At 34.5% G+C, this 72,089-nt stretch overlaps 4 protein-coding genes and 1 long non-coding RNA gene across 8 annotated transcripts; 2 read left to right on the forward strand and 3 right to left on the reverse strand.

Moving 5' to 3' along the window:
* Positions 1-4,542: 4,542 nt before the first annotated feature.
* On the reverse strand, positions 4,543-7,505 carry LOC125495060 (uncharacterized). Its single transcript, XR_007271717.1, has 3 exons — positions 7,368-7,505; positions 6,086-6,167; positions 4,543-5,150 (listed from the first exon to the last, which is right to left on the reverse strand). It is a non-coding gene; the product is annotated as an uncharacterized LOC125495060 (long non-coding RNA).
* Positions 7,208-12,934, forward strand: LOC104889643 (mannan endo-1,4-beta-mannosidase 4). The gene is made up of 5 exons (XM_010674914.4): positions 7,208-7,535; positions 7,637-7,831; positions 10,391-10,513; positions 11,954-12,150; positions 12,229-12,934. Exons 1-5 carry the CDS (start codon positions 7,212-7,214, stop codon positions 12,620-12,622), a joined length of 1,233 nt encoding a protein of 410 aa, XP_010673216.2. The 5' UTR covers positions 7,208-7,211; the 3' UTR covers positions 12,623-12,934.
* Positions 12,935-17,416: 4,482 nt separating this feature from the next.
* On the reverse strand, positions 17,417-41,009 carry LOC104889628 (DNA-directed RNA polymerase I subunit 1). 2 transcript variants are annotated; one of them, XM_010674894.3, is made up of 21 exons: positions 40,706-41,009; positions 40,432-40,601; positions 39,037-39,196; positions 38,662-38,919; positions 37,825-38,040; positions 37,480-37,659; positions 35,233-35,395; positions 33,586-33,770; positions 30,060-30,323; positions 28,888-28,976; positions 28,637-28,784; positions 28,315-28,533; positions 27,739-28,197; positions 27,472-27,616; positions 24,889-25,091; positions 21,521-21,723; positions 21,047-21,245; positions 20,690-20,955; positions 19,729-19,869; positions 18,629-19,373; positions 17,417-18,109 (listed from the first exon to the last, which is right to left on the reverse strand). In XM_010674894.3, exons 1-21 carry the CDS (start codon positions 40,718-40,720, stop codon positions 17,531-17,533), a joined length of 5,007 nt encoding a protein of 1,668 aa, XP_010673196.1. In that variant the 5' UTR covers positions 40,721-41,009; the 3' UTR covers positions 17,417-17,530. The 2 variants fall into 2 exon arrangements, with proteins under 2 accessions (XP_010673196.1, XP_010673205.1); XM_010674903.3 differs by lacking the exon at positions 17,417-18,109 and adding an exon at positions 19,469-19,553 and having other exon boundaries at positions 19,234-19,373.
* Positions 41,010-60,827: 19,818 nt separating this feature from the next.
* LOC104889614 (glucose-1-phosphate adenylyltransferase large subunit, chloroplastic/amyloplastic) lies at positions 60,828-65,795 on the reverse strand. 3 transcript variants are annotated; one of them, XM_048637105.2, is made up of 15 exons: positions 65,713-65,795; positions 65,003-65,233; positions 64,755-64,877; positions 64,378-64,551; positions 63,735-63,827; positions 63,558-63,641; positions 63,409-63,464; positions 63,210-63,303; positions 62,915-63,100; positions 62,703-62,783; positions 62,342-62,428; positions 61,997-62,101; positions 61,718-61,824; positions 61,208-61,268; positions 60,828-61,083 (listed from the first exon to the last, which is right to left on the reverse strand). In XM_048637105.2, exons 2-15 carry the CDS (start codon positions 65,216-65,218, stop codon positions 60,982-60,984), a joined length of 1,569 nt encoding a protein of 522 aa, XP_048493062.1. In that variant the 5' UTR covers positions 65,219-65,233; positions 65,713-65,795; the 3' UTR covers positions 60,828-60,981.
* A 4,007-nt stretch (positions 65,796-69,802) lies between these two features.
* LOC104889609 (50S ribosomal protein L31, chloroplastic) lies at positions 69,803-70,447 on the forward strand. The gene has a single exon (XM_010674867.3). It carries the CDS (start codon positions 69,887-69,889, stop codon positions 70,286-70,288), a length of 402 nt encoding a protein of 133 aa, XP_010673169.1. The 5' UTR covers positions 69,803-69,886; the 3' UTR covers positions 70,289-70,447.
* The last annotated feature ends 1,642 nt before the right edge of the window (positions 70,448-72,089 follow it).

The raw sequence follows: 72,089 nt of genomic DNA on the forward strand, positions 1-72,089 counted from the left end.
CCTATCACAAATTCTCACCATTACAATTAGTATCTGGTCGAGAACCGAATATCTCACATTTGAGAATTTTTGGGTGCGCTGTACATGTACCTATTGCTCCTCCCAACGTACTAAAATGGGTCCACAAAGAAGGATGGGAATATATGTTGGATTTGAATCTCCATCAATTATCAAATATTTAGAGCCAACAACTGGTGATCTATTTACGGCTCGATTTGCCGACTGTCATTTTAATGAGTCGGTATTCCCATCCTTAGGGGGAGAGAAAGTGGACCCACAAAATATAAAATCGGAAATTACATGGAACGCATCGCAAATGTCGTTTCTGGACCCGAGAACAAATTCATGTGAACAAGAAGTCAAGAAAATTGTTCATCTGCAAAGTATTGCAAACCAATTGCCAGATGCATTCACAGATTCTAAGAAAGTGACAAAGTCACATGTACCTGCTGCGAATGCTCCGGAACGGATTGAAATTCCTAATGAAATAAGGCAATTGAAAATGAGTCAATAGCACGTCGAAAACGTGGCAGACCACCCGGTTCTAAAGATTTAAAACCGAGAAAAATGAAAAGGCAAGGGGAGACAACGAACGAAATTAATATAAATCTCCCAACAGAGCATGATGAAAACAAAAATGAAGAGAAACGTGTTCCAGAAGAAAAGGAACATGAAAGCATAGACAACAATGAAACTTCAATTAATTATGTTTCTACAAAGAGACAATGGAATCGAAAAGATGTTGTCTTGAATGAAATTTTTGCTTACTCGATAGCGGTTGAAATGACATACGATGAAAATGATGTAGAGCCAAATACAGTTGATGAATGTCGCCGTAGAAAAGATTGGCCAAAATGGAAAGAGGCAATTCAAGCAGAATTGAGATCACTTGAAAAACGTGAAGTATTCGGTCAAATAACCCAAATACCAAAAGGTGTAAAACCAGTTGGGTACAAATGGGTATTCGTGAGAAAACGAAATGAGAAAAATGAGGTTACTAGATATAAGGCAAGATTAGTAGCCCAAGGCTTCTCGCAAATGCCAGGGATTGATTATGATGAGACATATTCTCCAGTAGTCGATGCAACTACACTAAGATTTCTGGTAAGTTTATCAGTTTCGAAAGGATTGCAAATGAGATTGATGGATGTAGTGACCGCATATTTGTATGGCTCACTTGACACAGATATTTATATGAAAGTTCCTGAAGGACTAAAACTACCAGAAAATTGCATGCCCAAAGAGATGTTCTCAATAAAATTGAGAAAATCACTCTATGGGTTAAAACAATCTGGAAGAATGTGGTATAATCGTCTTAGTGAATACCTATTGAAAGAAGGATTCAAAAATAATCAAATCAGTCCCTGTGTTTTCATTAAGCGATCTAAATCAGGATTCGCGATCATTGCTGTATATGTCGATGATTTGAACATTATCGGAACTCCTAGAGAACTTGAAGCACTGCAAAATACTTGATGAAAGAATTTGAGATGAAAGATCTCGGGAAGACAAAATTTTGCCTTGGCCTGCAAATGGAACATCTAAGAAATGGGATTTTTGTCCATCAATCAAACTATACAGAAAAAATCCTGAAACGTTTTTTCATGGACAAAGCCCACCCAATAAGTTCTCCAATGGTAGTGCGTTCCCTGAATGAGAAAGATGATCCATTCAGACCACGAAAGAGAACGAGGAGATTCTTGGTCCTGAAGTACCATATCTAAGTGCAATTGGGGCTTTAATGTACTTGGCTAACAATACTCGACCTGACATAGCTTTTTCAGTAAACTTGTTAGCTAGATACAGCAATGCACCAACCAAGAGACATTGGAATGGAGTCAGACACTTATTACGTTATCTTCGAGGAACACAAGATCTCGGATTATTCTATCAGTCAAGACCCAATGCGTCACTCATTGGATATGCAGATGCTGGCTACCTCTCAGACCCACAAAAGGCTAAGTCTCAATCCGGATATGTATTCACTTATGGAGGTACTGCAATATCTTGGAAATCTACAAAGCAGACTTTGACGGCCACATCATCAAATCATGCGGAATTAATTGCTCTTTATGAAGCTGGAAGGGAATGTGTATGGCTAAGGTCAATGATCAAGAATATCCAAGAAGAATGCGGGATGGAAACAATAACAACAATCCAACTATCATCTACGAAGACAATACTGCATGCATCACCCAAGTAAGCGAAGGGTACATCAAAGGAGACAGAACTAAACATTTATCACCAAAGCTCTTCTTCACTCATGACCTCCAAAAGGAAGGGACGATCAACATTCGACAAATCCAATCATGTGAGAATCTTGCAGATTTATTCACCAAATCCCTTCCGGCGAAGAAATTTGAAGAATTAGTCCGAAAAATTGGAATGCGTCATCTTCATGATATATGCTAGATTCAGGGGGAGTATTATATGCACTGCACTCTTTTTTCCTTCGATCAGGTTTTTATCCCACTGGGTTTTTCCTGACAAGGTTTTTAATGAGGCAGTTAATTTTAAGCATATAAGGATATATTATAGTTATACTCCTTTCCCTAGTTATGGATTTTTCCCACAGGAATTTTCCTAACAGCATTCTAAATAGGACAACATCTGTTATGAGTTATCAGTGGACATTCAAGGGGGAGTGTTGTGAAAACAGTGGAATGACCAATTCCACTGTTGAGCACAATGAATTCCACTGCCATGCATTCAATGCATGGTAGGTTTTTTCGCCGTATTTGTTGATTTATGCAAATACACAGTAAGTTTTTGCCTATAAATACCGATGTAAGAAATCAGTTTCTACACATCAATGCAATACAATACTCTCTGATATATTTGCATAACTTCTCTCTCTATTTCTCACAACAAAGAGTTTATTTTAAAGTGTTTTTTTTTTGGTATATAAGGAAAGTTAGGACACCCTTCTCTCAAGGGAGACTTCTAACAAATCTAGAAGAACAATTTTATTTAACGAAAGTTCTATTGAAATATCGACGTCAATCGATGCAGCAGAAATATTGTGACATTTTTTTTTGATAGTAGATCTGCTACATGATTAGCTTCTCGAAAAATATGCTTAATAGTGTAAAATCTAAACTAACAAAGCAGCTGCTATATGTCATTAATGAGTATTTGGATAGTCTAAGGGAAAGTGTAGTGCCCTTGCATCACTCTTATAAGTACTCTATTATCTCCTTCAATATATAGATCTTGAATGTGCTGATGAATGACAAGTATAAGTCCATTTCTTAATCCCCATGCTTCAGTTACAAGAGTTGCGATTTGGCCAAACCGATAAGCTTGTGCGGCCACAAGAACGCCAACGGAGTTGCGAATGGCAACACCGACAACAGTTGGGGAGCCAATAATAGAATCGTCAAAGTTTAGCTCGAAGCATCCAGAGGGAGGAGGCAATGTAAGTAGGGAGCATGCAACAAGGAAGTGAAGAGATAGTAAAAGAAAAATCTGTCATAGTTCGAGTAGTCCATTCCAAGTACATATACCAGACTTTTTAATAAATCCGATTTAAATTAATCATATATATTCAATGTGTTTTACTTTTAATCGGATTTGAATCCGATTAAATACTTTTTAAGCATCGTACCTTTTTTTTTGGCAACGATAAGCATTGTACTTATCGTTTAGTTTTTTTTTCCTCTCTCTGATTCTAAATCGTTATCATGAAAATTTGCTTTAAATTTTATTTTGGGACATAGTCTGAGACTCTGAGTTTAAAGGTTTAGGAGTTCAGAAACTTTCTTGGGCCAGACTACAGAATGAAGATAGCATGCACTGCGCATCTTATTTTGGATTTCAGCCGGATATAGCCGCGCTCATTTATAGTTAATACACAATACCTAGGGCCCAATTTACTCTCCAATCATGGCTCAATGTTTATGTTTTTTAAGGAAACTGAAGAAGGAAATCATAATATCTCTATTATCTAAGCCAAGGGATAAGGTGTGATGTCCTCTTTTGAAGTGATTAAAATACCCTCTAATAATTTAAAACAATGTTTTTCTTTTTATAAAAAATTGAAAAATGGGAATCAATGAAATTGCCATATGAGTAGGCCAAAAATGAAATATGCAATAAGATTAATAACTTGACAAACTAGATTGACACAATCAATTCACGAAATCAATTAGAATCTTCAACCAACAAAAGTTAGCCATATATCGTGATAACATAATATTTCATATTTACAAAGTTCAAACAATATGGTTTATTAACATTTATAATTGTTAAAGAACTTTACTAAAGTCGTTGAAAAGGAAATTATTAATTCATCGACCAAATTTTATCCTAACAATATTGAACAGTTAAAAATCTTTCACCTTTAGTTTAAAAGAACCTCAATAATTTACATCACTATCAAAATAATTTTAAATAAAAAAAAAACATGTCAATTTGTATATAACAACTATATACGATTGTCGACGCACGCATGGCGTGCATATGCAACTAGTCTCTGTTATATAAGGAAAGGGGAAGCAATGGTGTCCTTTTTTGAAAAATCGAGGCACGCATCGCGTGCGTAAATTGCTAGTATTATTTAAAGCAAGAGAAATAGCATCAACCGTAATCTAACTCAAGTACGTTTGCCAATCTTCCAAGGTTGTAGATGAGTCAACATATGATCCCCTTATTTCCAAATCGTTTCACAAAATACCAAACAACATTGTCAAAAGAAAGAGCTAAATCTAAAACATCATATAAAATTAAATTAAACTCACTAGATCCCCCTCTACCACTTCTTAAAGCTTGAATAGCCAATAGATTATCACTCTCCACCTAAATGTGACTATACCATCTCCTTTGCTAGCTTCACGCCATGGAATATAGCCTTCGCCGTACGAGGCTCCCAAGCAACATGAAATTGAAAAGTTCCAGCAGCTAGCACTTCACCATTTTCATCCCTAAACCACACCCCAATTCCCCAATTAAACCGGCATCAACATTAACTTTTATATAACTCGATTTGGGCTTCGACCACTCGCCAAGATGGGGAGCAACAACAACACCTTGATTCGGTCGAGCTTGACACGCTTCTTGGGCTTCTTTGCAAATCTTCCGAGCATAGGCTAGCGTTTCGACCGAGGAGCCTCTCTCATTCTCCATTAATATCTTGCACCTAGCTCCCCAAACTGCCCATGTTATAGTCAAAAGTTCACATATCTTTAAAATCTTTGACCAAATATCCTCATTAACATATACAACAAAAAATATCATGCATGTATGATCTTGCTGGGTTCGCCTAAATATATACTTTCACAATATCAACTTTTATATTTTTTAGTAATACGAAATTGAAGATATTGAATGTCAAAGGTATATCTTGGAGACCGAACAAAAAGAAAATAAGCACTGTATTATGACGGAGGGACTAATACATTAAAAGGCGTTCTGAAGCAAGAAACAGTGTCATATGGCGCTCTCCCTAAGGGATTTTAAGTTATAAACCATGTAATCCACATACAATAAAAAATAGAAATTGCATAGTATATGGTTTGATCCATTGACTTCAACTTTATATACCAAAGTTTTAACCAACATACGAGGTGATATTTAGTGTTATCATCTTAGGAGGCGTTTAATTCAAATAGAGGAATGGAAAGGGAGCGGAATAAGTAGAGGGGAGCAATGGTAACAATAATTGTTACTTTTATAGGGTGTTTGGTTCAAGTACAATGGAAAGGAATCTCTTGTAAGGAAATGGACAAGATTTTGTTACTTCTCTAATTTGGATGGTAACATTTTGGGGGTTTGGGTTACCCTCAAGTAAGAGTAATGGTTAACCCACTACCCAAAGCAAACAAGGAATAATGAATTCGAATTATTGAATCCGTTTCCAAACTCCAAATAAGGCCTTAATGATGTAATACTAATAAATGAAATACCCGATGCATAATCCAAAACCCAAACCTAATAACTAATTCATTAGTCATTACCTAAATATGAAGGTGATTATTTATGGCAAGAAATCGCGATAGATACCATAATGAATGTATGATCTGCATGAGCCATTAGGATTTAGGAAGGAACGTTACAATGAAGAAATCTAAAAGAAGAAAAAGCTTACCCTTATCATAACTCACACGTTATAAGTCACAATTTGTTGTGGTTGTCACACTAAAAAGCAAAGAAGCTCATGTATGATGTGCCTGGTAAATAAAAATCAGCGAGAAATTCTTTATCAGATTTATCAAAAGAGATTACAATGGGTTTGAATTCGATTATTTGATAATAGACTACTTAATTAGTATTCAAATTTATAATCGAATCCAATTAAAAAGGTAGAATAACTTTATATTGAAAAATCAGATCAAATCAGAAAAAGGTGAATCTGAACTAAATTTCAATAGGTGTTGGCTTCTATGAGGTCTGATTCAAGTCCTATCTAAATACCATAAGTTCATTCAATTTGTCTTATTAGAAACATAGTGAATACAATATGTTTATATGTATAACATACTTCCACCGTCTCAAAAAGATATTCACATCTATCCGCGATTCCGTTTACTTTTGTCAAGACACATTTTTTATCATTAGTTTTTTTAATTATTATATTAACAAAAATTATAAAAATTTGATTTTCGTAATGTATTCGTTGAAAACTTGAAACGAATCAAATAGCAAGACTCACACGACTACGATTTTTCTTCTATATTGAAAATACTTTAGAAGTTTCCCTTTATTTATACATAATAACAACGGATGAAAACACCTATATAAAACAAATGAAGTATTATCAAACTTCCGTATTCAATCAACCAAATTGGAGAAAAAAAACACAACCCGACAAATAATATACTAGAATAATACTCCTTTGTTTTTTATCTTTCTCACTTTCTTGTGCACATCTCTCAATTCACATTTTTGAACTTAAATATCTCTCATTATAAATAGTAAAAATTATAACGATTGAATATTAATAATGTAATAATTGCGACGAATCAAACAAGACCCCACATGACTATATTTTTTCTTATAAATTAAAAAAAAATTGAGAAGATTCACTCTAAATATGAATAGTGTCAAGATTTTAAGGGAGAACGATACACTTAGTAATATACAATCACCACATGAAAATATTAACATATAACGTTCATTATTCATTTGTAAGATAATAAACAATACAAACTTTTTTCATAACCCTATAAATATACACCAACCCCAATCACATGATTTCCACCAAGAAAAATAAAATGAAGAACTGGGTATTACTATTATTATTGTTGCTGGTTTTCCTACTAAAAGTTGAAGAAAAAGTAGTAAAAGGAGAGAATGAATTTATCACAACAAAAGGGGTAAAAATGTGGTTAAATGGGAACCCATTTTATGGAAATGGGTTTAATGCATACTGGTTAATGTACGAAGGATCCGACCCATCTGAGAGGCACAAAGTTTCAAGTGTTTTTCAAGAAGCTTCAAATCATGGCCTCACCATTGCAAGAACTTGGGCTTTCAGTGATGGTGGTTATAGACCTCTTCAATATTTTCCTGGCTTTTATAATGAACAAATGTTCCAAGTATATATTTCTGTTTTTGTTCTAAAATATACTCTTTTTTTTGTGTGGGAGTTCATGTTTGTTTTTTTATATTGTTGATTTTTGTTTTTTCCATTTTGAAGGGTTTAGATTTTGTGGTATCAGAAGCAAAGAAGTATGGGATAAAGTTGGTTTTAAGCTTGGTGAATAATTATGAAGACTTTGGAGGGAAGAAACAGTATGTGGAGTGGGCTAAGAGTAAAGGAGAGTCTATATCATCAGAGGATGACTTCTTCACTAATTCTGTTGTTAAGGGATTCTACAAGAATCATATTAAGGTAATTATTTTGATATTGATCTCTAATTTCGTGAATGACTTTGTTTAATTTGGTTAATGGTACAATTGATCACATTACCAGTCATCCTTTGAAATTTAAAGTCACGTATAAGAATAAGAGGTTTACGAGGAAGAGGTGGTAATTCAGCACGGTATTACCCCAAATTCAAGGATTTTGTTCCATGATTTGGATTCTCATTTCAAATTCCAATAATAAGTTGGAACGTTTGTGATGAGTGATGATTCTCTAGAACTGGAACTGATATAGGTAGGCTAGTAGCCTAATAGAGTTGGTTATCGAGTCTATTTTATTTAAAAAAAGTAAGTCATGTACAAAAATTTCACAATATAATAGTGCTATTACGCCATCAACCAGGTAGTTTTTACATTTCCTGGGAAATTTATTTTCTTGGAATTGCAATTTCAAGGGAAGTGCAAGTTTGCAACTTCCTAGTGGAATTAGTTATGAGTCGGGCCGACATGCGGGCTGATGAATCCAGACCCGAGCTCGTTGTCCACTACGTGGGTTGTCGGCTGGCCACGTTCAAGAAATGTTATTTCAGGCTTGTCAAGAGCCCGCCTATAAGACTCGTAGGCCTAGCCGAACACCCCTCTCTTTATTAATAAGTCTAAAACTGTCGAACTTCCAAAAAAATTACATAAAATACAAGCAGGCCCACGGAAGCATGAGTCTGTCCTGCATTCCCAGGTTGGGGACAAAATTTGAAAATTTCAATCCCAACCCGCCACTCATAGGTTTTGGCTAGGCCCGACCCATCATTGCCCCAAACCCGCGAACCGAGCCCGCAACAGGCCCGACTTGGCCCTTGTCCAGGTCTACTTCCTACAATCAAATAACTACTTAGACATCACAATTAGGCATTACACTTAAAGGTGCATTATCTTCACCAGATTTTTACTTATCTAACTTGTTTAAATTATTATAAATGAATGTGGTTGTAAATATTAAACTTTTTTTAGCCCTTATCGACCTTTAATTTAACTTATGTAATCTTATCGGCCTTAGCTTGAATTTAACTAATGTAAACTTATCTTTACTTATTAGCCTCAAATTTAATTTATCTAAACTTGACTTATTTGAAATAAGTAAAAATAAGGTGATCAAGAAAATAGAGCTAAGTTGTGAAATTGATGTAAATGACTGGAGTATCATTCTCTAAAGACTCTTTAATTTGTTGAAAAATCATGTGATAATCCTAACTACAAGAGTTGGGACAATGTGACAACTAATTCTAAACTAAGAGAATCGTAGTTTTACATCATGAACAAGACAATATCATTTAGCTTATACTAACGTATACAAAATATGGTTAATTAACTTGTATTTTAGCCCATACAATGTCCCGGGTCAGTTACAATTATCAAATATATTATTATTCATAAATTTATTGATTTTATTAGTTTTTCGTAATCTTCAATCTAGTGCAAAATTGGAAAATGGACGTTGTGGCATGATAATGTTTTTTTAAAAAGAGCTTCTACGAAATCAGGGATATAAAAAACAATTTCAATTGAATTGGGGTAGTAAGAGAATGTTATTACCTCAATAAAAGTGTTCGAGATAAAAAAAAAAAAAACTTGTCTATTCTTTATAGTTACATATAATTATTGTAACATTTTATTATGTTTTAGTTTGAAACATTAAACATTGAAATTGTAGTAGTTTGGTGGTTCCTTTCTCACATTTCATTTCAAAGGTCATGAGTTCGATTCTTAGTAGCTACACATTGTTAGGGTCTGTTCTCCCCAGCTTATTTTCAGTTCAGTTGCAATTCAGTGCAGTTCAGTTTTAATTGTTCTATGTCGAAAAGAACAGACCCTTAATATATATTTTTAATGTTTTACTGAAATCATACACGTGTGGCACATAAGTTGAAGAGTGTCACGTGACACCTTTCTTTTAATAGGAACGTCTTTTAATATATTTGTATATTATGTGAAATTTCGGTTTTATAACTTCATATATGATATATATAGTTAGAAACAATGCCATTGGCAACTTTTCCATACTAAGTCAGTAAGTTGCACTGATTATGGTCATCATTTGTAGTAGTATATTAGGTACCAATTCTTTTGAACTAAGAGAATCTCTAATGAACTGAATTGATGAAATAACAATAATAATAATAATAATAATAATAATAATAATAATAATGATATTAATTAATAATAATAATATTAATTACTATTACTATTAATATTAATATTATAATAATAATTATCAAATAATATTATAATAATACTAACAAAAATAATAAATCATAATAATTGATAATAATAATGATTAATAGCAATAATAGTTAACAATGTAACAATTATAATTAATATAGATAATACTTAATAATAGTAGTAATTAGTATAATAATAATACAACAATAATAATAATTAATAATGATAGTAATAATACCAATAATAACAATATTGTACTGAAATGAACCAAACTGAAAATAAATCCAAAAGAACATGGCCTAGATTCTTAAGACCACAAGATAGTTTGTATACTCAAAGGGTAAATTTTGTCGTGAAATTTACTGCACAGACTGTATTGACAAGAGTAAATAGCTTCACTGGAGTTGCATACAAAGATGATCCTACAATTATGGCTTGGGAGCTTATGAATGAGCCCAGATGCCCTTCAGATTTATCTGGAAAAATTCTTCAGGTTTGTTCAACTTTCCTTTCTCACTTTCCGGTACTACTTTCTTTTTCATCTTCTTTTCTTTTATCCTTGATGTAGGAAGATGAATGTCATTATGTCAACCTGATTTAAGGTCATTTGTACTACTCTGTATAAATAATGTCTTTCTATTTCAAATCACATTTAGGTAATTTGCACTATTCTAGTTAAAGAGTGTAGCACAATCTTATATATTTATATACTTCCTCCGTATTTTTTTTACCTGCAATATTTTTTTTCATCAACTCCAATGCAAAATTTAGGAGAGAGGTAGAGAGGAAAAAAAGAGAGGCCCCCATGTAATTGAAGAGATAGAGAGAAAGGAAAAACAAAAATAGAAAGTGTTACAAGTAATTAATTATTTCCCTTTTAGAAAAGTTTTACAAGTAAAAAAATGGAGGAAATACTATATATATAACCAAAGCCTAGCATGTCAATTTCATAGAATCACATGCATAGACCCAACATTTAATGCATACTTCCTCTTATAATGTTATCAGCCTTTGAGTTAGGCATGGAACCTATGATCTTCCAACCATTCAAAGAAAGGCTGACATCATGAACTTGCTGTTACACCATCAAGTTGTAACGTCAAGGAATAACTCCATTCCTTTTTGCAACATTGTGGAATGGGTCTTTTGATGGAAGTTGCCCAACTTTCTTTTACCCATTATCGCACTATGTACAATGTTGTATGTAACTCCCTCAAATTTCATACTCCCTCGTCCCAATTTATTTGCTACAAGCACTTTTTCACAAAGACCAAAGAGGGAGTGGGGACCATTGACATAAATGGAATTAACAAAAAAGCAAATAGGTAAATTGTGGGACCTATGTATTATATATGGAAACATTTACAAAATCAAGAAGGGAGTGATGACAAATTTGTAAATAAAGTGTGGGACCTATGTACTATACATGGAAATATCTGCAAATGTAGCAAATAAATTGAGACACCCCTAAATGGCAAAATGTAGCAAATAAATTGGGACGGAGGGAGTAAAAGACAATTTAACAACCATTTGATTTCGCTGTAGCTGTTATCCCGTAAAAGAGAATTTGTGCCTATTTGGTGTACGGTTATAGGGATAATGTTGATAATGTTGTGTGTAATTTTGTAAGAAAATTGTAATGCCAATGTTCTAGGAAAGTTTTTTCCATTTCTAGTTATCTTGCTTCTAGAGTCTAGACTATATACCAAATTATAGGAACTATGTAGGATCAAGCGTTGTTAACTTCAACTTTATTCCGTTTAAATCAGTAAAAATTGCATAAAATACACTAGAGAATCAGTTGTAATCAGTTTAAATCAATTTAAACACCAAAGATCGCTTGAACATGCAAAACTTGAATCTAAACTCATTGAAGTCAAGGAATGCAAAAGAGTTGCAATGTTTTATGCATGGTCTTTTCCCCCATTTTCAGGATTGGATCACTGAAATGGCTCCCTACTTAAAATCAATAGATGCAAATCACCTTCTCGAAATTGGATTAGAAGGCTTCTATGGAGATGATAGGAAGCAATACAATCCAAACAACATCCAAGCAGGAACTAACTTTATTACTAATAATCAAGTTCCTTCCATAGATTTTGCTACTGTCCACTGTTACCCAGATCAATGGTAAGTCTCTTCTCTTTGAAATCTTAATAAACCATCAAAATCCCGAAAACTAGGCTTTTTACTAAGCTTTTTCTGCAGGCTATCTGGTTCAACTGGTGAAGCACAACTCTTGTTCCTTTCGCAGTGGGTGCAACAACATATTTTGGACTCACTAAACATCCTTAAGAAGCCAGTAGTATTTGCAGAGTTTGGTAAATCATATAAAGTTGCAGGCTACACCTCATCTGATAGAAATCAACTCTATAATATCACCTACTCTTCCATCTATACATCAGCCAGCGAAGGCGGGCCTGCAACTGGTGGGTTGTTCTGGCAGCTGTTAGCCAACGGAATGGACAATTTCCGAGATGGATATGAGATAGTGCTAGGGGAGGAACCTAACATTACCGGAATAATTTTCGGAGAGTCGCATAAACTTTCCAGGCTAAAGAAGTACTCTCAGGTGAGAAATACTGAGGAAGCAAGGAGCTGATATAAGTCATTAGTAGGTCTAGCTAGGGAATATATTGGTGGTTTTTTTTTTTTTTGAAGAAAGCTACTGTGAAAATTTCATGTATATATACATAGACATGAGGGAACCTCCTAGTTTAGGTTACATGAAATCGTAATCATGCAAAAATCTAAATTACAAGACTGTCTTATATAGTTGTGTTCTTCAAAATGATAATTATGCTTGACTTGATGTAAAAGCCTTCGTTAGGTCTATCATTAATGCACGAGTGTAGTATCATGTATGTCAAAGGACCAACTTAACCAAAAGTTTAACCCAACCCCACCCCCACAAACCCTAGACCCACCAGCCCCACCACCCAACCCCAGTCCCACCCCCTCCCCGACAACCCCGCAAACCTCGTTTCCCGACAGTCCCTCTCCTCTCCCCTCCCTCCCTTTCTCTCGCGCCTCCCCTTCCCCGTCCCTCGCGCCTCCCCTTCCTCGTCCCTCGCGCCTCCCCTTCCCCTCCCTCATTCTCGCCGGCGAAAATGGAACGCAGGGAATTTAAAGCTTCTATTCGAACGGTCTTTTCGAAATTCTTGGAATCTGATTTGCATTTTTCACCCAGATTCCGGCGAAAATGGAACGGGTCTTTTCGAAGCTCTTCTTTTCGCCGGCGAGAGTGAGGGAGGGGGAGGGGAGGCGCGAGGGAAGGAGAGGGAATGGAGGCGCGAGGGAGGCAAGGGGAGAGGGGCTGCCGGGAAACGGGTCTCCAGGGGTTGCCTGGGAGGGAGAGGGGCTGGGGTTGGGTGGTGGGGCTGGTGGGTCTAGGGTTTGGGGGGTAGGGTTGGGGTTGGGTTAGGGATAGTTTAGGGTTTAGTTAGGTTTAATTAGGTTGACTTAGGGCTAATTAGGTTGACTTAGAGCTAATTAGGTTGACTTATGGCAAATTTGTAAATACAGGCTAACGGAGCACTAACGTCCGTTAATAGTAAGGGTATCCGATGATTTTTTTTAAAAGTCGGGGGTATATGGTGAATTCTAAAAAAAGTTGGGGTATTTGGTGAATAAATTTTTTTGTCAGCGGTATTTGGTGAAAAAATCGAAAAGTTTAAGATATTGTTGGAGTCCCAGAAATAGTTTTATACTATTAAATATGCAATTCCTACGCAGATAAATTATCAAAAGAAATAACCTATTCGAGAGATTCTCATGGCTCCTTCATCATGGGTCGTACTTAGTCGACTTAGAATATGGTTGTACGTTTGCAATGGTAGCGGAAGTTACATCTTAATTAGTTTATTAACAGCTAGCCCACCAACAAGGATTTACGCATATGTAAGTTGAAGGTGATAATCTTATTGTTATAATGTTGGACAATATCTATTCCGTGGAGACCCAAATGCTAGTTGATGAAATTAGTATCCTTGTGTTGAATTTCAAGCAATACTCTGTTCTCATGTTTTGTAGTGAAGCAAATCGTACAACGGAGTGTAGTCATCTTATAGCAACAATATCACACTCAGGACAAATACGAACGAACACACAACAAGAATATTGTCAATGGGAGTATTTTGGTAAATCCATCCCCTACTCCAAAAAGAAATGTGATATTCCCTTAAAGATAGAGCATGTAAATTATTGAAAATATCATAACAATCCAGTAATACATGAACATCATATTGCGGAATTATTTTTCGGTCATTCGGTGAACGCTTAAACAAGAACTTCCTTCTTTCTTAAGAAAAAAATGAGGGGTATGCTAAATAAAGCATAAAAAAAAAAGCTAAATACAACATCTAATATTTTATAGAATTTAATTGTGGTTAATTTACCTCTTTATAGTTAAAAGAAACATGAGATGCTTTTATAACTTCTTATTTATTTGATGTACCGAACTACCGATTATAGTATAACAGTAATATATAAGATTACAAATAGCTCATTTTTTTTCCGAATTACAATAAAAACAAGGGAAAAGCTATATGCAGCCCTAAGGCTGTATATAAAAAGCTAGAAATGGAAATAAGCTGCATTAGTTGATCATTTATTACATCGGTTGATGCAAGATTTTTCCATAAATTCACAACTTAATTCCATTTTAAGTAGTGTATTTATGTCTTATATGCAACCTTAAGGGCTGCATATAGCATAACCCTAAAAACAATAACAGCAGCTCGGTGAGTAATTTCAAATTTATTGTCTATTCAAAGTATAGTAGGAGATCTTTTTTTCTTTTCCGAATTAGGGGGTCATTTGTCCTACATGACTTCTCCTACGATGTGGTCATTTATCATAGATAGGGGGGGTCATTTATCATAGATGATTCCCCTTATAAGGGGTCATTTGTTATGGATGACCTCCCTATAATGTTTAGTATGACCATGACCCCTTCGATGAGGGGTAAGTTAATCTTTTATTCAACAATCAAATCGTTACATTCTTACCCATCCGTATGAGTTTTTGCCCCCAAATGAACCGTAAAAATTTGTCGTTTCTAATAATCTCGACGCCACAGTCTAACATTATTCTTGACGCACAAATTGCCAATGCTGGGTCTCTAGAAGGAGATGGAGCATAGGTTATGTTTGATTCGGCTACCGTGACATTGGGTTCGCTTGCAATGGGCACACGTTGATTGTTACCATAAGTACAATGACTATTATTATTAGAGATTTGGTCCACTTTATAAGCCCAAAGGAGGTTTCGCACTGAAACCAATTGATGATAGAAGGAGTAACTCCTAAGCTTATAAAGTGGTTTAATCTCTCTCTTTCTCCAATGTGGAACACTCACATGTGGTGATCGGGATTCAACACCCATCAATTTTGACATTTTGTGAATTTTTTTGGTTGGAGATTGTTATTTTTGTGAATTCGGTTCCACAATTTATAGCATAGATTTTGAAGGACACTGATTTACGTTCTTTTCTTTCTGGTTTCATTTTGGCCATAATACCCCATTTTTCATAAGCCATAACTCAGACATTTATTAGTTGTTTGTTTTTGGTTTTCATTTTGTTACATCCCGTAACTCTCAATAAATGTTGTACCCTAACAATAAGTGACTGCCAAAACAAAATAAAAAATTGAACGGATGCTTGCATTAAATTAGATCACTAGAGTGAGTGGAACTTCCAGGATTCAAGTTTCTTCCATAGCGTATAGAAATTTTGTACTTATTAAATAGTGAAGGAAGGAGTATCTATACTAATATAGAAACGACAAATTCTTTACGATTTTATTTAAAAATATTCATTGCACATAATTTATACTATGCTTCATAAATCCACATAATGTTATACTTCCTCTGTTTTTATTTATTTGCTACATTTTCTAAAAAGGTTTTTTTTTATTTGCTACATTTTCTTATTAGGAGACTTGGCCCACCTAAAAGTAATAGTATTATATTTGTTTCTCATCTTCTTCCACCAAAAAGTACACCAAAACGAATGAAAAGGACATATCCTAAACTCTTGTGTAAACAAGAATGTAGCAAAGAAATAAAAGCGGACGGAGTATATTCAATGCAAACATAAGTAAATTAAATATTAGATTTTATTTAAAAATCAATTTTTACAAGAGTGGAAAAAATACATATTCATTGTGAAGAAGAAGAAAGGTAAACCCCGAGACAACACCCAGGCCAACACAATAGTTATAATATGAAATTAAGAAACTTCTTTTTTGGAAATTTGTGCCCTACGAAATTTGAAATCCTAATTTTACCTCTGAATACAGATTTTTTTTTTTTTTTTTGGATGGACAATGACAATTTTTATTCTTTATATTTTAGCAATTGACGTGCTCTAGTTTCACATAGTTTTCATTTTGCATTTTATGGCCGTGAATTACTCAAACAAGTCCACTTCGCCCATCTCGTGGCAGAAGAACAGAGAGAATTTCTAGTAGCAATTTAGGGAAATTTTGGTAATAACTATCTTTCTTGTATCAAATTATTGAGATAACCAACTTTCAAAATTTTGTATAGTTTAACTACTTTTAATGTTCCAAATGTTAGATAATTCCTACTTCTTTTTCCCTCCTAATTTCACTCATTTTCTTTTCAGTTTCTTGCATACATAAAGTCATAAACTAACTAGACTGCAACAACTAATTTGAGAAGAATAATTTCTCATTAACTTGGACTGCAAATCTGCAATTGGGGGATCAAGATTTATAAAATTACTGGTTAATAGATATTTGAACCGACAATTATGTGTTTATAAAATAAGGAATGAATAGAATTACTTCATTTTATAATAATCCAACTTCTCCTTTCAACAATTACAAAAGAACTTCAACCCATTAAGCTTACAAATTGTTGAAAGGAAAAGTCAGATTATTGAAATATAATGTAAATCAAACCACCCATTATTTCATAAATTCTTAATTAGAATTGGGAAATTTAACTTAATTTTTGCCTGATTTAATCAAAGAAACCCCAATTTAAAGACATAAATGATTAAATGACGAAGAACTACTCCCTCTATCATTTTTTAGTTGCTATATTTTTACCATGAGCACTATTCACATCTTTACTTTGACGGTCTTTTAGTTCATATGCATGCAAGAAAGCAATTATGTTCTTGTTTGATTAGTCCCAATTTGTATTTTCCAAAAAAAAAAAAATCATATATTAGTATTTGAAATTACACCTCATAAATTGTGAAAAACCAAATATAGCAACTAAAAAAAGAAGGAGAATATATGTGCAGGTGTAAAGCTACACTAACTCAGCTTTGCATAAGTTTGGCCGATTAATGCACCTGATTGCCACAATCAAGCAAATTATACGTGCATGTGTAAATCTTGTAATAATAGATGGATAATCGTAACAATAATTGCTAGGCCATTATATACATATATTTCTGTTGGTGTAATAAATTACATAAATGATTAATCCTAAAAATATGTACAGTCTATTGCAGCTCAAACTGCGTTACCCATCACATATCAAAACCATGGATCAAGTCAAAACATCCAGTACCAACATTGGAAATCAAGCCAAGACAAATTCTAGCCGAAGGAGTCTTTAAGGTGTCAACTTCTCCATGAGCTGTTGCTTCAGTAAGGAAATTCGAAGATGTCTCAAAGGACATCTTGCTAAGCAAAGATATCGAATCCGTTATGCCCCCAAATCTATTCAATGGCCTATACCGGCCTGTATGTGTCATGTAATCGGCAATTAAGGTTAAGTGTCGTATATCCACTGAAACTCCATAGTGACCAAAAACTGTGACGATCTCTGTTATGATGGTCGCTCTAGCAGCTTCGACCCCATAAGTACCAAGCATTGCATGTACATCATTGGAACTAATGAACCTAACATCAAGCACATCTTGCATATCCCAAAAGGCAGGAAAATCAACACCAGCAGTCTGGAGAGCAGGACGAGATTCTTTACCTTTTCTAAGCATTGGGATCCCTCCCTTTCCGGAATCATCCAAATGTACCTCTACTACTTCACATCGCTCAATCTTGCCAGCACTCTTCACATAAACTTTCTTAGCTGCCTTTTCAGCCATCTGCATCATTACAGCAACCACAAGTGAGGAAATATAGCATAATAACATCCAGGGAAACAAGTACTAGAAAAATTGTATTACACCAAGGTTGTTTGATCAAGTTTAATGAACTCTGCCTCTATATCCCCATACCTTTTATTGCACTCTTTAAGTTTTATTGTTGACCTCAGGATGGATACCGGAAAATGCAAGTCTTTGCTAATGCACTAATGGTTACCTTCTTTTTTATTATTAACAAAATATTAATTGGCAAAAAAGAAAAAAATTTGGCACCCCTGCAATATACCCCTTAATTCCACTGTTGACCCAAGATATAAATAATCTTCATTACGAATAATCATTGAAGTTTCTCCAATGCCCGCGTCATTCACGCATGGATTAAAGAATAGCTGCTATTTTCGAAAAGGAGTCTTATAAACACAAACCATAGATAAACTGGGTATATTTTCCTCAAAGCGCTCAACCTATTGCTAAGACAAAATATTGAAAATTTACAGAAGCAATTGAATCCCAGCATACCTGTGACAGCAATATGTGCGGTTGGTTAGTTATCTTAAAATGGACTTCAAAACATAGTCCATCACAAGCGACGTATATTGCTTTATTTTTATCTGATTTTTTTCTTTCTTTAACTTTTGGTTTCTCCTTACGCTCTTGTGAATCAGGAGGGCCAGAGTGAGTTTCCGTTACATCTTCCTCCATACTTTCTTCTTTATCTTCATCCTCATTTTCATTTTCAACTACTTCTTCGTCATATTCATGTTCAGATATGAGTTTCTCTTCCTCAGCTTCCACCTCAGGGTCGTCCTCATAATACATCCCATCTTTAGCTTTTCGTTTCCTTTTCCGAACCTTTGAACCAACACAGGCACCCCTTTCTTCATTGTCATCATCATCATCAGAACTATCTTCTTCGTCTGTCTGTGAACCACTCTCAACCCCATCTTTGTCCATGTCATCTGAACCCTTTGACTGGGATTCAGAATTAATGCCGGATATTTTTGAAAGCAAAAGCAAATGAGCTTTTATTGCTGCTTCCATTTCCTTCACAAACTCATTTAGCAGGGCATTTTGACAGTCTTCTAATGTAATATCAGTATGACGAGGATAAAGTTCAGGATCATAGAGCTTAACTTTAAGTTTGTAAATACTGCAAATTTCATGTTTCTCAATGGCAAATGGCACAACACTAACTTCCATCTTATCTATCAAGTCAGCAACTGTAATTCTCTTCAACTTTGCAGCAAGGCACTCGATATCATCCCTGCAAATGTGGAACATATTAATCAGCAAAACTTCGTGAGCGGAAGAATGATATAGCCATAAAATTTGCTTCATTATAGGCAGGAAAGTGTCCACCTTCGGAGGAAAGTAGTGCTGTGGAAGTGGCAGGAAGAATGGCAAAGATTTCTCCATTTCAACAACCATATATGTTATATGGTAGCTTCATGTGTAGAAACAGGAAACATAAGCATCCTAATATTAGGGTGAGCTTATCCCCCCTTCCACCTCAACAAACAAATAAACAGATATCCACACGTACAATCCGCCTGTATAAATTTCAACAAAAAGTATGGTAGCTGTGATTATAGGCACAAGAAGGCTAATATAGAACTCACTTTGTCTTGCACTTTAACAAAGGGCACATCATAGTAGGAGTCTTGATAAACTTTGCTGCATTCATTAATATCTCTAGTAGACGTGGAATTCCTAGTGTCACATTCATCTCTCCTCGACCAGCATGATGGAATGTATTTAATCTGTATATTTTAACACAGATCCAGAAAGGAGGTGCACAAATTAGAAAGTTCCTGGAAAAAGAGAAGATGGATATTGTCTACAATAAGGCAATAACAAATTTGTACAATAACAAACACTTCACCCGTTAGTAGTTTCAGAGTAGATGAAAGAACACATTGTTTTTTTTTGGTAAGAACATGTCCATATAAGATGCTAAAGATACCCGCGGGTAACTCAGACTAACGAATGATGACATAGATCAGAAATTCAAGGCAATTGCTTAACATTACATAGGGAAAACATTGATTTACTTGTCAGCTTACGATGAGTAACCCAAGAACCAAGAGACATTGAACCTGTTTTTAAACGGGTAATTACAGATGTCGATTCAGACTTTTTGTTGATTACGAATAGCTATGGGTATCAGCAAAACTTTGGGAATTGACATTGTTTACAAATATGGGTTTGAACTAGACTGACATCTCAGCTCCATAAAACTGATCTAAAAAGTTTTGATGATTTTATCAGAATACATTTTCACAAAATCTCAATTCATGAGCATCTAATCTCTCAACTCCTCTGAGACAATAGACACATAGCGTCAAACAGGTTCAAGCAGAGGATTTTTAAAAACTGTGCTTGTACCGTCCTCATCCGCAGGTGAACTACCGGTCCATCAGGCAATACTAGAGATTTTCTTTGTCATATTTACAGTTGCATTTACTGCCTGATATGGGAACCACCTACCTTTAAACCCTAGGTCACATAGATAGGTTTCCTGAAGCAGTTTACAGCCATGTTCATTAACAACTTGCTACTGAGTTAGCATAAGGAACTCACGTCATTTGTGTGGAAGGCTCTCCAATTGACTGAGCTGCAATAATTCCAACTGGCTCCCCAGGGTGGGCAAGACTCATATAGTATTTGTTCTTAACCAATTTTATGAAGTTTAACGGGTTGTTGAGGTGCGATGCATAATTATTACAGAATTCCTTAGCTTCCCTGGCAAGTTGAGCTGGAAATTCATTATCTTCTTCAATATATTTGGATATGCATGCATCATCGATTTGACATAGAGGATGTCTGCTGACAATCAGCTGTTGATTCTGGAAAGAAAGGTAAGTTAAAATAATGTAAGTCTAATATTGATATATATAGCAATTCTTAAACAAAATGCAAGAGAAGACACAGTCCAACCAATGCTAATGCTTCAAATTCTTGAAGGTAGTTCTTTTGGTGAACATCAACCCCATCTTCTCCATAGCGGAACTGAATGATGGAACCATCTGCATCACGAACTGTGTAGTCATAACAAACACTGAGGCACTCCAAATTTTTTATCAAGCACCTTTGCAGGTATCCACTGCGAGATGTTTTCACGGCTGTATCAACTAATCTACAAACAAAAGAAAACACATTAATTAGAAAAACAAATACTACTTCCAACCTAAGTCATCAATATCTGCAGTAAACCCTCATCCAGCCTCCTTAATTTATGTAAAAACATGTGCTACTCTGTCTATTATAGAATAATGACCAGAAAACTTAAAACAATGGACTTCCAGTTGGGAAAGAGTGAAAGACAGAAAGCCTGCAGGTTGTTTCTTGTTAGCAATGTGATAAAGAGGGTATGAGTTATATATCTAACAACAGGGACTGAACCAAGTTTACCCTTCACGACCAGCCATGCAATGGAAATAAAATTCTTGGGGGCGGAGGCCAGTAAGATAACGATCACCAATAAATCCACCAGCTCGAGCTGAACTGTCCCAAGGGACAAAGCATGGTAGTGTCTTCCCAGAGACCATTCGAGGTACACGCTTCCCTTCCAATTCTTGTTGACCCAGCAAGAGAGATATTTGTTGGAAGTTGAACTACGAAAAGTAAAAGGCAAACAAATACCAGTCAGGAACAATATGAGATAGCAAGTGCACTAAATCTATGAGGAACTTGCCGAGTGAAAAACAATCAAGAGGTTTGGAAATTATAAATAACAAGCATTAATCTGCAAATAAAGTACGGCGAATGCATATTAGCATCATCGTCATATTCCTTCTAATAAAAAATAATGATACTATATCCCTCCAAATCAACCAAGCACAATTTTCATGTTACCCTGCAAAACAGATGCTCTAGAGGGGCCCGTAAAGTATGACTAGACTATGAGGTCTATAGTAGACTGTAGAGCTAGAAAAAGTTAACCCAAATGGAAAATAAGGCTTGAACCCGATACGATACGATTCGTATCGTGTTAAATCCAGTTAAGGCATTTCTTTAAGCGGAAACATGACTATAACATTTTAATAATTGTTCGGGTTAGATTCATAAATTTTAAGCCAAACTAGCACAATTTTACCTGTTAAACTAAAATGTATAGAGAGATCATTATTTCATGTAAAGGTATGAGTAAGCATAATCTAATTGTTAAAAGAAGTTCAATATTCTAGCAAGCTAATGGTTAGCTCAACATGAATTGATAGAATTGTAAAAAAAAAAAAAAAAGGACATAAGTAAATAAATTATTCATTAAAATTTTCTTGATATTCTAAAATGGATAAGTTGGGACGACATGTATAAGAATCCAATTACACACGACAAGTTAGTGTCAAGCCTTTTCACATGTTTGATTAAATGGGTTAGGTTAGTGTCAAAGGTATTTGACTATGTTGTTGCATTTGTCCTCTATTAATAAAGAAAATTAAGTCATATCCCTTACAAACTTGAAACTTTGCCACACAACTAAAACTAAATACCATCAAACTACATTCATCAGATATACCAGGTTCCTTATATTTTGTGCCAAAAGAAGGGGTAAATTAATAACAACACAGAGCGAGTTGCGACATTATTTAAGTTGTGTCCTCAATATTTTCGAAACATTGGGCTCTAAACCACCATAAACTTTTATACAGCAGCAAAAAAAAAAGAAAAGAATTAAAGTGGGACTCCAATTCAAGATGCAACATCTCCACCTTGCAACTATGTGCAACGAGATTTTGCACCTTTCAAAACTAAGGTAACCAGTTGCAACCCCTGGTGGATGAAGCAATAAACAAAACAAATCGTTGCAGAAGGCTTGATTTGAGTGCATAAAACTTAACATAAGAGAAATTGGAACTTGGAAGAGAAAAACATGGGAGCATATTAACCTCCAATCCAAGAAAAATGGCTTGCCTTCGCAGCCATATCTTGCATTGTACGATAAGCAAGAATAAAAGTGGTTCAATGTTATGTACCATTATCATGTGTAATGCTGTGGGAGAGAACTTCTAGTCGTGATAGTGCTATCAATCGAGAAGGGCTATGAGGACTACGACTCTATGAGAGACTGGTGGCTAGTATGCTGGCATGACAGACTAGTGCGGCCAGGTCAGTGATGAAGGGGGTGACGGCTGGGAGAGCGCAAAAAAAATCTAACACTTCTAGAATTCAAAGGCGATATAAAAAAAGAAAACTAAAGATTTACTAAGCTAATTACGTCAATGTGTCATTGATTACATGGGAATGTCAAAGAGCCAAGCTAACCTCAGTATTACCTTGTTTGAGCTAAGTTCGTTTTGACTTTTGGTTGTTTTGAGCTTGGCTCAAGTTGCTCATTTGAATTTGTAAAGATCGATATTACATGGTTATCGATAAACGAGCTTCACATAAACTATCCCTCTAAAATATAATAATATTTCCTTTGTTCCTAAACAAGTGTTACGTGAGTAAATTGACAATTTCACACTATTCATCAACTAACTTTGACTCTATTTTCTCGTTATTATACAAAGAAAAACATCGTCAAGTGGATCTTGTTAGATCATCTCAATGTATTCTTTCAAAACATCAACTTTTTGCAATTTTTACTTGTGCACAATAAAAGAAATTAATGATCGACGACATACATTAGGTAACGTGAATAAGTAAAAGCAACACTTATTAAAAAATGAAGCATATCATTAAATAAAGATGTAATGATCTAATAAATCGGTATCTAATTAATAATAAAAAATAAATACATTTCACACAGTCAAAATTATCTCCAATATGGACCCATGGCAAGTATCAAGCAATTTTCTTTTATCTCATATGAACTCATATAGGAATACAATCAAGTTGTTCGTGAGCTTAAATGATTAAGACCGGGCTTCTTTATTAATGAGCTTGAAAATCCAACTGACACATTTTTTACCATGACATTGATGATCGGGCCTGTTTGAGGGTTGTTCACTAGCATATCGGATCATTGACACCCCGCTTGGTCACCAGAGCTCTTAATGGTGTTATTTAGAGCAAATTTTTTGGTGGTATTATATTTATGACCATAATAATAATGAAATACTAAGAATTGTTATTAAAGAGCTATGTTCACACTTCTAAACAACCTTGCCAGCTCATCCCACATTAGTTTTAAAACTTTCCTTTTTATTCAATCACCACTGATATTTTGATACATTCTTTTAATACTACTAATAAGTTAAGAGTCCCAGACTTTTTCACATTCAAATAAAAGAAATACCCCGCTAACTCCTTTCCACCTACCTAACTAATCAAATGCTCCCTCTGTCCCAAAATTAGTTAAGAGTTAAGACATTAGTTTTTCCATGGCCAAAGTTCATTAACTTTTTGTATTCTCATGCGGGGTCTTGTTAGATTCATCTCACTGATTATTTTCACTTTCTATAATTTTACTAATGCATAGTTGAAGATATTGATGGTCAAAGTTAGTCTTGGACACCGTGAAATACAAAAGTTGCAATTCAGGGTGGAGGGAGTAATAATTTAACAATCAAACTATTATTTTCGATGATAAGGGTTAAGAATCAAAACTAATATGGGACATAGGTAATATCATTTAAAAACATATTGGCTTTGCTTACGTGATGCCCACACTTTTGGCTTGCTCTCAGACCTTGGCTCTAGAAATGTGTCATGACTCATGCCTCTAAGTGCATCAAGCCATTTGAAACTATGTAATTCAACTTCTGATCATAGTGAAACAATGTCCAAGCACAAAGAACGGCAAAAATGAAAGCTAGTTAGGGAAGTCAACTTACAATGCTGCCTTTAGCTCCAGAGAGTGTCATAAGAGAAAGACAGTTCTTCGGAAACGGCTTAACTAGTCCTTCAGGGAATAATTTAGTAACTGCAGAGCTCAGTGTATTAAGCTTACTTCTCATCATCCCGTCAAGAAAGACACTTCCAGATTCTCCATTATGTCGAATTGCTTTCTCAACTTCGATTTGCATCTCCAAGAAGTCTAGGACAGAGAGGGGCACATAGAATGAGACTTGATTAATAACTTGGAACAAAATATGACTTGCAAGAAGTTCGAAACCCAGGTGACAAATAATTTACCAAATAACGAATCTACAGAATTAAGCCAAACTGGACAGCAAGAAGCCGCTTACAGCATCCGCTCTAGCAAAGGAACAACTTTGAAGCCTTCCTTCAACAGCAACAAAGTCTTTGTCCCAAAATGATTAGGGGTCGGTAACATGAATTGTCATAAGTCGTCAATTCGTCATTAGGAATCCTTTGTGTGAACATTAAAGTCTTTCATCAACTAGGATTCACACCCCATAAGATTAAATCTCAGGTGATCACAGATCCCCGAGGACCATCATAGTGAGAATATTACTATGAGCCTACATATGTAATGCCAAAAGGCACAGATATATAATATATTTGAGGACTACTAAATTTTGAAAAACATGAGAACCTGCGCTAGTGAGAAATACATACATCTAACAACTGAACCCCTCCTTGTGAATCTATCTTCAATAACTTGACCCTACGTACTCTACTCCATGCATTCTAATGAGACAGATGAACAAACTAAAGATATATTAAAAAGAAACTAGAAAATCTGAGGGCTCTTTTAGATTATGTTCATCTCTCTAATGCTAAAATCATGCGTAGACCTTCTCCGGACCAAAAGGTTATGTGCGCAAAAATTTTACGCAGAATACATAGAGACCTTCATTTTGATGCAATGACCTTTTTTAACATATATTCTAGTCGTTCATGCATGAGCCATTTGCCTAGTTTACCGCCTTTAAAAAAATGGTCACTATGTTTCAAACAAGGGTCAGGTCAATACAATAAAAATTAGGATTTAAGGGTAAATGTAAAAAGGTAACTTTACTTTGTAAAAATTCTCTAACTATTTGTTGACATAGGCACAAAGGTGACTATGTCTACACGGATACTTTAATTATGAGTTGGAATATATGTCATAAGAAAAAGGTCGCTTTGTTAAAAAGAGTTGATTATATTGAAATAGGGGTCACTATGTATACCGCATACAAATTTGACACGCGTAACCTTTATGTCCACACTAATTTTAGTGTGGACTAGGACCACGCAAGTTTTACTCTTCTTCTCGAATACACCAACAATCCCAGAAGAGAGCATAAGTACATAATAAAGTATTTGAGAAAATCCAATAAGTTTAGGCACTAAGAGAGGTACAAATGCCTGATTCCCCTAGACACTAAGACAATGCTACCTAATTGCCCTAAACACTAAGCGATCCTCTACTGTATAAAACAGTAACAAGGTGCTAGCTACCCAATGAGTTCATGTAACTTATACTTTTGTTAGAAGGGGTGGGAACCAAGTGGCACATGCTCTAGCTAAGAGAAGTTTGAGTTTAGATGAGTTGTATGTGTGGTTGGAGGAAGCTCCTCCTGAGATGATGGAGGTTGTAACTGATGATATGATTGAGTAATAATATTTCTGTTCCCCGTCAAAAAAAAAAAAAAAAAAAAAAAAAACATCTAAAGTTAAGTGTACCTTTGACAATAGTATTTGCTCATTGGGAACTTCAAATTAGTAAGGGAAAAAAACCCTAGGGTACACCTAACTCCATCTCCATGTGTACCTGGGTGCTAAAATATTTCTCATTGAGATACATGTGGGTTATTCTAGATTTGCTTTCTAGGATCCGGGTCCCTTATTCATTCAATGGGAACTATTGTTGGATATTCTACGGATAAAAGTCAAAATATGGTTCTTCTGAGGGTTAACAAAACACGTGTCAATTACAAAAACGCTTTTTTAATACGCACACTTTCTCTTTGTGGTATTCCGCCTTTTCTTCTATATCAAGCTATATGGAGTCAACTTTCTAAGGGTGTGCTAATCCTAGTTGGCAAGGTCTGGAATTTGGAGAACAGAGCCTCCAGCTTATGATTGTCTTCCTTTTGGTGCTCCTATCAAGTGCACTTATGTTTAGGAGTTAGGACCCTATCATTAAGAAATTCCAGAAAAGTTTTGAAGCATGGAAATCAAAATATGGTCTAGAAGGAGTAGATTGCCTTGCCTATTTTCTTCATCTCCAAATCATATTAATAGTCATATCATTTGGGATGTTTGGGGAAAAAAATGTCCCATTTCCTAAAATACAAAAGATTATGATTGAATTAATAACATACCCAACTCAAATTCAATGGTGATTAAAACAAAAAAGAGCAACTGAATGAGATAGTTAAAAATTGGACAGTCCTTAAGTGGCAAGAGGATAGGACATACTGATAAATTTTCTTCAACAGAAAAAGTACATACAGATAGAAAAGAAACATACACTTGTTGTGTAAAAGAGGACAAGAGTTCCACAATAAAGAAGTATAACATACCTAAATGTTCCTTTTCACGGCCAATGAATTGCTGATGAACTTGCTTGCCACTATCAAGGCAAGCATCAAGCAATTTCTTCCTCTGTTCTTCATAAGGTTGTACTAGGAGAAGATCTTTAATTCCACAAGTAAAACCATGCATCATCTAAAACATAAGCAAGAGATTTAACAGTATAAGTCAAACCGCACCATTGCAATATCGAAAATATAAGCAAATCATTCTACATCAACTGGAAGACCAAGGCAACAAGCAGGCGGGATAACCACCTGTAGAAAAGCAGTCAATACGCGGCCCAATGCAGAAAGCAAGTTTCCTGCAGCATCAGACCCATACATTTCCTGAATGGTGTGAACTAATCCATACTTCCCAAACTGCTCTTTGTCAATAACCCCTTGAACCAATTCATTCTTGAAAACAAACACATCATTTTCATCGATGTTGTACTTGGAGCTCCCCCACATCCTGCTTTTCTTGCTCTCTGAATATCTTTTGCCACATCTCGAATATTCTGTTTCAATGCATTTTACCACATCTCTAACAATCATCTTAGAAGTCTCATTGTTGTTTCTCTTCTTTCGACAAGGTTCACCAGCTGTTTTAAGACTTTCATCTTTGTTCTTCTTTGATTCATCCATCCCAAAATATTCTCGTGCAATTTTAGCACGCTTTTTGGCAGTAAATGGTAGACAACCTCTTGTTATGTGATTCAAGATGGCAGTTATGACCTACACAAGAGTCATTGTAGACTGTCAAACTCTATCCATAAGGTCAAAGAAACAGAGTTCTAACACCGAGATATAAATTCGACTGATCTAGTGCAACAGACAAACATTAATCCTAACCTGCTTCCCTGTCCAAAGCCTTTGCGGTCGAATTATAGCCGGTAGATAAGCCTGGATGACACTTTCTGAATCCACTACCGATATTTTCTTGCCAGATTTGGCATTGAGAGCCAAGACCCCATAAGAACACATACCAGACATATAAAGAAGTTCATTAAAATCTTCAAAGGTAAAAAAGGTATCCCTCTTCGTGAGAAGTACAGCACCTACAATGTGATCCTATACAAAAGTACAAACATTGGAGAAAACATAGATTATTGAAGAGAAATATAGCACGGAACAATGGATATCGACCCTCAATAGATATTAGAATCATAATAACCTGAATCAAAGCTCTTTTAGGATCACCACGAGTTGGAACAATATATTGGTTATTAGCATTTACAATGTTGTGAGCTTCAGCCCGAGAAATTTCATCTTGAGGAAAGTGAACATTTATTTCATCTCCGTCAAAATCAGCATTGAAGGAACTACATGAACACAACATACAGATAATGACAAGTATCACCCTCAAGTATAATCTTGCACAGTTATATGACAAAAAAAGAACTACTGAAGAGGAGGTGGACATACTCGCAGTTTGCATAGTGAAAACGAATGGTCTTCTCTCCAGGCAAGACACGAACCTTCAGTGCAATTAGACTTGGTTTATGGAGTGTCGGCTGGAAATTAAAAAGATATCAGAAGGACTAAAGCACATATAATGCGGAAGTAAACACATCCTCTTTCTTCTAGGGAATGAGGCAATGTACTTCTCAGGAAGCAAGCTCGGTTCACCAATTCCAATCCAAAAGTAGAGTCCACAGACAACCATCTATAGCTGCCTTTCTTGTTTTTATTATTAAAGAAATACATAAATATATATTAATCAAAATGAAAATAAAATTAGTTTAGTTGACTTTACATTCACTTTAAAAAAAAGTATCCAAAGATGAAAAACACCAATTCAAACAAATATCTCCAAACTTCTACTCGCATGTAGCAATGACTCACTGCACTTAAGAAAGTATATTTCATCAAAAAGGGGTATAGGCTTATATGAGAGAGCATAAATAAACATCCACAATTTACAAAAGGCTGTAGGACCTTTTATATATGCTTTCCCATTCTTTTTTTTGGGACAATTCTAACAAGTAATGGACGTAGCTGGAAAAAAAAAGTTCTAACACCGAGAGTCTACGTTAAGTCATGGACAACGCAGTGAGAACGTAATTTTTATAGCAGCGATATGTAACGGCATTGCATGGAACGACAAGTTCAAAATCCTTACATAAAGATTGTTACATACGGAACAACCAAGTTTCAAGTCCATGATAGCCAAGCTACCCTCTAAACAGACTAAGAAAAATACTCCAGTTTAAACAGCCAAAACCACGACATTTATAGTTTTTTCAGAATTGACAAAAACAGACAAGAGGCGCCATGAGGGATGAGAAAACAACCATTTAGTGATAAGGACATTGAGAAACAAGCGAGTAATGTCTTTGTTCCACATACCATTAGTGACAACAACCATCTCCCCAAGCAATGATCTTAGGTTTGAAACATTGATTATAGTTTGCCTTTTATTGATGAGGAAGGGGGGTTCTGTTTGGCATCTATTTTTGGACACGAGAGAAAAGGTAACACGCGAGTTCCCTAATACGCCAAATAAGGGACACAAGCACACATATATACTCATACATATAAGTTTCCCCACAACCAGGTTGCTGCATTTTTAAGTAATGTGTTTGTCATACTCATACCTGGCGATTCACCAGAACTATATCCCCGTTGCGCAAGTGACGGTGAACTATCTTCCCTTCGTAATCATCAGTGTAAATCTTCCCAGCGTGTATCGTGACACCTCTTGAAGAAGGTAATTTTCTTGATATTGAAATACGAGATTTCCTGCTAGGCGGTAATTTCCAAGTAGAAACTTTATCAACATAATCTGTGGCCCCAGGGTGAAGCCCAGGCCCATTAACAACGGCATCTCGTAAGCTTGCCACATTCCAAGAAGTCACTCTCTGTATCAACAACATAAAATTTCAGTAGGAACCACACCTAATTGATCAATTAAACATTTAAGGACCTATCATAAAGCAAGCATAGAAACCAGGGGGGAGCATGGGTCCCAAGATGCATTCTTCAGGTTACCAGATTGCTTCAACATGTCGTAACCATAGAAAAAAAACGCGGTCGCGGTCGCGTTCGCGGGAACGGTCGCGTTATCGCGGGAACGGCTTGTAACGGGGAAATAGAACGTTTCGCGGCCGTCGCGGCGTGAATTTTAAAAAAAAAATCACACAAGTGACATTTAAACTTTGTTTTTCTTCTATTTTACTTTCTATATCATATTATGTCCAGAACTCTTATAAATACAATATTTGAGGTACTATGATGATATTTGAACATACTTATGTGTAAGATTGTCATTAAAAAAAAATTAAAAAAGGATGAAAATTGGGTGATTCCACGTGAGGGAATAAAAACTAAAAGGGAAAGAAAAAATAAAAAGGGATGAAAAGAAGAGAGAGAAAGAGTTCCTATATGAGTTGCAATTTTCACGTGACTGGAAGTCACAAAATAAAAAAGAAAAAGAGAAGAGAGAAAAGAAGAGAGAGAAAAGAAGAAGATGATCGGTATAAAAGAAAGAAAACCAGCAAGCACTAACCTGCAAACAAGCCAACCACCGGAAGCTACAGTGCTAGAAGCCGCCGAAGATGACTCGTCGACCTTCTCTGCCATGAACGAAGAAGCAGCGTTGCATCCCAATGCATATTAGGGTTTTTTCGAAATTAGGGTTTGCAATTTAGTGTTCGATTAGCAGTAACCTAATGAAATTAGAGGAGGGGTTTTACTCGAATTTGAGTTCTACATCCTCGGTAAGCTTTAATTTTAATAAAAAAACATGTTTTACTTTCAAATTTTAACTCAGATCTATAGATCTTGCGTTGGCTCTTCTTCTTCCTCGACCAAAAGAACTGGTCTTCTTCAAATAACGGACGTTACGTGATTGTAACGGTTCTGGAACGCCGTTACACCGTTACGTAACGCCATCGCGCCGAGTTTGGTGTGAATTCCAAATCACCGTTCTAGAACGGTATTTAACGGAACGGCCTCTCTGAAATCCGTTACAAAGCGGCCGTTCCAGAACGGAACGGCCGAGTTTTTGTTCCCTGGTCGTAACTCAATTACTTATTACAGCAGTTTCAATGTATTCTTTCAATAGCCCAAATGAGTAGAAAGGCAAAATATAATAATATTAGTGTTGAATAGCACTCTTTCTGTTTTTTTTTTTTTTGTTCTTTCCACTAGCTTTTGTGGAGTTAAAGTCACCAAGGAAGAAGGGTAAATGGTGGGGTCATTGGACTGAAGTCACTCAGTCACATAGGTACCTTTAGTGAGAGAAGAGGTGAAGGTGGAATGAACCATAAAATGGACCCAAATTGGACATTGGAAAGGAGAAAAAGAGCAAAGGTGCATAAACTTGTAGCATATGTACACTGCCAAAGTACATGAAGCTTGTTAGCGGCTTGTACAGCCATTGAAAATATATTTACGGGTGAACATAAATAAGACGTGAACTCTCCTACCATGGAGGTCTCTCATATTGTGTGAAGCACGTGATCTAGAGCTAATGAACAAGAAGGGGTTAAGGTTGCCGACAAGAAAAGATAGTTTCTGGAAAGCTGAGCAGAAGAGAAGTTACAGATAGTAAGGAACAGCATGACGTTCACCATTATCCCTATCCCAAAACGGGGGAGAAAAAAAAAAGATACCACTAACTTCCGCACTCATCCTATGAATCCTGTCTACATCAACTCTAAGATTAGCTCAAGCCTTCTTTACCCAATCTACTTTAACAAACTCAATAGCACTCATCTTTTCCCAACCACATCCTACCTTCGGTCATTAATCAAGAGCTGTAACAAATTTGCTTTGCATGTGTTGATGAAAGAGAGCTACTAACTACAATCATAGAAGCTGAAATTTGATTGAGTTTCTAGTCCACAAAGGTGTTGTAGATAAATACAATCATTACCACTTTGAGGACGAGGTGGAAGTTTGGGAAGCCGGCACTGTAATGAACCGGCATAAAGATGATGGAGATTGGAGAGTAATGTGTGTATTGTTAGGGGTACCACAGGGAGAAACAGGAGAGGATTAGTGACAGAATGAAGGGCGAAGGCATCTAAGAATTTTTATGGTTAGATCAGATTTACGAGAGAGAGAATAATGTTAAACATGGATAAGCATTTCTTTAGTTTCCTTTTGCATTTGCGAGAGAACCAGCCTCTCGAGAGCTTGTACCTATACTTAGTGCTACTCACGGTCATTAATCACAATTTGTAGAAGTTAGTGCTATGATGTGGTCTCCTTTGAAAAAATAGTTCTTTGCATTTTCCATATTTAGGAGAATCCTCATAGACACAATCATAAGAAACACTCTGTCCAATTATTTACAGTGTTATCGTCTATATTCCTTCGACATAAAAAAAAAAGTGATGTTATCTCATAATAAAAGTATGATAACCTAAGTTGGCTCATTTTTCGAGTTCAAATTTGAAATCTTTTTTTATAAATCCTTTGGAGGGTGGATTAAACCTCTAATACTTAGGTAGTGAAAACAAGTAAAACCTTTATCCAAGGAATGATGGCTTAGAGGCATAGCCTAAGTTCTAAGTGGTAGTCTCTTTTGTGCTTCCCTAGTAAAAATAACAGTTCCACCCAGTCATTTGAAGATTATACAGTGAGTTATTGTTTCTACGGACACCCAGCTCATGCTTCATAAGTTCAACCTCCATTCAGCGCATTCCTATATGTGATAAAAGAGAAAAGAAGTTTCCTACCACATTTGATTGTGGAGGACTGAAGGGATTTTCAATATAAGATTCACATTGAATCTCATGGGTAGATTAGTATTTTGAGCTACTGTTTGGTCTTCAGTTTGGAGACTATTATCAGACAATCTTTATCATATATCAGTCCCATCGACACATACTTTTTTCTTATTTGATTGATACTACTTGTTTCCTTAGGTGTGAAATTCTTCCATTTATTAATGAAAAATTTACAAGGAATCATTGGGTGGAAGCATGGCCTCTTTACAAACTGTAACTGATTGTCCCTAATGATCCTTTCCAATACTAGAATGGAACAGGTAAGCAGAAGAAAAAAAAAAAAGTGTAACAAGCCTGGTAACTGAATACTGCTGGCTGAAAGGAAATTGACAGCATGTTCAAGATGTCAGGTTGCAGAAATTCAACTAAAAAGATCATCTCTCACCTCTGGATAGGTCAGCTTCAATGCAAAAGCTGGTGGAATACCAATCTCGTCGACAGCCAGATAAGGATCTGGTGATATTACAGAACGACAAGCATGGTTGACTCGTTTCCCCATCATCTTCTGCCGGAACAAGCCCTCCTTTTTTTCCAGCAAATTACATATGCCAGAAGCCATCTCCCTTTGTCCTACAAATGTTTACAAACAAACAAAATGGCATGTATCAGATGCTGATACCAGAATGGCCTGATTGAGATTACAGCATGATGCTGCACTCTTGTTCCATGAAAATGGCAAACTAAACATGAGGATATGTCAACCATGCTATGCCCCAAAAAGAGTCAAAAATAATGCCACATAGACCCCCCACCCCGTCCCCCAGAATAAACGAACAAGGAACAACCAGAGGAACCATCCCCACATATTCTGTCATTCACGGCCTGTATGGTATTAGAATGGATACCTCGATTTAGTATATTGTAATTGTACCTGTTTAATTTTTTTTTTTTGTTATTATCTTAATTAATTAATTAAATTTCTAATTCTATATGAGTATAGTACGAGGAATGTAGAACTAAATAATAAATTCGCTTTCTACATATAATGTATGATAATCGACTTTATTTTCTTCTTCTGCACCTTTTTTTTTCTTTCTTTTTCTTCTACTAATTCAAGAAAATAGAAGATTTCTTATAAATTCAATTTCCAAAGGATTCGTTAGAGTCTGATCCGGGTAAGTTATGGTTAAAATGGTTATGGATTTATAGTTCACTTTTGTTACAAGAGCCACATGCCAATGAGCATAGTAATGCTCATCCACCCCAAATATCTCTTCTCCTTCAAAAAAATTTATTACCATGAAAAGCAATACTGAGTGGTAATGGAAATTCATAGAGAAAAACACTTGCTTGGGAATGAAGTTCCAAAATGGAGATTGACATGTAACTTTCCCTACAACTTGACACATAAATTCATTATTGTTCCTACCATTAATTGCCCCTACCAAGCAGGCCGTCTGTTGTAAACAGAAACAAAAGATCAAAAATTTATTAACTTTCTCATACATTGTCCGACAACAACTGGCGAGCAGAGAACCAGACTATATATAAACAATTTTCCACAAGTGTCCACCAGACTGAACTCATCTCCCACAACAAATCATGAGTCATGACCAAAGGTCTATCTATTTATAACCTTTTTTTCTTACCGAAAACAAAAGATCCGCAGTTCCAGAGCTATCCACCATATTTGCATTGATCTTATGGCCATAAGAAAAACCCAAATATATATATTTGCTCATATAAAATAAAACAAAGTAGTTTATACCATTTTATCAATGAAGTCAAAATATGGAAATAGACCGAATCGGAACATAAGAAATTTGCAAAAACAAAATTGGGATACTAATTGACCATTGAAACAAGAACACCTACTCTATTTGCGATTTTAAAAACATATCCAGGGAAGTATAGCAGATTAGCAGGACATAATAAATATTTGGACCGAAAACAGATTTTACTAGAAGACCTAAAGCTTGGATTTCTACACACTCTACAGTAAGGTGAGACAAAGGTCTATCACATTGTTCCAGAACAGTCATAAATCAAATATCATGCACAAGAAGGTGTATAGCCAAAGATGCAAACTCACCTACTGCCCTCTTACTATCAAAGAGAACATTTACAGATTGTTGAAGATTCATCCAATCTCTAAGAATAATGTTACTCTCAGCATGCTTCTCAGCAGCATTTGCCACGGATATATTAGAATTCAAAACCTTGCCCAATAGAACAGTGTGAGGATGCTCCATCACCTAAAGGAAGAACAATCATAACCCTATAAATAAGTGTGAATAAAAGCCAAAGTGAAACCATTACAATGATGAATTATAACGACAAACCAGTGAGTCAACAGCGAATACGAAATCCATGACCAATAAAGTAAGACCGATGAACCTTACGTCAACTGAGCTCTCATCATTCAATGATCAACAATTTAAAGGCATTAGGTAGGCGTTAATGGATTCAAGGATTCAAAGACACAAAAAATGACAAGCAGATTCCCCTGCCTTCACCTTGATACCAAGCAAGGCTACTACATTTCACAAGAAAATTCACTGCGCACGTTTTAACGTCTAGAAAGCAAAAACCCTCTCATTTCCATAATAAACATTGACAGAAGTGTTAACTGGCAGATTTTCAAATATATCTTACAATTACACATGCCAAAAAAATGAACCATGCCAAATCATTTGAATTTGTACAGGACAGGTTTTGGGTAACATCAGCTCAGGTCTCCCCACAGCTTGAATTAGATCAGTTGGATTGAAGAGATTTTGTTACTTCCAGTGTTAGATAAATACAGTAAAATATTGTTGGTTGAAATCCAATAGGTTAGCGTTTTCCCGAGATTTTAGGCTGCAAGTCCATTTCCGCTCATAGATGGGATCTCAAATTGGACAAGTTTGCGTTTTCCTGTGATGTTGGCTTGTTGTGGATTTCTCTTCCTAAGGAAGCATTCCAGAGAGTATTGTTCTTCGAAGACATTGGTCATATACATACAACTGTACATTTTATTGTCTGACTTAACTCTTGAAGTTCATGTTTAATTGTTAGACAATTGACACATGATCTATACAAGACATTTTGTTTCTAATCTTGAGATGCCAAGCCCCATAGCAGCTTCTTTTATTAGATAAAATTGGCAATGAATATAATAGTGTATCTAAATCTAGTAATACAACATGGCATATCATAGCTCAAGTTATACAATATTCTGATACTGTAGGTACTTGTCCCAAAGTTTGGGAATGCAGCCTTCGATAGCTACATGGCTACATCAACCTAAGGGTATAAGAAAAGAGGTTGCATCTTTGCATTGTGATTGCACTGTAAAGATTTCCAAGCTCATCACAACCTTAATATTAAGCTACAACACCCAGAAAACATCAACAGTACCCGTGAAATTAGGTCACTGCATCTGTGATATTTAGACCCTGCTTGAACCAAACGTTTGTTCCTCAACATCATTCTTTAAGATAGAAGATCTTAAAGCTCTATTTGGCTAAGTGGAAAATAATTTCAACTACAAATAGATTTCCAAAGACAAAATCAACAAATGAAGATCGGCTTTAATGAAAATGAGCAATTTCCCGAAAACATCATCTCCTGGAAACATAATTTCCTCCAAACCAAAGGCACTCTAGGGGGGGAAAATAAGATCCCCCTAAACGACCCACCTAGAATGACCCAGATCCCAAACCTAACCTGATTGACCTATTTAGCACCGTTACCTAAATCATGTTTATAGTTTCTATAATATGATGAACCCAAAATTTTCAAGGTAGTCAATTCCATATTTACGGACTACGGTGCAATGAACGTAGTAATGCCTATGAGAAGCCATATCTCTCAACTTGATAACTGCTATAAAAATTGCAAACCACCACCAAGACATTGCAGCCTTTCAGTTGAATTTTCTTAAAAGGAAAAAAAATCACAATATTCCAAATTCTCTTCTATTTGAACTATGTTCGTATATTGCATCTAACAAGAGGTTTGTTTCTCTTACAATCCTTCTCCAAAAAATCCTTAGCCTTCAAGTTCGAATCATACCTTATGCCCTTCCAAGTCCAAGCACTCCCACATCCAAAACATCAATAGATAAGTTGCCAAAGTTTGCTATTACCTTATCAGCAACTATTTGTTGTCTCTTTCCAGCTAACAAGATTAAAGAAGGAAAGTTTGCTATTACCTTATCAGCAACTCTTTGCTATTACCTTAGCCAGCTAACAAGATTTGAAAAGACAATTAGCTAAGCAAATCATAATAAAAAAAAGACAGCGAAATTTCCACAAATTATTTGGGGTGTAAAAGGGAAAACACATCTGAAACTTACTAAATCACCTCCTTTAGAAGGAGGACGGAATTTCGTTGGAGGCACAAGAAGACTTTTTAAGAAGTACATCGAATAAGATGTTTTCTTCTGAGATGTGTTTCCCTGGTGTTGCTGAATATCACAAATGAACGAGCATAATCGAGCCTCATTTTCCCATAGACGCTCAAGTATCCATCTGACCTGCATTAATCAAGGTTATTACATCTCTATCTCAGTATTCATTCACACATAGCTCTGTACCTTTTGCTCATACATCAAGGACTATCATAAAACTAGAAAAGCTTGAGACATAAGGTGGTAGATTCATCCTTGTGGCTAATGATTTGAAAGAAGAAATGAACATACTTCTGTTGGTAACAAAGATCGTGGTTCTCTCCACTTCATTATTTCTGACAGTGAGTCGACCTTTTCCTTCCTTCGCCAATTTGATGCTACTTGACCAGCATTATGGTCAGCAAGATCTTCTACCTCGGAAATAGAATGATCACTTTCATCCATAGGTCCATCTAACTTTTGCCTTTTGATAATATTGGCTCTTATGTTGTTACCGCTCAAGGCGCCCTAAAAAAGAGTACGTTAATCCATATAGATATATATACAAGAGAATTAATTATTATTCCCTTAGCATGAACGAACTTTTGCCAAGTGATAGTCATGGACTAAGTAGAAATGTCCATGGTGAAGCTACAAGAACTTATTTTCCTCATTAAGAGTGTTAACAAAGATGTTCTATAAATTATTTCCTTCGTTTCCAGCAGTAGTAAGTCCAAACTTCATGATTCCGTTATTTCCACCAAAATTCAATGTGGCCACCAGACGAACAAATTCAAACACTCAGATATGCATGATAAAACTACTCAGCAAAATATGATGAAAATATATCTAGAGAAGGATGTAGCATAGATTAAAGGAGACATGATGAATGGTACAGGAGCAGTAGCCAGTACCCTCGGAAAATTAATCAACACGGGCAATAAGTAATAACCTTTTTTCTTTCAATTAGAGAAATGGACAACAATGGACCAGTTGAGTGCAGAAAAATCCCAATCACAAGTCAACTAACCCGTAAATGTAATTTTAAAAGGTTTAACTAGTATAGAAATGCCTAGAGTTACATCTAACACTAAGTAGCTTCTACACGGGAACACTTAGTATCTTAAGCAATAGGGAAAAGTAATTTACCAGACGAATGCAACCAAAGGTAGGTTTAGTAATGGGAGGACTCTTGGCCCCACAATGACATTTAGTATATTTTTTTTTCAAAAAACCGTCCAGCACCAAAACTGCTTCAGTAAGTTGAAAAGAGGTCCAGCCGCATTGATGCATATCAAGCCTGTTCTCACACTCCTCAGGAGGCTCGCTTAAAAAAGGATCAAATTCTCTAGAACGAGCAATATCTCCTTTCTTAATGAGCTTCAATTTGTAGATGCACATTTCTACCTGCATTTGGAAAACAAAATTTAGCAAGGATATCCCGTAGCAGCAAGCAACAAAGAAAAAGTAAAAAGATTCTCATTAAACTCAATAAGATTGATTTGTCGAAGTGACAAAATTTACCTCCTCTTTAGGTGCTTTAAAACGGTAGCAAGCCAAACACGTGTTCTGTAGAACACGAACGAGCTTATTAAAGAATAAAGGATGGTAAAGCAGTACAACGAGATCTATATGCCCACAATGTCCAGGGCAATAAAAAGACCGATTACCACATTTTTTGCAACTGCACAGCAAATAAATTCGCAAAATGATGATTAGATATGCATAGAATAATCAAACAAATCAGGCATTGGCATGAAGATGATTGAGTTAGGGTAAAATTCAAGAAGCTTCAATTTTAAAACACAAGTAGTCAAAATTTTAAAATGATAAGGATCACAAATCTAACACAAGTAGTTTAATCCTGTAGCACCACGACACCACCAATACCATACTAAGAAGCAAGAAAACACACCAAACTACTGGCAATCAAAGGTAGTTACTGTCTTACTGAACTAAGAAGCAAGAAAACACATCCAAACAACCAGGATATCAGGATAAACTAAAATATGACTTCAACAAATGTTTTCTAATATGAGAGTGAACAACAATAACAATGTAGTTTTACCAAGAAATGTGAAATTCCCAACATACTGATTCGAACATTACAAACCATGTTAAACCAGTTCACAACCTAGTACTAGTACTTTAGTCCACATGCTACTCCTTCATACCCCTAATAATCCACACACTTGGATTTGCACAAAGTGTTTCAAAAGTTGTTATGTGGACCATCATTTTGTTGGTTTATTATAAAAGTAGATATGGTTTTCTTTTTTGGAGTTATTATTATATTAGAGAAAAAAAAAAAGGAATTAATGAGTTAGTGGGTCCGGCCATGAAAACAACAATAAAAATTGACAAAAGTACATCGTTGTCCACTCTCAAAAGCTAGGTCTTTAATATTTGTTATTTAAAAACCACTTGTTAGATTTTTTTTTTACCTTGAATTTGGGTATCCCTATTGTAAAGAGCAAAATTTGAGCTCGACGAAATTAAAGGAGGGTCTTCAACCAATTAAACTGTTTTTACCTTGTAAATCACAAGGTACTAGAATAGAATTAATAATACTTAAAAGCAAAAGCCAACCAGCACTCCTAAACAGTACATAAAATAAGTAAAAACAGAAAAAGTAAATAAATCTAAACATTAATTATATCGATTGACGTGTAATTCCGGCTTCTAGGTCACGTACTTGTACCCGTACCCGTACCCGATACGTATCATAAGCGCACCCTTTCCTAAAATTTCAAAATCTTGCCGTTTTCTGTCCCGTACCCGAATCCGCACCCGTATCCATCTATGTGCAACCTAGATTCCGGCGCATCTAACTAATAATCTACTATAGTGAAGTATAATATAGTATATATTTGAGATTAAAAACAAATCAAAAAATAGAATAAAACAAAGAAAACTGACAAAGAATGATCATCGAATGGACCGAAAGCAGGATCATATAAACCACCAGGCTCAGGATTTCCAGCAACATCCAGCAATAATGAATTCGTAACTTTGACGACGCTAAGTTTTTTCACTTCTTCATCTGTCATAACCCCAAATTGCACTGCATCCACCCACCTCCTTGCCACCTACAAAAAAAAAAATCAATCAACGAACAAAAACACTGTAGTGGTTTCGAAAACCATAATAATTATTCAAAAAAAAAGTATTTTTACGTTCGAATTTTGCATACCTTAGTTTCATCCATAATGTGGACAAATTGAAGTTGAATGTAGGTAGAAAGATGATATTTTTCTTCAAAATTGTAATTGCAGGAGAAGGTTTAGCGCGCAAAGTCTACCGATCGAAATTGGAAGAGTTAGGGTTTCCGTTCTTTGTTTTATATCTTACCTGCAAATCGTCATATGAAGAGACATAGGAAGAAGAAATATGGCAGTGGAAGAAGAAATATGGCAGTGGAAGAAAAAATCGGATTTGTGGGCGAAGAATATAGAGAGAATGAGAGATGTTTGAAGAGTTAGAGACCGGAGAGCCAAGGAATGTAGCGTAGAAATTAATGTAGTTGTCTTTTATACCAGATCGTCTATCTTTGAATTAAAATTAGGAATGGTAAATCTAATATTAAAAAAAAAAATATTTTAATAGTAATTTTTTTAATTTCTTTTAGTGATTAATTTAATTCTTTTATAACTACGTTTACTTTTATATTAAAATTAAATCATCTAGTTTAATAAATTTTATTTTTTTACACAAATTAGAAGATTAAATTAACTAGTTATATATAGAGGCCCAAAGTTTTGCAGAACAAAAAAAAAATACAAGATGTAACGTGGTTAGATACTAAGCCAAATACAAGGCCTTACAACTTTGCAACTTTACAACTTACAAGTTTTCAAAATAAAACAACAAGGAATAGTAGCAAAACTAATTATTAGGCCTAGGCTATGCCCCGGGTAAGAAAACATTTTATTTATTAATATAACACTTTATGATAATAACATTAAATACAACTTAGCCTAGTGGTTAAAACTTTAGTATATGTATTTGAGGTCTCGGGATTAAACCCTATATTATGCAATTTCTTAATTTTTTATTGTACATGGATTACATGAACTAAAACTCCCTAGGGAGGGCGCCACGTGGCACAATTTCTTGTTTTCGCACGCCTTTTAATATATCTCTATTATATAAGTGAAGGGGGAGGCATGGTGTCCTCCTTTGAAAATACAAAAATACCCTTAAGAAAAAGAAAAAGAAAAAATTAGGGAGGCATGGTGTCCGCTGCCACAGACGGACGCTAGTTGGCGTCAGCTACCATATCGGACGTTACATGTCGAAAAGCGGTCGCTATATTTTAGCGTCCGTTTATCGGACGCTAAGCTAGCCATTAGCGACCAGGTGTTTTGCATCAGCTATTTAGCGTCCGTTAGCGGTCGCTAATATGTTTAGCGTCCGACTCCGCATTTTTTACCGTCCGATTTTTTCGGACGCTAAACCCTAACATTCTTGTTGTGGAAGATAGAAGCTATTTCCATATTAAACAAGCTAAGATTAAAACAAATAATTACCTAATTAAGACACAAGTAACAAAAAAGGAATTTGTTTGAAAAGCTTTACACAAAATTTTTTCAAGATTATTGATAAAATGAGAATCTTCAATTAAAAATGGTTTCCAAATATTGATAATAATAACATTACATTTTCAACGCATATTATTTTACAGAATATCAAACTTATGCACTCATAAAATATTGTTTATTGCATACTATTTACAATTTCTATCATATAAGGAATGGTAAAGGAGTGATAATATTTATAAAACATTAGCACTCTACCCTTTAAACATATTAAGTTCACTATAATTTTGTTTTAAAGAACACAGTAGTTCCAAATCTACGATTTTACATGTAAAAACATGTCAATTCAAAAATGACATACAATTTTTATTCCACATTATGTTGCGCATAAAATTGTGATTAAGCATAACTGAATGATGTCATCTTTTTAAATACCTACATGTGCCCAAAATAAATGTTAAAACCTATGCACGCACGCATCGCGTGCCAAAAATACTAGTTTGTATAGATGTAAGCATGATATTAGGAAATGATTATTTGATGTTGTTTTATATGCAAAGGAGTATAAAAGGATTATTAGGTGTTGTATTATACATTTAGCTTAAATAATCTATTGTTTAGAGTCGAATTACACAAAACCAAAAAAAAATCTCATACAAAGCTTTTATGTTATGATATTGTTTAGAGTATCTTATAAATCCTTCTTTATTATTTATGGCTCTTAAATTGAACAACACTATCATATTTATGTTATTCTATTTTAGTGTCATAATTTTGTATTATTGAAACGTTTATTTATAATAGAGATGATATCGTATTTCACTTTACGATATTTTGTACTCAATCAGCTTTGTATTTGGCTTTAATATGTATGTATTTAACTTTCAATTTGATATGTACAAATTTGTCATGTACTCCCTTTGTATTTTTTATTTTTAAATCACCACATAATAAAATGAAATAACATTAATAAATTATAATAATTGCACTAATAAAATTGGTACGTGCACTCTTTAATGATTGAAAATAATACAAGTATGTTATGCAACAACAAGAAAATGCAATGAATTGAGAATTAAAGACGTTAGATATCTATTAAAAAATTATATTTATTTTCGCATGCATCGCATGCATATAAGACTAGTTGGACTATAAGGGAACTAGGGAAGGAGAGTTATGGACTATTGTGTCCTACTATAAATTTACTTATATGCTCATTAGTAAATCAATTACTACTAAAAAAAAGGAAAACAATAAAATCAAATTTAAATATGACATTTAAAAATTAACTTAAATATTTAATGCAATCAAGTATAATTAAAAAATATATATTAATTGAGCCACAAAAAAATGGTATATAAAATTTAATAAATCTAGGACGGGATCGTGAAATTCACGGTTTGGGCGGGCTGGTCTACAGGCTGGAAAATATTGGCCCACGTCGAATTATTGCCGGTTTTCACGGTTCATGATGCAAATTTGGCGGTTGGTGGGCCTAGCTGGCTGGATCAAGCTGGCGGGGTGGCATGAGAATTTTTTTTCAAAATTATTTAATTATGAAATCATTCATTATTGTTACATAAAACCTTTAAAATTAATTTAAATATATACAATTATTCATTATTTTGAATTTTATTGAATTATAATATATGCATTTGATTAAAAAATATTCAACTTGATTAAAATATATACACAATTTAGTGGAATAATTACATGCGTTGGCCTGGTCCTGTTCATGAACGGGACTAGACCGATTTCATGGATCGAGTTGGGCGGTTTTAGTGACTGGCTTTCGGGAGTTGGGCTCAAAAAATTTGGCCCACGATCCACCCACCAATTTCACGGTTCGAGCCGGACTGGACCAGGCTTTTCGTGGCTCGGCCCACACGGCCCAAAAGGTGGGTTGGGTTGAATTAGCCCGCACTGTTGACCATCTCTAGTTTTATTAGGGTTACTCCAAAACAGTCAATTTTAAAATATACTTCTCCGTTTTTAATTACTTGCATGAGTTATCATTTTTGGCAATTTTGTAATACTTACATCATCTCCCTTTTTGACAATATATTCTATCTTTCTCTTCCACCATATAAAATTCCTTTTTTTTTTATCTCTCTCTGCTATCTTTTTCTCCTTACCTTGATCCTTAATTATGAAAAAGACATGATACAGCAAGTAGCAAAAAACTGAGAAAGTATTGAAGATGTTGCAGAATAAATAGCTTCATAGTTCATAATATACTTACTCCTATATGATAATATAAAAGGAAAAAGGAAAGGTACTTGTGGTTTTACATTAAGCATATTATAAGGTATTACTCGGGGTTACAAGCAGTATTTATTACTAGTTACAATCTCCATGCAACTCTTTTTTTTATGGCCAAGCAGTTTCTAACTACCTATTACCATCTTTGATTCTTGAACACCAAAGCTATTTACACTACTACATTAATATACTATAATATTCATATGACTTAGATTTAATTGCTATCAGCCTATCATTAAAATATGAGAAATGATACCATATGATTTATTACAACTTAATGAAACATTCAGTAACCTCATGAATATTCATTATATTTTCATGTGAGTCTATGACCATTGATTGAACTAACAACAACTCTCATTACCAATCTTTTGGTAGATAATAACCATAATACTATATATTACAAAGGGTTGTCTCTAATAATACTATCTCCGGTTCTTAAATAATAGTTACACTTACATTTTTCATGTATGTCAATGTACTACTTTGAGCCTTTATATATATCTCTAATTTTTCATTTGTAAAAAATATAAAAAGTCGATATTATAAAAGTACGTATCGAGACGAATCAAACAAAACCCCTATCCACATGTCTATATATTTTTTTTTTGAAAGAACCCACAATGGTCATAGCAGACTCATATTTTATTTTAACCATAAACCACAAATGTTGGTAAAAAAAAAATTATAAATAGTGTCAAAAGTGAAAATCTAACTATTAAAAAAAGGGTAATGTTATATGTAGCCCTTAGGGCTACATATAAGCATTAAATACATGTCTTAAAATGGAAATAGTTTATGAATTTATGACAAAATTTCACATCATTTGAGATAATAAATGCTTGATTCAAATTTTTATTTCTATTTTAAGCTTCTTATACATAGCCCTAAGGGCTATGTATATCATTTTCCTTAAAAAAAAAAGTAAAGAGTAAAGTAGTATTTGTTTTTCGGTAAAAGCAAAAAATTAGAAAATCATCCACACTTTATTATTTATGGTTATGAACCTCTGATCGACGATCATGTGATCCTTGTGATAACAGACCATCATTACATCAAGATTCGCATGATTGAATTATGAGAAAAAATTTAACTTAATTTTTAAAAAATCTGGTTACTTAAAGAGCCATGATGGAGATTATGAATTAGGCTATGTTCAGTTCACCTTATTTTTGCTTATTTCAGATAATCAGATCAGAAAAAAAAGTTCAGATCAGTTCAGATCATGCTTATATTTAAAAATCATTATTAATATTAAATATCTTTCATTACATATTAATAAAAATAATAATAATTGAATATTAATAAAGTACTCATTGATACGAATCAAACAAGACCCCACATGACTATATTTTTTCTTATCTATTGAGAAAAATCTAAAAGATAAGATCTTGTAAATCAAATCATATATCATATCAATTCAAATCAGATCAGATCAGATAAGAAAAAATAAGTTCAAATATAACCTTAATTTGAAATGGTTACTCCAAGTAAGTTCAAACTTGAAGAAGTATATGACAGTCTTAATTATTAGGTGAAGACTTCGTCACTATAGTCTATAGTTGATTAATCTGCCGCTGCAACCAACCATGCATGTCTCGTTAGTCATTACTCATTACCAATTACTCATTACTCGTACTAACTACTACCATGTGTTCTACTTCTACTTCTATTGTACTCGTGGCCTTTTTCTCCATTAGGAGATTTTATATAGTTACTATTATCAAAAGAACTACAAATATAAAATATTTAGTTTCATTAAAAAAAAAGACACTTGACATTTAAAAGAGGTGTCTAATAACGAATCTCGAGTGAATAATTATATATATAGAAGTGCGTTTATATGAGAATGCATACTTATATGAAAAATGAGAATGAATTTTACACGCTATAACTCTTATGAATAAGTGATGTAACTTTAATGAAAAAGTGACGTAAACTTTGAGCCCAAAAAAATTTGTTTTCTTTTTGAATTTTTCTTCTTCTAATATTCTCTTTTTGGAGTTACATTGCTTTTATTTTCATTAAAGTTACATCACTTATTCACTAGAGTTATAGCACGTTAAATCCATTCTCATTTTTCACGTAAGTATGCATTCTCATATGAACTCACTTATATATTAAAAAAAAAAAAAATTAGATTAGGAGTTTCATTTCTGCATAGCTTTATAAGCAAGTAACATCAACCAATGAGTTGTAGCTCATATGGTATGATGACTCATTTCTGAAAATTGTAAGAAATCCTAAGGTTTGAGCATTCACAACTCACAAGACCAAGATTGTAGTTCGAGGTGGGGGATGGGGATGGGTTTAGGGTTGAGTATGTTGGCCGTTGGGCTTAAACTTTCTAGTCTCTGATAAAAGCTAAACCTAAAAAATATACTGGTACCAATGTGCCTGCTAAAAAAAATCTTAGGACTTGGGCTATATTCAGTTCACCTTTTTTTTTTTTTTTTCTTATTTCAGATATAATCAGCTCAGATCAGAATCATCAGATCAGATCAAAAAAATAAGTTCAGATCAGATAAGATAAGATAAGATAAGTTCATATCAGATCATGCTTAAAAACTCATTATTACTATTAGTACTATTATTAACTAGTACATTTGTTCAAAAGGATTATTATTGTTGTTGTTGTACTTATTAATTATTAATATTGGTAATTATTATTAATCTTGTTGTTATCATTATAAATGTCACTGTTATCATTATTTTAAGTTATTTTTGTTGTTATTAAATAATAGAAAATTAAAAGCCATGTGTTAACAACATAAACGCAAAAATAAGAAATATATAAAATATGATAACTCAAATTCATGATAACGAAACTACTAAGTTCGGATTACCTTTCAAAATAAGTTAAGATACAAATTATAAATTTAGATCCAATGTACCTCTTCCTATCGAATTTCAAATCTCTCTAGCTATTTGAAGTTGCACGCTATCCATTTCTTTCTTGCGCAAGTCATAGTTGTTTGTATATCTTATTTTATTTTATATGAAAAAAAAGAGTTGAGTCTGCCGACTTCTCAAGTGTGAAACATTTTTTTTAGGGAAAGTGTGAAACATTTTATAAGTGCTTTCTTATAAATTAATGACTTGGATTATATAATTATTTTTAGTAACTATTATTATTATTATGATTATAATTATTGTTGTTGTTATTATAATAATGATAATAATAATAATTATTATTAATAAAAGTTGTGTAAAAGTTGTGATAGAAATAAAATGATAATATTAGTAATACTATAAATAAGATCTTATAATGTATTGCACGCATAATAATGAATTACAAAGTAATAATGAATTACAAAGTAATAATATAATAGTAATAATATATTTTATAACAGATAAGATCTTGTAAATTAGATCTGATCAAATCAGATCGGATCAGAAAAAATAAGTTCAGATTAGATAAGTTCAGATCAGAAATTTCAGGTGAACTAAACCTAGCCTTAGGAGACTTTTCACAATGTGTGAAACGAAAATATATTATAATAGTTAAATTAAACAACCAAACATTATATAATGAGGTGAGAGATTAATAAATATGCGATTAATGTCAATTAATTTGCTGTTGAATGCGCATAATTAGATAATAGGAGTATGCTTTAATTCGATTTGGTACTCGTATCAAGAAGAGGTACTTCACCAAGTGTCATATTCAACTTCTATCAAGAATTTCTGTTTTCAAATCAAAGTTCCCAATTTTCATAAACTATATATGTTAAAGAGGTTCTAACACGAATGCTATTATGCGTAATTACATATAAAATAGAGAATGTTTGAGTAATTTATGTTTTATACTATAGTGATATGTAAATGTAAATTTCTTATCTAATTTAAAGTTACCATTAGCAATATATTATCCGAATCTTTAATTTTTATTAGAAAACTATGTCTTGCTTAACTTTTTTTTAGAGAGAAAACAAGTGATAATTGAAGAACTTATTCTCCCCCAAACAAAAAGAAGAAATTAGTGTGAGGAGCACATCAAGTAGATTTATCAAAATGTACTTTCCTCACGCACGTGTTCGGTGGAGACTTTTAGAGAAGGTATTGTGGCAGACTCGTCTGACACAATACAACTGGTCGGACCACATCATTTAGTCTTAATTTTTTTCCAGTTAGTCTTAATTTTTTTTTCAGTTAGTCTTAATTTTTTTCAATTAGTCTTCATTTTTTTCAATTAGTCTTCATTTTTTCAGTTAGTCTTCATTTTTTTTCAGTTAGTCTTCATTTTTTCAGTTAGTCTTCATTTTTTTCAGTTAGTCTTTATTTATTTTTTTCTGTTGGTCATCATTTAGTTAATGTTTTTCGATCAGTTAGTTAGTTAATTTTTTAGTTTCTAAGTGAAAGTAACTCACGTCTAAATGAAAGTAACTCACGTCTAAATGAAAGTAAGTTACCTCCAAATGAAAGTAACTTACTTCCAAATGAAAGTAACTTATTTCCAAATGAAAGTAACTTACCTCCAAATGAAAGTAACTTACCTCCAAATGAAAGACCGTTGGTTTCAAAAAATTTCCAGTTGGTTTCAAATTTTTTCAGTTTGTTTCAAAAAAAAATCAGTTGGTTTCAATTTTTTTCAGTTGGTTTCATTTTTTGTTCAGTTGGTCTATTATTTTTTTCAGTTGGTCCATTATTTCTTTCAGTTGGCCCATTATTTCTTTCAGTTGGTCCATTACTTGTTTCAGTTGGTCCATTATTTCTTTCAATTGGTACACATATTACGAAATAAAGTCCACCTGAAACAAAACAATAACTAACTCAAACAAAATAATAACCAATTGAAACAAAAAAATAACCAACTGAAAATGAAAAATAGGAAAAGAATGGAGACTGAGATTAAGAATTTCATGAAAATCTATCGAGCAGCAGCAGTCCCTGTAAATGATGGTGAGTAAGGTCCTGTAAATGCTGTCAGTGGGTAATACGCAATAAGTTCTTACTGTAGCTAGTTTCTGATTTATATCCAAACATTTGGTTCTTTTTATTTTTTTTTCCCCGCAGGAATTTAGGATCATTCATTGCTGTCACAAGACTATCTTTTTGCGGTTTTTGCTTGATTGGGTAAATCATAATCACGACGTAAGGAGATGAGAGTACGGTAGGAGAGAGAAACGGAGGAAAGAACTAAAAGGTTTGAGAAAGAAGACGACGTGAAAGAGAAAAGAGGAGAGATTTTTCATTTGGGTCAACCCGTCTGACAGTAAGTGTTTGATCAGACGGTGTGACCCAATACTTTCACATGCTCCAAATAGCTAAACTAATTTAGAAGATCAGTAGTACCAATAATAAGTCTCTAATGTTAACAACAAGCGAGTGGTTTCATATCAATCCAAGTGTCCACTTCATTAATTCTAGCAGCGAATCGACCTTTTCCTTCCTTAGCCAATTTGATGCTATTCGTCTAGATTACGATCAACAAGAACTTCTACCTCTCAGACATAGAAAGATCGCTTTCAGCCATAGGTCTATCTAAGTTTTGCCTTTTGATGATATTGGCTCATATGTTGTTACCACTCAAGGCACTGGCATCCTAAACTTAAATTCATATCAATATAACGATATATATACGAGAGAATTCATTACTATTCCCTTAAAAATTCAATAATAATATATATACGAAAGAATTTTCCAACTTGAAGCAATTCCAAACATACAATTGTTTCCCACAAAGTATTCAATTTTACAAACCAATTATTTTCTCTAAACAGAGGAAAGAAAAAAGGTTTTAACGCCTAGAGTTAAATCTACTAAAGAATCAACATAAACAAGTCAGAAAAAAATGATAGCAGAATGAGCAAATTAGTATTTCAAACTGCAAACACTTAGTAAATTCCGAAGTCCGAACCCATACGGTAATACAGATCAATGCCACTAACTTTAACACGATAAAACAACAATTCAAACACAACTAAAACTTCATTGATAAATTTTTCGTACTTTACGAGTACAGCAATCAGGCAATAAATAAGCTGAACATTAACCAACTAAAACTACAAGTAGAAGACTCTTAAGTCTTAACTGACCCGCCATTAACTCACCCCCAACTAGACAACGCCACTAACTAAAACAATCTCCTACTATTCATTCATGCACACCTCCACTAATCATTACCATATGTTCCTAAACTATAGGAACTAACTAATTTTTAGTAGTAAGTAACTCAACATCCATTGAAACACCGTCTACTAAACTTAGCAATCATCATCATCTTCATCACCACCACCATCCTCTTCGTCATCACCTTCATTATCAGCTAGCTAGCTTCATTCGGGTCGGCATCCGGAACCACTTGATCACCACTAACATTAGGCTGAGACTCAACTTCATCATCTTCATCACCACCACCACCTTCATCATCATCACCTTCATTATCGGCTTCATTAGGGTCGGCATCCGGAACCACTTGATCACCACCAACATTACTCTGAGACTCAACTTCTTCATCTTCTTCTTCATGAACCTCATCATCTTCATCAGTAATGTCACCCTTGTCGGAGGTGTCCGGGGTCATGAACGGTGTTGCCGATGTAGGCGAGTCTCTCTCGTCCTTAGAATCATCTGAACTTTCGTCTTCTACTTCGAAATCAGTTCTTGCATTTGAGTCGGAATCCAAAACAGGAATATCATCACTATTGTAATCGGACATTTTATATGTTTGGCTTGAATTTTCAGATACAGTTTATATGTGTATTTGCTTCAACGTTATTTTCTTCCCCTAGCAGTATCGTAAATATGTGATATATATAAGCAAAGCTCCTAAAGCATGCATGCTTCTGTAGCTGTAGTATGAGTCAAATGGTCAAGATCTTCATGATTTGATTCTTATTGATTTTATTTGTGGGTCAAACGACTTACCCCATTTTTATTTTGCATGATCGATCATGAGTTTGAACAACATAATTATAAACAACCACATACACATGGGTCTCTTACCATACCTATTTTTGGAGAAGTAGTACGTGAAAGTTTCTTTTAGCCAGCAAAAAAAAAAAAAAAAAAAATTAGGGAGGAACTCAATTAACAGGCCATCTTAAAGCCGTGGAAAAAGCAATATCGGAAGATTCAAACCAATAACAGAGATTAGTAGTGGACTGGCTATGATGTGTCATCCCGCCGACAGCAGAATTAGCTTCTCTAAAAACATGCTGAATATTATAATTATCAAATTTTCTCAAATCTTGTGATGCATCATTAATAAGAGTATTAATAAACTAGAGAATTTTCTTGATTCTTTTGATAGCCTGAATAATCGAGATATTATCACCCCTAATACCTTCTCTTAGACCCCAGGCTTCAATAACTAAAATAGAATTATTATCAGCTATCACCACTAAGCAAAAGATTCCCTACAACATATCTAATAACAAAGCCATAAGTTGTGATGCTACCATATATTTTGCAACTTGGAACCATCAAAATTAAGTTTAACAAAATCAAGAGGAGGGGGGACCAAATAATATTTGGCCTAGGTTTTTTAGCTTCTTTGACAACTTATATCCCAAATTGGAAAAATTCGAATAGGAACAATCTAGATTATGCATATAAGCTTTAATCATAGCCCCTAATTTGGCTGGAGAAAAGCTTTCCTGACGAAATGTGATACTATTTCTAGCATACCAAACGAAACACCAAACAATAACATAGAAATTGAGGTTCTTAAGAGTCAAATAAGACTTAAAATTGCAAAAATACTTAAGAAAAGAAATATCATTATTATCAATAGGAAGGGAGCGAGCAAAAACCCCATTGACATTAACTATTTCTAAAACATCATGCATAAAAGGACAGTCAACAAATAAGTGATGGGTATCTTCAGAGTGAAAGTTACAAAAAACACACTCTAAACACTAGTCGAATAAATGCTATTTGCTGCGGTCAAAAAGAGGCATATTGCTGCGTTTTTGGACGCGCAGCAATTAAGGGCGCAGCAATAGGTAATAATTATATTGCTGCGGTTTTAAACCGCAACAATATTTGGACATATTGCTGCGGTTTTTACATAAAAACCGCAGCAATATATTTAATTCTTATTATAAACGTATAAGATATTGCTGCGATTTTGGTCCAAAAACCGCAGCAATATCTGGTCTATTGCTGCGGTTGTTGCCCAAACCTGCAGCAATAGGTCTGGTACAGGTAAAAAAAAAAATTTTAAAAAAAAAAAATTTAAGAACTAAATTTGAAAGATTAAATCATGCAACTCACCCATCCACCAAATTTGCAGACAAACTGAACATAAAATAACTTAAATCTCATTAATATATAAAAATAAAAAAACTAATTACATAAATAATACAAAATATCAAAAAGTAAAATAAAAAGCAAAAATAACCAAACAACTATTACAACCTACTGACTAATTACAACAATTATAATAAAAACAAAAAATAAGAAACTGAACTTAGAAACGAAAGAACTCAAAAAAAATCCTAAAAAACAATCTACCAACACTGAAACGAAAATTTTAAAATACAGATCTAAAAAATCTACCAACACTAAATACAAACAGATCTTAAAAAAAACAAAAAAAAACGAAAACGAAAAACTGAAACGAAAATTTACAAAACAGATCTCCGGTGGTCAGAAACGAACAGAGGACTACTTGATTTCGCAGAGGTCGCATCAACGGCTCACTCTGACCACCAGATTTCGACGAACGACGAGGAGAGTGAACGGCTCGCATCAACGGCTCGCATCCGTCTTCGCTGATTTCGACGAACGACGAGGAGAGTGAACGACTCGCATCAACGGCTCGCATCCGTCTTTGCTGATGGCGACGAACGATGAGGAGAGTGAACGAAAAGGGTGGCGACGAACGAGGAAGGAAGCAGTGCGACAAACGACGAGATGGAGATATTCGGCTATGTTACTTCGTGGGTAGGAGAAAGGCGAGAGAGACAAGAAGAGGGTAGAAAGAGGAGATGAGAGAGCTTCAGGGACGACCTTAGGAGAGAGAACATTAGGGACTGGTGAGAGAGGCGTGTTTGAGGGTGAGAGTATGAGAGAGGCGTGTTTGAGGAGGCCTTGTATGCGAAACCCTAATATTTTTTTAAATACTTTTTAATGATATTGCTGCGGTTCTTTTTAAAGAACCGCAGCAATATATCAAAATATTATTTTTTAATATTATTTTAATATATTGCTGCGGTTTTTGTTAAAAACCGCAGCAATATATCTGGTCAAATAGTCAACTTTTTTAAAAAATTTCCGTTCAAACTATATTGTTGCGGTTTCTGTCGAGAACCGCAGCAATATTGTCAATTTCTATTTTTTCTTTTCTTTTCGCGTGTAAAACCGCAGCAATATCACCGCAGCAAATAGCATTTATTCTACTAGTGAAAGGAAAGAGAATATGACTCATTTCTAACCTCTTTTTCGTAGGGAGACCATTCTCAAAAACTTTCCACAAAAAGAATTTAATCTTGGGTGGAATGGACAAACCCCAAATCCAAGCAAAACTAACCTGATTGGGCGGATCTAAGCAATACCGTTGAAGCAACACCTTTTAACCTAATATTCTCCATCTGCAGTAAGACCCAAAAAATCCTATCTGCCATTGTATTATAAGGGATAAATTTTTAAAAAATATTATCCACTACATTAATCGGAATAAAATTTAAGAGAAGTTCTTTATTCCATTGAGCAGAATCTGGAATGAAAAAATTAACCATCAACTCCTCTGACCCAATAACAAGGGAGTACTTATTTTTAATAGGGTAATTAAACACCCAATTGTCATTCCAAAATGAGATATTCTCCCCATTCTACACCATCCATCTAAGACCTTGCTTAAAAGGCGTACGAAGCGTCATTAATTTACATCATTGCCAAGATACATTAGCTTTAGTTTTATAAGTGAATAAGGTGTCTTGTTTTAAATTTTTTTGCTTAACTAGTTTGACCCATAAATTATTGGGCATCCTAAGTTTAAACTGAAGAGCTAAGTTATTAATTTTAGCTTTTCTCAACCCCAATCCTCCAAAATTTTTAGGTGTACAAATCTTATCCCAACTTATCAAGTTAGGAGCTTTAGAATTCGGATCTTTATTCTAAAGAAAATTCCTAAGCTAATTTTAGAAGCCAGGTTAGACTGAATTAATTAAAATAGTTCTACCTGCTTGAGATAGAGAATTGGTTCTCTTCACTTGGTAAGCTGAGAGGAGACTTTTTCTTGAATAGAACTAAAAGTTACATTTGTGACATTGCTACTAATGATTGGGCAACCCAAATAGTTACCTAGTGATAGAGAATCTTCTATCTGGAGAATATTCTGAAAAGCACTTAATAATTCTGTTGGGGTATTTGTAATACATTGAAAAGCAAACTTATGGAAATTAAGAAGTTGGCCGCTTGACATTGAGCAGTATTTGTTAAGAATAGATTTTATAGCATGACAACTTTCTACTTTAGCTTTTGCTAAAATCATTGTATCATCCGCAAAAGTTAAAAAGGAATGTTAACTCTAGAATAACCAAGAGTGACCCCATCAATCTAGAATTTATAGAACTAGCTTGAAACAATTGGTAAGCTAAAATTTTTGCACATAAAACAAAAATGTACTGAGAAAGAGCATCTCCTTGACGAATACCTCTAGAAGGGAATAACATATTTCCCGGAATACCATTTACCAATACAAAAAATAACACTATTGTAATGCATTAATGGAGCCAATTAATCTACTTCTCACAAAAGCCCAATTTTTTAAAAGTTGTAAAACACGATAAAACAACAATTCAAACACAACTAAAAGTTGATTGATAAATTTTTCATACTTTACGAGTACAGCAAACAGGCGATAAGTAAGCTGAACATTAACCAACTAAAACTAGAAGTAGAAGACTCTTAACTGACCCGCCACTAACTCACCCGGCCCCAAAGTAGACAACTCCACTAACTAAAACAATCTCCTACTATTAATTCATGCACCCCTCCACTAATCATTACCATATGTTCCTAAACTATATAGGAACTAATTAATTTTTAGTAGTAAGTCACTCAACATCCATTGGAACACCGTCTACTAAACTTAGGGATCACCATCATCTTCATCATCACCTTCATCATCGGCTTCATTCGGGTCGGCATCCGGAACCACTTGATCACCACCAACATTAGGCTGATGAGACTCAACTTCTTCATCTTCATCAACCTCATCATCTTCATTAGTATTATCACCCTTGTCGGAGGTTTCCGGGGTCATGAGCGGTGTTGGCGGTGTAGGCGGGTCACTATCGCTCTTAGAAACAGAATCATCTGAACTTTCGTCTTCTACTTCGAAATCAGTTCTTGCATTTGAGTCGGAATCCGAAACAGGAATATCATCACTATTGTAATCGGACATGATAGATGTTTGGCTTGAATTTTCAGATACAGTTTATATGTGTATTAGCTTCAACGTTATTTTCTAGTTCTCGTAGTAGTATCGTAAATAGGTGATATATATAAGCAAAGCTCGTAAAGCATGCATGCTTCTGTAGTTGTATTATTATGAGTCAAATGGTCATGATATGATCTTCATGATTTGATTCTTATTGATTTTATTTGTGGGTCAAATGACTCGAACAACCCCATATGTATCTATTTTTGCATGATCCATCATGAGTTTTGAACATCATAAACAACCACATACACATGGGTCTCTTTCCATACCTATTTTTGGAGTAGTAGTGAAAGTTTATTAGGGATTAAGGGATACGAATTCATTTATTTTGCAAATGGACTACTAACATTATAATATTAACATTTAAGTGGCATCCATAAGTATTATGTATGACCGTTAACATATATATTACTTTCCTCTATTTCATTATTATTCCAACATTATTTGAAAATGTCAAGTGGAAAAGAAATACAGATAAATAATAAATGGGACTCGTGATATGAGTAAACATAGAAAAAATATTACTAATAAATAAATAAAATTGCAATTTGTGTGAACCTTTCAAATAAGAGAAATGATGCAATTAAAAAAGAATAGAGGAAGTACTAGTGTATACAATCTATAGACTTTTTTTTTAAAAGAGAAATTTCATCAATTGAAAGCCAACCGCCATTTATAATAAATACTTCCTCCGTTTATTTTTATTCGCTACACTTCTCATTTCACGGACTCCTAGGCAATTTTTGGAGAAGAGAGAGGTAGAGAGTAAAAAGAAAAGGGACCCATGTGGAAAGAGAGAGATAGAGAGAGTTTATTGCCCAAAAAAGAAGTGTAGCAAGTAATGTAAAACTTCTCATAATGGAAAGTGTTGCGAGTAAAAAGAAACGGAGGAAGTATTAAAAAAAAGATACAATCAAACAAAATTAAATCAAATTCATCTTCAAAGAAACTACAATGAATCAGATCGAGCAACACAACGTAACCCCCTTGTATTTGCTGAATCAAACAACTATTGATTACGAAGTCTATCATTCTGACATAATATGGGAAGAGTAGCATTCTTGATCGAACCATGTTTACCGCATTCGAGATTCCAATACATTCATGTTGAGTCTCGAATTTCAACCAATGAGAACAATTTCTTATAACTAAAAACAAAAAAACCATACTCACAACTCCCATAGTGGAGAAGGAAATCTCCACAACAGAGATTAAAGAAATCTCATAACCAGAGAACTAATTTATTTAACAAAACAAGAAAAAGAACTAAAAATTGAAAATAAAAGGGAAAAAGGGAATTATCGTGGATGAAAACATCCATGATAGTCCCTAATTAATAAATAAGGGTCAGTAGAGATTGGGATTTTAGAAAAAAAAAGAAGAAGAGAGAAATAGAGGGGGCTTGGGTTACCACCCATGGACCTAAACGAAATAAACGATAAGTGTGCCACATCGATGTACCTACCAATTTTTAAAAATATATTTTTACAAGTTTCACTTAAGTATATATGTCCATAATGTACCCATCCACTTTTGAGGATTTAGACATAATTATGTTTGTTAATCTATGAGTTCTGCCATCAAAAAAATATTTAGAAGATATAGAGATTATGTAAGGATCATCGGGCCTCATTGAAGTAGACTTCTCCCGAAAATTATTGAAGCTTTGATGTGTACTGTCTTCAAAGTTGGAGGCGTTTACATTATAAAGGTATTTTCAAATTATTTCATTTATTCGAACTTTTAGTCACTACATTTTACATAATACTAATGTAGTATAATTATGATTTCTAGATGTTACTAAGGGTAGTCTTGAATGTGCACCTATCTATGATGATGAAGATGTAGAAGCTATGGAAGAATGAAAGAGGTGAATTTTATATGTTTATGTTTTGTGTATTTAGTTAATTTTAATTATGGTGACACTTACAAGTTACAATGAATTTATTGTATAGGTTTGTGTTGGCCATGGTTCATTAAAGTTGGGGGTTGAAGACTTGGATGAAGATGTTAAGATCCATGGAAAGTTGAAGAAAAGTTAATGTAATTAATTGATTAGTTTTCATGGAAAGAAGATTGTTATTGATGTGTGGACCTTAGGTTGATTTAGACGAAAGTGAGAACTTTATATTTTATGGACCTTTCTTTTCAATCATGTATTTGCCGATTTGATTTTATGTGCTTAGTTAAACTTAAATTATTGTCGTATGAATATATGATTGTTACTTGTTAGTAATGATTAAATTTTTTGTATTATACAAGTTTTATTTAATAATATAAAATTGTGCAAAAAGAAAGTCAGATGTTCAGATTATCGGAGTCGGATGTCGGATTCGGATGTTCGTATTTTAAGACGGGTCAGATTTGGATTATCGAAGTCGGATGTCGGAGACAGATTTAAAATCCGACTTCTTGTAGGGTCGGATTCGGATTATGCATAATCCGATCCAAGTCCGACCCGTTGTCATTCTTAGACGGGGGTGGGAAAGAATAAAAACATCAGGAAATTAAAAATAAAAGTTGTAAAAGTCATATGTAAGGATTTTAGCCTGTTACACTAGGTTATTAGGTCACCAGGACCATTTTTCCCAAAGTCATGCAATAGTTGGGTCAAAGACTCAAACTAAAAATAATAGAAAGTTGGCACTTGGCAGTTGGCACTCATTAAAGAATATGTCGAATAGTTGGGATTGTTACTATCAATTTTTCCTATAAATTCTGAAAAGATAAATTAAGATAGTAAATTCAGATAAAATAAGATAGAAATAAGAAGAGGTGCAACTATTAGCCATTTTCTTTTACAAGTCCCAAACTCCCAACTATGAATTATTCCTTTTAGATCCAAGTTTACCATCTTATGATTTTTATAGGTACTGAATTACTTATAATCAATTTAAAAAGTAAGATAGTAAATTTGAGACCTACGGCAAAAAAAAAACATGTCATGATCTCACTTAGACCTAGGCATGGGCCGGGCCAAGCCTGTTCACAGGCTCGGCCCGCGCGCTTGGGGAAATGGCAGGCCCGAGTCCGTGAGTGGCGGGTCGTGTTGTGTCGGGCCTAAAATTTCCAGATTTTGTCCGCGGGCCGGGCTCGTGCCTCCTACGGGCTGGCCCATGTTTTATGTTATTTTTTTGGATTTTTGACAATTTTAGGCTAAAAACAAAGGAAAGGATCATTTGGCCCGCAGGTCGCCCATGGGCCATCTAAACGGGATTGTGCCAGTACGGACCTGAAATAAAATTTATTGACCGTTACAGACCCAAGGCCCACATAACGAACAACGGATCGGGTCGAATCTTGAGTGGGCTCGTGCTGGCCCAACCCATGCCCACCTCTTCAATACTAAGAATTGCACTGGTTATAGTCAGCGTTTGTACATTAGTACATTAGGTTCTTATTTCTTTTTTATATTTTGTTTTATCTTGATGTAGAAAGACGGTAAATATCATCATGACAAACTTGATTTTAGGTACATTTCTAATATTAAGTACTTCTATTTAAGTTGGTGTATATAATGTTTTTCTATTTGAGATCACATTTGGGTAATTTGCACTGGTTTGTTAAAGAGTGTAGCCAAAGCCTAGCATGTCATTTTCATAGAATCCTATAGACCATATGAATATTTTTTTTAAGGTAAGATGAAGGCGTTCTAACCGTCCCGAAATCTTGCACAGGTCAACCCGGTTCAAGTTTGCAGGCAAGTCCCTTTGAAAGTCGGGCCCTGAGGGAATGGTAAGCAGAAATCCCCACCCCCAAAGTGTCGTTAATGGAATTTGATCCCACAACCTCAAGGTTGTGAGATACAAACCAAACCACCAGACCAAGTACTACTTGGTTATAGAACATATGAATATCATCCTCCAACCATTATTCAAAGAAATACTAACATCATGAACTTGTTGAGTTGTTGTTAATTGTGTCACACCTAGCAATCGGAACAATCTAATTCAGATCAAACTGTTTTCCGATTAAGTTACATTTGGCTTTCGATCGAACTGTTTCGGATTCAGACATCGTTCAGACTATTGTATTTCAAACCGGTCTGGATTTCCATCGGGTTGAGATGCTTTTCGGATCGGGAGGTAGTGGATCAGATGGTGGATTGTCTGATCCTTATTATTTATGGAGTTGTTACTCCTTTGTGTGATGGTTTTTTTTTACTATGAGCTTTTGTTATGTATATACAGAGTTCCTGCTCTTCGTGCTTTCTAAAGGTATACATAACTAATTTGCATAGTCAAAACTTGTGTCAAAGATAGAGGTAATAATGGATCGGGCCAGTTCGAATCGGGTCATCCCTTAAAATTGTTTGTTGGTCGGGACGGGCCAAAATCCAGGACAAACTTTTGTGACCAAAGCCCGCTATTTTGGACCAAAATCAGACTAAACCAAAATTTATATTAAAATGTCATTTTCGGCTTTCCCAAGCCCGTCCCAAAGCCAAAAAAAAGCAGGCCAACATATGGTGCAACGTTTTATGCATGGTTTTTTTTTTTTTTTTCCAATTTCAGCATCGGCTCACTAGGTTGGCTCTCTTCTCGAAATCAATAGATGCAAATCACCTTTTGGGAATTGGATTAGAAGGTTCTATGGGGATAATAACTTTATTACTAATAATCAAGTTCCTTCCATAGATTTTTCTACTGTCAACTGTTACCCAAACCAATGGTAACTCTCTTCCAAATTTTAGAAAACCAATCAAAATCCTGAAAATTGGGATAAACCAGGTTTATAAGTAATTATACTAAGCTTTTTCTACAGGCTATCTGGTTCAACTGGTAAAGCACAACTCTCATTCCTTCAGCAGTGGGTGCAAGACTCACTAATCATCCTTAAGAAGCCAGTAGTATTTACGGAATTTGGCAAGTATAATGAAGTTGCAGGCTACACCTCATCTTATAGAAACCACTATAACCTACTCTTCCATCTATACATCAGCCAGCGGAGGTGGGCCTGCAACTGGTAGGTTGTTCTGGCAGCTGTTAGCCGACGGAATGGACAATTCCGAAATGGATATGAGATAGTACTAGGGGAAGAACATAACATTACAGGAATAATTTCAGAACAGTTGCAGAACCTTTCCAGGCTAAAGAAGTATACAAAGTTATTAGTGGATATGTAGGGAATATATTGGCATCTCATATTAAGATTATCCATAGTTATAGACATATTATATATACAGATGAGAAAACCTCGTGGTTTAGCCAGTTTAGGTTACATGAAAAGGAAATCATGCAAAATTATTTCTTTCTAATGAGGTTATGATTAAATCTAAATCACAAGACCGTCTTGTATGGTTGCGTTCTTCAAAATGATGGTAATGCCCGACCTGATGTAAAAGCCTTCATTTGGTCTATCTGCTTCCTCAACACCCTGTTTAATATTAATGCAAGAGTATAGATGAGATGATGGTCACATTATTGGGTAGTCTTTTAATGCAAGAGTATAGTATTTTCATATGTAATGTCAAAGAAGAGAGAGTTGTCATGGAACTTACATCCGTGTTTGCGATTACCACATCTTTTCCAATTTTGGCGTTCTTGTCAATTATGCAATTCCTATACAGAAAAATTTATCAGAAGAAATAACCTTTAGCTACATGAGTTCGTTTATGAATGGACAATCATCAATTGCTACCCATTCAATAGTTCATTATGTTCGGTTTCAAAAAGTTGTGTTTAATATCTTTTCAAACACTTCAAATTTACTATTGCTTCTTCTTACTAGATTTGGATGGATTTTTTTAGGGTCTTAAACACAATTTTGGACCAAACCATATAAATGACTAAAATTAATGCTACATTATGACATCAATTTTCCGGAGAAAAATATTTCCTCCAGAATCACAATAGTATTGACAAAAATCCTCCTTGAGGATTTCTGTTCATGTAGCATATGTTAACGTCCTTAAGTGTTGCTGGAACTCTTGAACAAAAATGGAGAATTGCACATGTAGCGAGAGCAAAAGAGTCAGAGGAGTGGAAGGGGGAGAAAGAAGTAATATTACTTTATTTTGGTATTCTGTCCGACACCAACAGGAACCTTTCCCTCAGCAAGCAGAGAAGCAATTTCTGATTCAGTTTGATAGTAATCTGCGCCCATCATCATGGTGTCCTGGAAACCCAAACAACATTTACATATATCCTCTATCAATAGGCCTTGATTGATAGATATTGTAAGAAAGAGAAGAAGTAACTCATATACTTCCCTAGTCATGCCTTTGTTAAGAGATTGTAGCAAAGTCATATAGAAATATTATCTAGCGAGCCATTAGAAGATAGCAAACCTGGAACTCAACCCCGGACTCTAATCTTGAGCGAACACCAACAATGGAATGTTGGATGCTAGACTCCTGTAGAAAACAACCATGGGATACAATGGAATCGACAATCTGGGAGGAAGGAAAAAAACAGTTCTGTGAGACTTAATCATGAGATATATTCAGTGAAAGAACTCCTTCAGTTTCATTATATAAAGTTTTTGAGATTTCATTTTTATGTCATTATCTATAATTATAGTACTATTTTCTTATGAGATTTATGATTCAATATTGATGATCAAAATTCGATCTTGAAAAAAATGGGCACCATCTTTAATGAAATGGGAGTAGCAGGTGGACTAATTATCATACCTTGCACCTGTCGACTTTTGTAGGAGGCAGAAATCTTGCAGATGTATAAAAAGGTGTTTTTGGATCGTAGAATTCAAACTTGGGAGGCTGCATTCAGAATAAACATTATACTTAGTACATAACAAGGTGAGTTTTCCTGAAAAATCATTAGAGATATTGGAGAAGACTATAAAGCTTACTTCTGTAGGCGATCGATCATTTCTATAGCTCTTAGGCTTCATTCTTATTTTAGTTGTGAATTAGGTAGCCAACTTTTTATTTCATAGAGCTTGGTCTTTTTAAAGGTGAAAAGATCAAATCTTAAATAACAAAGCCTTTGCAATATGGCATACATTACTATCTGAAATGCAACAAGGCGAACCTGTTGTGTAAGGGCCAAATTGGAATCAAAGAAAGACTTTATGGTTCCGATATCCTCCCAGTAGTCATTAAATAGATATGCCTGCATAAGGGAAACAATTTCAGAAGATAGCGTCACTAAAATGAGCATGAATCAGCACACTGGATCGGAATCAAGGAATTAGAGCTAGAATAAAAAATGCAACACTGCTGGAAACAGAAGCCCCTATTCACCTGAACATTATACTCTCCTACAGCTGAAGGAATAATCTCAGAGCCAAAATCATTGCTTGAAGGGTATTTTCGATTGAGAAGCTCCATAAGAACATCCGTTCGAAAGACATAAACACCCATTGATGCAATATATGGATTTGACATAGCTTCAAGGTCAGAGAGCCCAAGAACAGTTGTATCTACTTGCTATCATAAAGGATAGAAACTATGTCATGAATCGGGCAAAAAAACTATGGGAATATTGAAGATTAATGAAATACACCAGCTAGCAAGCAAGAAGGTAATTAGTAATTACCATTGCTGTTAGATCAGAACCCTTGGGTTTTTCTGCAAAATGGACAATGCGTCCAGTGTGATCAATCTTCATCAGCCCATAATCCGATGCACGGCTGTTAGGAAATAAGACAAATATAAATGTTTACTTTTCCATATAAGTTATCATCGAACTTAAAAAAGGCAGCATCCTAAGGACACTAGAAATATTACATGCATACCTGTCATCCATGGGTATGCATGACACTGTAATATCAGCATTGGTGTCAATGTGCTTCTGGTAGAATGCAGGAAAGTAAATTAGAAACTTCCCAAATAACTTGTGAAGAGTATGCGAATTCAGCAGGACGAGATGTAAATATAGTGATACCTGCACAAAACTCATGTAATCCATTCGGTAAAGATGATCACCGGATAAAATAACTATATGCTCGACATCCTTGGATTTGGAATCCTGCATAAATCGTTGCAGACATCAGTTGCTTGTAATGAACCATAAAACCAATTACTCTCACCTAATAATCCAGTTATGAGCCATAAGATGTACCTCAAATGCCCAGAAAAACTGTCTTACTGCATCAGCGGTGCCCTGGAACCATTTCTTTCCTGATTCTCCAGGTGTTTGTGTAGCAGCAAAAACCTATTCACAGTCAGTAACAACACATCTTTTACCTTAATTGTTTGATAAGGTCATACTAGGAAAATACTCCTTCCATCCAAAATTAGTATTTTTTTTTATAATCTAATCCAAAATTCGTTGTTACATTAGTGTCTGATTGTCTCAACTCCTCATGATTAAGGTTATGTAATGATGTGCTATCCTCATTGTCTACTTTAAGTTAAGGCATATTACACAAATTAATAAGATATCATTACTATATTATGCTAGATGACAAGCTTTTCCAACTATCTTGAGATAGTATATGTGACTAATACTACCTAACATCGACAGTAATTGATCATCGAATCAACGTGCAAAACTATTGAAATTGTTGTCATTCTTGTAGTACCGATTACAAGAGCCAAAAAGGTCAATTTCATTAAAAGTGCTACATGACAATGTAAGCTAAGGCATCAATTTAGTGCACAAAGTTCCCTCCAAAAGCAAGAGGGGTCAGCTATATACTGTCAAACCAACTGAATAGCAAACTGCTGTTAAAGATGTAGACATGGTTGTCTTCTTTTCTTACCTCCACAAAGCCATCCCCAAAATTCACACCATCTCCAAAATTATAGGTTCGAGCAAGATGACGATTAAGCGAAAACGAATTGAACTGGGTAAGAATGAAAATCTTTCTAATGCCACTGTTGATGCAGTTGCTCATAGGCACATCAATCAGCCTGTAACACCCTCCAATTGGCACCTGCATACCATTTTTTAACAGTCTTTTTCACTATAAGTTTACAAAAATTTCTGCACTTCATAAATACTACTTCATTTCACCTAAATATAGCAACAAGATCATGAAATACTGAAATCATCCAACATTATAAACTCAGAATATCATACTGCAATATTATGCTTAAATTTTATGAGTTTCATCAATATTTCACTAGAATATCATACTGCTGGCTTAGCTCTCCTGCTAGTAAGAGGAAAGAGGCGAGTCCCAGCACCACCACCCAGCACAATTGCAGCCACATTTTTTGGGTCAGCTTTTGGAGATTCAAATAATGCTGGCTCATATTTCTGCACTCAAAAAAAAAAAAAAAACACCCAAGTTCAATATTTAAGCAAAAATAACAATAAAATTGCATAATTACCAACAAAAACACAAGTTATATAAAATTGAGAATTCACCTAAAAGAACTTACCAAAGATTCTTTAACACTTTGATTAAAATCTGAGGTGAGAACAGAAAATGCAACCCCAGGTTTATTGACATTTCTACCCTTGCTCTCAGTTCTTGAAAACAGAGCTCTCAGATCTTTACCCTTCAAACTTTGACTGATTCTCTCTCCTAAAAAACGTTTCTTTCCAACTTCTGTTAAATGGGCATTGACATTTATGGCTGCTGCACTTGCATCCATAGCTTTTCTTTAAATCTGCTTCATTAAAAAGCCAAAAAAAAAAAACTGTGAAAGTGTTTACATCAAGGAAAGATCTTTATATTAAATTAAGTGAAAAGTATTGATTATAAAACAAATTCTACCAACTTTATTGTAAAAGTATAAAGATTCTAAGACCCAGATCATATTGTAATCATTAAATAGCTAAATAAATACCCAGATCAGAAAATTGCATGAAATGACATGTGAATCATACCCAGAAAAAAAATAAGCAAAAATATTAGTGGAATGAGAATCAGAGGTTTGGAATCTTGGGAGAACAGAAAGTGGGTTGTCGAGTATCAGAATGTTGCTGAAAACTGATTAAATGAAAGTGAGAAATTTAAAGAAAAATTGTGGGAAATTATATTGTGCAAAGAAGTAGAAATGGGAAGTTTTTCTTTTGACGGAAAAATGGAAAGTTGTGTGTGAATCAAGTTGTCAAGTTGCTTGCTATATTTGAGTGGGAGTAGTACTTGGACTCTTGGAGAGTGTGATCACTCATCACTGAATCACTGATATTTTCTGAATTTGGTCACACCGCTTCTTTTTTTTTCCTTTTTGAATTGAGGTTACACCGTTTTCACATTGCACAAATCTGGTGCACCAAATAGTACCCCCGTCTCAAAATATAGTTCTCATTTCCATTTTGGGTGTCCCAAAATATAGTTCCTATTTTTATATTTAGGCTCCGTTTGGTAGGGCGTAAAACGTTTTCCCGGAAAACTGTTTTCCTCTATTTTCAGTTTTACATTGTTTGGTTGGCAAAAGAGTGTAAAATCATTTTCTCTTGGGGTAAAATTATTCTCCCAAGGATAGAAAACCATTTTCCTTTCAAAATGAAGGGAAAACTATTTTCCTTCTCTCTCTTGTACACTCCTATCACTACCTCCTTACTTTCCCTTTCATTTTCCTTTCATTTCATCATTTTTTTACATCGAACCAAACAACGGAAAACTAATTTTGGAATTATGTTTTCCATTGTAAATTGTTTTCCATGAAAATCATTTTACACTGAAAATATTTTACGCCCTACCAAACGGAGCCTTAGTTCCACATTTTTCCGTAATTTGCCTAGAAAAATCGTGTCCCATCATTTATTTGCTTCTTGAATTTTGTTTTTTCCTTTGTTTATTCAACCAAGATGTTACAATTAATGCTCTTTCACCAATTATCTTCATTCTCTCTCCTAAAATCATCTTTTCCCATACAACATTTATTTAAATAAACAAAAAAAATTTACTATCCCAACTTGCATAAATTACCGTGAAAAAAGAAATGGGAACTATATTTTGGGACGGAGGGAGTAGTATAAATAAAATAAAAACATTGCAAGGTTTCTAAACAAATTGCAATTACAACCCATTAATACGACATTAAGACAGGCCAATAAGTTGTAATAAGCTTTAAAAAGTTCAGGAAAATAAAGTAAACCCATCCGACGTTCCAAATTCCAACTAAAAATGGCTAAAGCGACATGGTTGTGAATAGGGGGTGCTCATAATCGAATATTGGGTTTTTCAGTTATCCGATAGCGTGTACCAACATTTGTAGGCACTAAAAAAATGCGGCATGTGACCTGATCCGAGGAAATCGGACATCCGATTTTATTTGGTCGGGTTATAGGGAACCTGACCCGCTTTACTTTTTTTTGAAAAAAAATATATAATAAAGCATGATCAACCTAATCACATCTATATCATAATTTCAAAATGTTAAAGTAATCTAAACCTATGACTTTTGCCATACATTAATGCAAATTAAAATACAAAGTTGAAAATACATTGAAATAGCCATTGCCTAGTGCTGTAATGTCCAGTGCCTTGATGCCTTGCCTTCCCATAGTAAAAAGTTCAAAACACTTACATAATAATCCTACCTAGCGTGAAATTACGTGACTCAATGGGCTAGGCCCAGCTGAACCACATACGCCAAAATAAAATTCAAACATTTCTCGAGTACCAGGTACCTGATTGACAACAAAGTTGTGACCCATTAAAATTACATTTTAAAGAAATACCCGATTTTTCCTAGCGAGTCGGGTTTTTTAAACACCCCTAGTCGTGGGTATGGTGCAGGAGGAAGAGAAGGGTGGACGGAGGGGGAGGAGGCAGGGCGGATGGAGAAAGTAAGAGGAGAAAAGTTATAGATTAGAAGGAAGAGAAGAAAAGGGACAAACAGGTCTAATTAAAGGTTAATTAGAGATTATGAACTAATCAAGGATTAGTGATTAACGGAGTTAAGCGCCTTTAGACACTAAAAACATTATGTATATTCTGAAATTGAGGGGCATTGAATTGAAAAGTGTAGGATATTTTGGCCGGAAAAAAAGTACGGAAAGGATATATGGTAAAGAGGTGAGGAAAAAGATAATGTTGCATTAATGCAAACAATACATACATATTACTTTTTACTTTGCAACCCATGCAAAATCACTTTATGTATTGAATTACAAATATTATATATTGAATAACAATTATTGTATATTGAAACAAAAATATTATAATCGTAATATGATGATACATTAATTTTCACATACAACATTTTAATTTCAACATACATTATTACATAAACTCTACAATTTAAAAAATGTAGTGGATAAGAAAAATGTTTATTTTGACTATGAACTAGGAATTCTAAATTCAATGTATGTCCACTTTGTAGTTTGTATATAGATGATGGATCCTTAAATACAAAATTAAAAGAATAAAAATCCTCTTTTTTCATATCTCTATTCTATAGGGAAAGTGGGGTAGGACACCAAAATATTAGAAATCCCATTTTACCCTCATAACATCCCTATTCTAACTACTTACTTTAATGCAAAAATAAAAAATAAAACACCTAATTAATTTAAAAAATAAAAAAATTTACAAAAAGAAAACCATCAACAATTCAAATATTCCTAATTTATTAGAAATAATTAATAATTAATTTTCTTCATCTCCTAAAAGAAATTAATTTTCTACGTATCTTCGCACGCATCGCGTGCATATAAAAAGTACTAACTAAGAAAGGGATGGAATTAACATCACGATTTCACTCTTTTTTTTTTTGGAAATCTTTTTTATTTGTCTTTCCTCCACTAATCTCATGACAACACATCTTATTATAGTGCTGAATGAGTTCCGATAGTGAACGAAATTTTTGTTCAGACGGATACCACAAATATTTGCTTCATGAGTCAATCATCACTTGCTTAGAGATTACATGTCAAGTTATCTGAAGTCTGAACACGTTTATAATGTAAAACGAACACCTAATTACTAATTAGAATGAACCAGCTATTGCCTATTAGAACTAGACGGAATATAGTTTTTTTTTTTTTGGGTGTTTGCACCTGGTTCACCCTTCGGGCTACATCCGAATTGAGACCAAGTTCGGGGTGGTTAGGTTTCATTCCTCTCCCAAGGATGTTGCGGGAATTCGAAAACGGGTCCGTCCTACCAAAGCCAGTCTTCATTACTATTGGGGCAACACTTACTTGATAGACGGAATATAGTATATAAGTGACTGAATAAAAACTTACAAGTGACAGAGAAATTAAAGTTGCATTCACTACTGAAAGAGAATAATCCCCTCCTTATTTCATTAACCAAAAGGGTTCAAATATCATAGTACAAATTATATCCTATAATCTAGGCTACTCACAAGTCACAAGGAAGCTAATCTATCCTTTAATATACAGATATACTAATATATATAATATATTACATACTCTAACACAAGCATTTTCTTTTTAACTTAGCTATTTTTTCTTATCATAACTTACTCGTTCCTTACCTAAGAACTAAAGATAAAATACTAGTTTGTTTTTTTGCTCCAATACATTTCCAGTATCAGTTCTTTGAGCATCTTCACTTAGTCTTTAAAATCCAAACTTGATTTCTTCATTGACTCAGTATTCTCTTTGCTCAATGCAGTGATACCTTTGCATATTTAATTCACTCAACAATTTGTTACTTTATAACTAAGCTTGCATCTTTGTTCCTTTCTCATCATCAAAATTAGGGTTCAACATACTCTATGATATAAACCAACAATTTTGGTAAAATTTCGATCAGTGTACGGTAAGTCCATGTTCTTTTGGATACGCTATCAGTTCAGTTCAACTAGTTTCCTCTCACGGTCTTAATTTAATTCAGTTCAACCCAAAAAGATAAGACCCAAAAGATGTTCAAACATTAAAAATTGAAGATATTGAAGTTGAAGTCAAACAAAAACATTTATTTCATGTAAACATTTAATAACTTAGTTATTATCTTTAAAAAGAAAAATTTAGAATTTCGGATCAACTGTGTCGAGTCGAGTTTAACCCAAACCTAAACCCAAAACTTTCGATTTAATCAACTCCAGATTATTTCGAGTTTCGGACGAAAAACTCTAATCAATAATAATTCAGGTCGAGTTGAGTGGGATAAGATACTCAGGTCGGATTGGATCGGTCTCGAATCAGGTCATTTGTGGACATCATGTTTAGGAGGGAGTATTACATTTTGCACATGGGTCACCTGAATGAAAAAACAAGTAAAAGTTGGGCTTTAATCCCAAACCCATAACATATTCCCATCAAAACTCACACACTAACCACATCCTCGCAAAAACCCACATCTTTTTTTCTCTGTCCAACACAAGTCACAACTCTCAACAATGGTGCTCACCCTATCCAACCAATTCCTAGCAAAACTCCCAACACCCACAAAAACCTTAACTCTCCCAAAAACCTCAAACTCTTCATCTTCAACTCTTCGCCCACAATGGAGCTGTCGTAAAAAGGACATTCACCCAGAATTCCACGATGATGCTAAAGTCTACTGCAATGGTGAACTTGTCATGACAACTGGTGGGACCCAGAAAGACTACACCATTGATGTTTGGTCAGGTAATCACCCTTTTTACCTCGGTAATCGTTCCGCTGTTCTTGTTGATGCTGATCAAGTGGAGAAGTTTAGGAAGAAGTTTGGTGAGTTGACTCAGATTATGGATATTCCTACTCTTAAGGGTGAGATTGTTCTTCCTCCTAGAAAGAAATCTAAGGCTAAGAAGAAGTAAGATTTGAGAGTTTTTGTGGGTTAATTTTGTTGTTTTAGGGTTTAATTTATGTTTTGTTTGTATAATGTTATTTCTGTTTTGTGTTTGTTTGTGATTGTGAAATTGATGTGAATTTGGGTATATTCTTGATGAATGAAATGAAATTTGTGTGTTTTAGTATGAATTTTTTTAAAATTTTTGCTTGTTTCAGTGGTTGATCTGTAATGTGTTTGAATTGAGTGTCGAATTGTTGTGGATATGATCCTAATTGATGCTAACTTGTGGGTTTTACTTGAACATTTCATTTTAACTCACATGCTCGCGTCTGGTCCTAGACACTCGGACATTGGTATTTTTTTATTTTTTTTTAAAAAAGGAGAACAATCTTAGACTAACTCTCGGACATTGGTGTGACACTTGATAATATTATTTCAATAAAATTGACGTGCCAGATACTTGGACACTCGTTCATACCCGAATTCAAGTAATTTAGCTTTAGATAATGAGCTAAGGGTTGAGAATTGATCAAGATTAGAGCCTTTTCCCGCTTATAGTAGCTCTCAGATGCTCCACAATATCTTAGCGGGTTAGAGGTTATCTGTCGAAATAGTTTTTTTGGGTATCTAATTGCACTATTATGTGAAGTGTAGCTTTTGCCATAATATTATCTTGGGGGAAATGTGGCATCAATCTTTCTGCTTTGTTTTTATCTTACAATCCTTAAGAATGGGCTAAAGATCAGATTTGATGCATGTTAGCAATGTTTAGCTTTACTCACCACTTCAGTAAAAAAGTAATGAATGCTGGGACTTCTTGGTGTATGGAGAACCCAGTAAAACAATACATGAAGGGCACAAGCAGCTTTCTTTCATTCTTTATGTGTCACGTACGGATAACTTTTTCGTCTTCGACAATGCATACACGGTCTCGTATGCACTCACTGCAACAATACATGTGTATTTACTGAATAAGACACAGGATTACAGAGGATTGCACTTCTGCAATGCCTCTTTGATCTTCTATTGTAAGGTTTTGAAATTTGATCTCCCCCTGCAGCCCCTCCTTCCGATTCTGATACATAGTACAGCTGTTCTTATCACTTATGGTTCTGTTCTGATTACGTTTTCGCTTCTTTCTCTCCTCCTTTTTATCTTCTTGATAATCTTTTTCTAGAGTGTGTATTAATAAGAGAATTTGGAGGGAAAGGGAGTTAACGTTAAGGCAAAAATTCACTTTCTTTATCCTCGTAAAGGAAAAACCTTACCAATGTTGGAAAAGCTTTTGAAAATAGAAAAAAGCTCACCCTTCCCTTCCTTTCCTTTCTTTCTCCTTCCTTTCCATATCTATCTCTCCATGATTGCTAACTAAACAACCACAAAGAGTACTACACCCTTGATCATGATATATCGATTGCTTGTTTGAACCCTTTGGAAAACTGCGTGACAAAGTGTGACAGCACCAGGGAATGATGCTGAGCTTACACATCTTCTTCCTTTTTACTCTGCGAGTTTGTCAATTACCTCAAATTTGAATTACATTGAGTTGTAGATCGCATTATGAACGAACAAATAGGGTGAGAAAATATGTAAATGGTAATGATATTTTATGTATTGAAAAGGATCTGGATTAGCAGATGCAATCATCAATGATTAAGAGGAACTTGAACATAGATAGTTTTTCTTTGGCTTGGCTTAACGTGTTAGTTCATCCACCATTAAACATAAAAAGAAATCTATTTGCCTACTTGCTAGGCAACTAGCAGGGGTTAAATGTCCTAAACATTCATAATTAGTAAACCATTGTTTGACTTGGATTAAGGGGA

Source organism: Beta vulgaris, chromosome 1 (assembly GCF_026745355.1).
Source record: "Beta vulgaris subsp. vulgaris cultivar EL10 chromosome 1, EL10.2, whole genome shotgun sequence".
Classification (NCBI taxonomy): domain Eukaryota; kingdom Viridiplantae; phylum Streptophyta; class Magnoliopsida; order Caryophyllales; family Amaranthaceae; genus Beta; species Beta vulgaris.

What these genes read in the sequence shown, in the direction of transcription:
- LOC104889609 (XM_010674867.3), top strand. Translation starts at nt 69,887, where the DNA reads ATGGTGCTCACCCTATCCAACCAATTCCTAGCAAAACTCCCAACACCC.
- LOC104889628 (XM_010674894.3), bottom strand. An exon ending in TGATAGTAAGAGGGCAGTAG is followed by an intron (nt 33,771 to 35,232) that starts GTGAGTTTGCAT and finishes AAACATTTGTAG; the next exon opens with GACAAAGGGAGATGGCTTCT. An exon ending in CCGTGAAAAGGAACATTTAG is followed by an intron (nt 25,092 to 27,471) that starts GTATGTTATACT and finishes TCTCTGTCCTAG; the next exon opens with ACTTCTTGGAGATGCAAATC.
- LOC104889614 (XM_048637105.2), bottom strand. Translation starts at nt 65,218, where the DNA reads ATGGATGCAAGTGCAGCAGCCATAAATGTCAATGCCCATTTAACAGAA. An exon ending in TTGGGGATGGCTTTGTGGAG is followed by an intron (nt 63,828 to 64,377) that starts GTAAGAAAAGAA and finishes GACTGTGAATAG; the next exon opens with GTTTTTGCTGCTACACAAAC. An exon ending in AGTCCGGGGTTGAGTTCCAG is followed by an intron (nt 61,825 to 61,996) that starts GTTTGCTATCTT and finishes TTGGGTTTCCAG; the next exon opens with GACACCATGATGATGGGCGC.
- LOC104889643 (XM_010674914.4), top strand. Translation starts at nt 7,212, where the DNA reads ATGAAGAACTGGGTATTACTATTATTATTGTTGCTGGTTTTCCTACTA. An exon ending in ATAATGAACAAATGTTCCAA is followed by an intron (nt 7,536 to 7,636) that starts GTATATATTTCT and finishes TCCATTTTGAAG; the next exon opens with GGTTTAGATTTTGTGGTATC. An exon ending in TATCTGGAAAAATTCTTCAG is followed by an intron (nt 10,514 to 11,953) that starts GTTTGTTCAACT and finishes CCCCATTTTCAG; the next exon opens with GATTGGATCACTGAAATGGC.